Source organism: Solanum dulcamara, chromosome 4, assembly GCF_947179165.1.
Source record: "Solanum dulcamara chromosome 4, daSolDulc1.2, whole genome shotgun sequence".
In the NCBI taxonomy this organism is placed as follows: Eukaryota; Viridiplantae; Streptophyta; class Magnoliopsida; order Solanales; family Solanaceae; genus Solanum; species Solanum dulcamara.
In genome coordinates, this window is record NC_077240.1 from 30,865,348 (window position 1) to 30,937,436 (window position 72,089).

Here is a 72,089-nt window from a genome sequence, read left to right on the forward strand (position 1 = left end):
TTAACATTTCTTTATCAAAATCAACATAGTTAAGAAATTAACAATATATGATCGACCTCTCATCTCAAACAACTCATACCAATATGTAGCACATCACTTTCTTGACTCCACAATATCAACATAATAGAAATTAGGGTAATAGATGAAAAGGACCTATATGGACCTAACTCTATCAATAAACTTCATTCTTATGAACAATCGATCTCAAAAAAGATGTAAGGCACATGGGTGGACTCAACCCATGCTTTGAATAGCCTTACATACCTTAGTGAAGACTTTGAAGAAAACCTTGATGTTAGGTCTTCAATGGAAGGCTTGAATTCTTGAAGTTCTTGAAGCAATCCTTGTTGGTAATGAAAAAGAAGAAGAAGAGAGGGAAAATTTCTAGAGCTTTTAGAGAGAGAGAGGGACTGAAATAATGGTCCAAAACATTCAAGGCTGATGTATATATAATTTGGGAAAATATCCAAATTTCCCTTTCTCCAAAAATCTGGAAAACAGGCTAAAACGCTCTTGGCGCGATAGTGGCGCGTCGCTCCCTTACAGCGCCAAGCCTATATTTTCTGGGTTCTGAAAAATAGGCTTAAAAACCCTGCACATCTCCTAGTGGCGCGCCGCGCTAGGGACCAAACTACTGAGGCTTGTTCCTGGCGCGTGACGCCACTGCGGCGCCAAGCCCAGGTTTCCAGCAGTTGCCACCCAGGCCTGAAATTCCTGCAGTACCAGTCCGTCTTAGGATAGTTATAACTTTTGACTTCGAACTCCAAAAATTACAATCTTGACGGCGATGGAAAAAAGACTCGAAGACCTTTAATTTAATAGGTCATGGGTCACCCAGATCGTTCTATTTCAAAAGATATGGTTGTTAGAAGTCGACCCCTTATACGAACTCATTCTAAAACTTAGCCAAGACGAATTCTTTGGGCTTAGCTTGGTTCTAGGGATCCTTTATGACCCCACATCACCTCTACGCTCTTCAATTCCTTGGGAACTCATCCTACTCATGCATACACTTCACAATAGCTGGGTTCGATCCTACACGTATACGAAGAAGGGTTCGAATCCTAGAAAAGAATTTTGGGGGGTGTTACATTTCTTGTGGACGAAAAACTATCTCAAGAAAATATTAATTTTGATTTTCTATTTTTACCATTGTAAATAAATTGAAAAAGGTAATTTTTGTGATTTTACAAAGAACTAAGGAGGGTAAATAAATTTAAAAAAGTAACTTTTGTGATTTTACAAGGAACTAAGGAGATTAGGGTGTAAGTCAGGAAATGATCCACACATTAGGGATGCAAATTGCTAGTTACTTGTCATACTCGTAAAGTCACTATTCAACAAAAAAAAAAACAATTTTTTAAAAGCAAATCGAGATATTAGAAGTACCAACAGATTTATTTTAGTAAAGATAGTCTTTGACTTATCTATTTTAGGAAGAGTTATACAAGTTATCAATTTTTGGAAAAGTTATAAAAGTCATAATCAATTTTCTTATTTAGATAATTTGTGTGTAATTGCATTAACATTTCTTAAGTTATGCATATCTGTGGGTCCCCATTTGTTGCATTAACACTCATAATCTAAATTTTTTAATCTCACATCTCTTTGAAAATAAATATCTCAATTTCTTTTGAGACATAATTGCATATTAGTTGCAATAGTACTCAATTGGAACATTCTTTCTATTTAAATAGTGAATTAAAGAAGGTAACTTCACATTTTGGTGTATAGGATAAACAAAAGAAAAGTTTAATGTTTCAATCTTTACAGAGTAAATACAGAAGCATTCCTGCTGGATCAAGCTCCCAGAAACCTCGCAAGCTGCCACCTCTTTCTTCTGTCAAGCGAAAAGCAGGAATTCGATAAGAGAAACTGAGATGCTCGGATACATATATTTTCACTATTCCATCAGCCTCATCTTCTTGTTCCACTTGAGGCTTGTAGACAGACTTGAAGCCTTCTACCCATACTAACAACTTCACGTCTACATACTCATTGCAAACATCCACTATTTCAATAATCTCATATTCGAAATCTTCTAGTTTATTACCTTTCAGCTGAGCATTCCAGTTTTTTTATTTTGCCCAAACTTCACCTTTTACGGGAAAGATCTTGTATACACCCTTCTTCAAACGTTCCACTGCTACTACATGTGAAAACTTGTTGGTTACAGTATATTTGTTCAGCTTACTGTTTCGAAACTTAAACAGTCCACAACCAATTGGCATTGTTTTATCATGCCACTGTATTGTACTTTTAAGGAGTGGACAAGCATAAAATCATGCCACATGCAACACAAATTCAGGGAGAAGATCTATCTTCTTTATCTGTCCATAGTACCCGGGCAAGTCATCTTCATCGCTGTATATCGCCCAATATTGACCAATTTGAAACTTCTCTGGTGATCTCTCAGCAGCAAATCTATAGAATTCAAGTTCAGGAACCTAATTAGGTATTGATGCTGCCCAGTTTTTTATAGAATTTACAAAATCGATGAAATTAGCCGTCTCTCTTTTGTCTATGGATGAAGAAGAAATGTCTACTTGGTCGGTAGGTAAGAAAGCAGGGTCTAGTTCAAAGGATCCTTTGGGAACATCATGTCTCTCCATCCCTGTCATCTTAGAACAAGGAATTCAATGAGTGAATCTAAACATATCCTTTAAGAGAACTAGAAATGGGTCTCCTATTCGATCGAACAGACAAGTAAAGCCTTTTACTTTACCCAAGTATGCAACATGCACACCAATAGCATCATCATAATCTGACAACACCTCAACAAACTTGTAGTTGAACTTTTTATGGCTGTCAAGATGAGAACACTAGTTCATATCCCAATCTTTAAAGATGGCCCATGTTTCTCCTTTCAGTGGAAATATCATTATTGCATCATAGATGTTTTCATTTATGTCACATGCCAAATGTGAGAACATAGGATGGTCTTCAGTTTCTTCTGAGTTACCCAGTCTGAACCTACCACAAGAAGCTGAAAGGCCCTCAGATAGCCATTTGGCTTCATTTTCATTCAGCGGATCCAGCTCTAACCAGGTTATGCGCAACTTAAACGCAGGGAATAAAATCTTCCTGATGACTGCATAGAATCTAGGCATGACATCCAGTGTATCATAAACAGTCCATACTTGCCCAACCTTAAAGCAGGATTCGTCCTTGTCTTTGTCAAAATCACTAAAATCTGGATATGCAGATTCAATTGTTTCCTGCTCGGTCATAGTAGAAGGCCCTACATATGAAGGAAGATCAATAATTCCTTTTGCAGTCTTAGCTTCCTGCTCTGTGTTCTGCAAGCTCTCTTCAGAGGACAAACAGTCCTTTAATTTCCTTTCCTCCCCATTGAGAATTGATGCATGAGACAAATGCTGAACCTCTGACTCCTTAGTAGGAGAGGGATATCCAACCCCCTTAAATCATTTAGAAGCATCTTCTTCTTCATCTTCATCACTTAGATTATCGTAGTAAGTGACATGTTGTCTACGCCGCGTAGATCTTCGTTGGTTTTCCTTAATGAGATATTGAAAATTCTGCCCAGGCAGATGAGCACCCACTTCAAAATTTGTATCTTCTTTGGAGTCTATGCTTGTTGATTCTGTTGATATCTTCTTTCTATTTTCCCTCCTCTCTTCAGCAATCCCTCTATCCTTGATCGCCTCTACTTTGTTGCAGTCCCACTCCTATGTTTACCAGTAGAAAGCAAATATTTAAGAAACTGTAATATTCACCTCAGTTGTTAACTAAGAAAGAGAAAACTAAATTGATTACTTGTTGAGAAATGGTAGACATTTTCTTTTTAATAAAAAAAATTAATGAGAACGGGCAAGGGTATTAGCATTTGGCAGTGGAAAGGAAATATTGAAAAGGGTTGCCAAGAATGGGGTGAGTTTGATATCATAATCAATTATAGTATCATTTCATCTAATGAAAACACAATTCAACCCCAAAGTGATCAATAACCAGTGTGATTTTACAAGTGGATATGGAATGGCAGAATGTTAAAATATAACAACTTTCGCAGAAATTAATTAACAGGCAATGTACTTAGTCAAATTCAAGAAACAAAGAGGCAATAAAAAAAACTTTTCATCTAAAACATAGACTCGTTTAAACTTGCACAGAAATCTATATTCCCCAATTTTGGGGGCAAATTAGGTTAGGACATTTTCTCCAAATATGTCTATAGGGGAACAATTAATGTGTGATGTTTTTGCACAAGTAGATTGTCTTGATGAGTAGGAATCAAGAAGGTTAGTAGTTCTATTTTATTTTAGTTTAGTTTATGAGTAGGAGTCAAATGATAAATTTTATATTAATTTAATTTGATGAGTAGGAGCAGGAGGATAAATTTTGAATTTTAGTTCTTTGATATTTTCTTAAGCATTTAATTTGATGAGTAGGAGCTAGGAGAGTAAATTTGGAATTTTATTTAATTTAATATGATGAGTAGAAGTTAGGAGGGCAAATTTTAAATTTTAGTTCTTGTGATATTTTCTTAAGTATTTAATTTGATGCGTAGGAACCATGAGGGTACATTTCAAATTTTAATTTTATTACTTGTGATATTTTCTCAAGTATTTAATTTGTTGAGAAGGAGTTAGGAGAGTAAATTTGGAATTTTATTTAATTAATATGATGAGTAGGAGCTAGGAGGTCAAATTTCAAAATTTAGTTCTAGCAACATTTTCTTAAGTATTTAATTTGATGAGTAGGAGCTAGGAGAGTAAATTTAGAATTTTATCTAATTAATACGATGAGTAGGAGCTAGGAAGCAATTTTCAAATTTTAGTTCTTGTGACATTTTCTTAAGTATTTAATTTGATGAGTAGGAACCGAGGGGATAAATTTTGAATTTTAGTTCTTGTGATATTTTCTTAAGCATTTAATTTGATGAGTAGGAGTTAGGAAAGTAAATTTGAAATATTATTTAATTTAATATCATGAGTAGGAGATAGGAGGGAAAATTTCAAATTTTAGCTCTAGTGATATTTTTTTAAGTAGTTAATTTGATGAGTAGGAGCCAAGGGGATAAATTTTGAATTTTAGTTCTTGTGATATTTTCTTAAGCATTTAATTTGATGAGTAGGAGTTAGGAGAGTAAATTTGGAATATTATTTAATTTAATATCATGAGTAGGAGATAGGAGGGAAATTTTCAAATTTTAGCTCTAGTGATACTTTTTTAAGTATTTAATTTGATGAGTAGGAGCCAAGGGGATAAATTTTGAATTTTAGTTCTTGTGATATTTTCTTAAGCATTTAATTTGATGAGTAGGAGTTAGGAGAGTAAATTTTGGAATATTATTTAATTTAATATCATGAGTAGGAGATAGGAGGGCAAATTTCAAATTTTAGCTCTTGTGATATTTTTTTAAGTATTTAATTTAATAAGTACGAGTCATGAGGGTAAATTTCGAATTTAAATTTTATTTAATTTGATGAGTAGGAGCCAAGAGGTTAAATTTTGAATTTTTTAGTTCTTTTGATATTTTCTTAAACATTTAAATTGCAAAGTAGGAGCTAAGAAAGTAAATTTGAAATTTTATTTAATTAAATATGACGAGTAAGAGCTAAGAGAGCAAATTTCAAATTTGGGTTCTTGTGATATTTTCTTAAACATTTTATATAGAAAGAATGTTATATCTAGATTACTTTTAGAAATTACATTACTCTTAATAGTTGCAACTTTTAAAATTTGTGAAATTTTCACATGCAAAAGATCAAAATTGAGTATTTTTAATTAATTAAAAATTGAATGTTCTTAATAAAATATTGTAAGGATTAATATCACGGTTTATTGCTATTTCAGGAGCTAAAAAGAAATATATTACGTAAATTTCATGTAAACTTATTGAAAATATTTTAATTCCTTCTTGAAAGGTATTTTCTCTTTTATTTAAGTTAGAAATTTCATCCCCCCCCACCCCCTCAAATTTTCCTTTGGAGCTTTTGGAATGCAATTTTGAAACTTTATAATTTAATTTCTATTTGAAAATGTTTTAGGTTTATTGTATCTTATGTAGTGGATGAACTATCTTTACTTTTGTATAAAAAAATATTTGTGGTATATTTTTCCTTTAAAATTTCAAGATTAATTAATTTTCTTTTATGTGTTATCTTAAAGAAATACATCTTATTATTATTTTATATATCTTCTTTGATTTTTTATTAATTCACGTGAAATATATGTGCGCGCATTTTTTTTCTTTACGTATGTACGTTAACTCTTTATCCTTATTGAATTATTTTTTTATTCGATATCATGTAATTGTATTATACAATTATTTATTTTTTGTTAATCATGCTTCTACATATTTATGCATGCACTCTTGAAAATCTCTATGAACTAACACACAACAATAATTATTTTAATGAAATGTTTTCTTTTGTCCGGTAAACTTGACATTTCTTTGACTTATTGATATATCTAACAATTGGTTTACGGAAAATATTGCACTCCATTTTCTAAACTCTATTTTAAATAAAAGTTATCGAACAAATTTTCAAAGCAAATTGAGTTATTACAAGTACCAATAGATTTTTTTTGTTTAGTAAAGATAGTCCTAGACTTATCCATTTTTGGAAGAGTTATAATTTATAAAAGTTATACATTTTTAGAAGAGTTATAAAAGTCATATTCCATTTTCTTCTTTATTTAATTTGTGTGTAATTGTGTAATGACCTTGAAGGTCATTTTTAGAATTTTTTACAAAATGATCATTTTGCCCCTTCTTCTAGTTGTCCCAAGTCATTTCTGATTAGTATCAAGTGTTGGTTTTGAGAAAATTCTATGAAAAAACTGGGTGTTGAAAATTTTGAGTTTTCATAAGCTTTAAGTTTTCAAAAATGGTATTTGGGGTCAACTGGAGCTACGAGTCTCAAAACGGAATTCCATCAATTACAGCAGCTCCGTAATGGGGAAATTGTTCTATGAGATTTACGGAATCAGAATTGGAGTTGTAACGAAGATTTGAGGTCTTGAATTGGAAATTTGATGAATCTTTTGCCAATGTTTGACTTTGGTCAACTTTTGGAGTTCCAATGCTTGGAATAAAATTCTGACGACTTCATTGGCTTCGGGGAATGATTTTTGGTCTAGAAGAAGTGTTGGTTTAATTTTTAGAGGTCCCGAGCCCGTTTTGGTATTTTGGAGGCCTAAGTTAGTTTAGTTGCGACTTTTTGAGTTTTGAATCAAAGAGACCTCGAATTCGAATTTCGATGCTTCCATTGAGTCCTAAACGTCGAAATTAGTATGGTAGCATATAAAGTTTGTGTGCTCAGAATTCCGAACAAATCTTGCGAGTCGATTTCGAGATTTGAGACTTGGTGAAACTATTGTGTTATCTGCTATCTAGTGCAAGTGTTTTTGTTCTACGCTAGCGTAGGCCTAGTCGCGATCGTGAAGAGTTGTTTGGTTTGGTAACGCGATTGCGAGGCCTTTTCCGCGATCGCGATGATCACATCTAATGAGTTGACCAATTTCTCTTCGCGATCGCAAAGGGGGACACTGCGATAGCGATGATCAAGGTCTGGGCAGACTCAAAATTTCCAAAGTCCAGATTTTATTCCATTCCACCATTTTTGAACCCTAGAAGCTCGGTGGAGGTGATTCTTTGGGGGGGAGGTTTGAGGCAAATCGATTGGGTACGTAATTTCTATTCAATTTTGTTATTACCCATTAATTATATATTATTTTTAGCCTCTAAATCATGAATTTTTGAACTCAAATCTTGGGGGTTTTCAAGAAGACCAAAATTCTCAATGTTTTAATGATTATAAGTTGGCTTTAAGTCCAAATTCAATTCTGTTTTCACTACTAGGATCTAAATACTTCAAGGATCATTTTCATGTAAACATTTGAATTTCTGTTCGTTTTTCAAAATTGGGTATTTTGGGTTGTTTGGGTCAGATTTGGACTCGGTGTTCAAAATATCAAATTGAATATCGTTAGACTCGTATTCTTATTGGAATTATATTTTTGAATAGATTATCTTGATTCAGAACGTCGGCGTAAGGCTAAAGCTCAAATTTTGGTGTAGTCTAAGATTGAAATCGAGACAAGTGAATTTGTAAACCTATGTTTAAGCTTGTAGGATCATGTATTTGTGTTTTACGTGTTTGAAATTAATGGAAAGTGACTTTGGGGATTAGTTGAGATTATTTGATGTTCAAATGGACTTGATAATGAATAAGGGGGTAATAGATAGAAAATGAGATGATTTAGTATGTTGTGTTCGATATGAATTGATACTTGACTTATTATGAATACTTGAATATGCTGTTGTGATATGAGTTGTGACTTGTCAATATTATCATTCCATCATTGTATTTTTATATGGACATTGCTTATTTGCATTGGTTCTGATATTTTGAGATGGAATTTAATTCGAGGATTATGCTAAAGGAATGGTTCCAGCGAGGAATGATTTATGACGAAGGAAAATGGTTTCGACAATGCCAAAGGAAAATGGTTTCAACAAAAGATGATTTATGCCAAAGGGAAATTGTTCAGACGGATACATGGTCCATGTGTTTCCCCCATGGGTTTTGGTCTGATAGTCAGAGGATGTGTATCATTTATAATAGACATACATCACTATATGTGACATTGCATTGCATTTCATTGCATCATACTTCTTTTGCTATTTTTGACTATTTTACCGTTGATATCCCATTGTTATATATTTGACTAATAAGGTCCTATTTGCTACTTGAGTTGTACTATTTTGGATACTTATAGGTATACTTGTACTGTACTATTAGAACTGTTAGATTGGGATGATTTCTGTGCAGGTTGTAGTCTGGGTTGGATGGTATGACAGGAATACGTATGTCTTATTAGCTTAGCTTAGTCTTAGTCGTTCGTTTGCTGGGTACCATGTCGGTAGTACTCATCCTTTCTATCTACACTTGTGTATGTTCTGAGCTCAGACGGTGACCCAGTTCTCTTATTTTTCATCCGAGGCTTTCTAAGGTGATTCGAGAGGTAGCTGTTGATGTCGGCCATCTTTCCTATTCCTCATTATCTTTTACTTTGTTTTATTTAAGATACAAAGATTGAGACTTGTATTTTATTTCAGTATTTTGTATTAAAAGACTTGTACATGTGGCAATCAATCTGTGAGGGATATTGTAATGATTAGGATTTCCACTTTTAACATTTAAATTACTTATTGTTAACTATTTTCGCTTTTATTTTCACATTTAGTGGGTTAGGCTGACCTTTTCAGATGAAAAGGATAAGTGCCATCAAATTCAAATTTTGGATCGTAACAAATAGTAACAAAGACCCAAGTTCATAGATCTCATGTGTACAAGCCAAGTCTAAGTAGACTGTCGAGGATTGGTACAGAGACGTCTGTACTTATCTTCTAGAGGCTATGTAGACTGTTAGGAAACTTTTGTTATTCATTCTTCTTATCCTAGTAGCGAGTGTCGCTTATTGTTTTAGTAGATAACGAAGACTAGATCTACAGGTGTTGGTTGAGGGAAGGCAGTCCCCGAGGTTGACATTGGCACCCCAAATAGGGATAAAGGTAGAGGTTGATCTAGGGGCCGTGGGATTGGATAGGTCGCCGGTAGAGGCCGTGCTCGGGTAGCGGCACTAGCCCGAGCTCAAACTCGAGAGGCTTCTCCAGAGCCACATATTGAGATTTGTGGGGACCAGGTCCTTCTCGAGGTCACAACACCATTATTTCAGGATACTTTGTTGAGGATGCTGGGAGTATTAAAGGGCCTTACTCAGGGTGCTGTAGGTACGCCACAGGGTTTACATACCAAAGTTGGAGCATAGACTCTAGAGCATCATCAAGCTCCCGTGGTTCAGGGTCCGGTGGGTCAGCCACCCATGGATTCTATGGTTAATGAGGGTGGAGTGCAGCGAGAGAGAGCTCAGGATGCACCCACAATTACAATGATAGACGACGAGCAGCATCTATATGAGAGGTTTTGAAAGATGGACCCACCACAATTTCAAGGTGTAAAGACCGAGGATGCAAACAAGTTTCTGACTACGTGAAGGGAGTTATTAGAGATTATGGGGTTGGCTGGGACACATGGGGTTTACTATGCTACACTTCAGTTGTGTGGGATAGCTCGAGAGTGGTAGAGGGTGTATTTAAGTGTCATGCTAGTGGGGTCATAACAGGTTACTTGGGATGAGTTTGCTACTGCCTTCTATGACTGTTTTGTCCCTTGAAGTGTGAGGAAGGAGAGTTGGTTACAATTCGAGAATTTGAGGCAGGATAGCCTCATAGTTGCTGAGTATGAGACCCGTTTCTGCCAGTTGTCGAGACATGCTATGTCCATCCTTCCTAATGAGATAGAGCAAGTTTGCCGATTTGTGAAAAGACTGGCTTATTCTATCCGTACATCAGTGTTTTGAGCTACCCAAGAGTGGGCTTCTTTCTAGTCCATCATGGGTATCGCTAAAGAGGCATAGTTGATGGAGAGAGAAGTTTGGGGACCCAAGAGGGCCCGTGCTTCTGGTTAGTTTTCGGGTACCTCATTTGGAGGTACGGGTTCTTATAGAGGAGGTGGTTCATTTCAGCATAAAAGGCTAGTTCATGCTTCTATGCCAGCTTTTGAGGGTGGTCAGGCACCACCTAGGTCATATAGTATGGGCCAGGGTTATTAGGGATCACAACAGAGGCCTGTGGGTCGGGGTAGTAAGATGAGTTCATCTAGTTCAACACAGCAATATTCAGTACCGATATCTTGCTATGGTTGTGGGGATCCTAGCCATTTGATTCATTATTTCCCACTACAGGTTCACACCAATCCACAGCGCACTTATTCTACTCCAGTGAGAGCACCAACATCTTCGGCCTAGAGTTGAGGCATGGCTCATACAAATAGAAGTGGTCGCACTCTTGGTACGGGTGCTAGTGGGGCTATAGTACCACAAGGTAGAGGTAGAGGCACCGTACAGACTGGTGGAGGTTGGGGAGCTCACTACTATGCTTTTCCAGGAAAACCCAAGGTTGATGCTTTCGATGCAGTTATTACAAGTATCATCCCATTTTTTCATCAACCTATATCTGTGTTATTTATTCCTAGATCTACATTCTCCTATGTGTCTGCCTATTTTGCATCCTGTTTTGATTTGACTTGTGATTGCATGCCCTTGCTTGTTCATGTTTCTACACTCCTGGGTGAGCCCTTAGTGGTGGATCGAGTATGTCGATCCTGCCTTGTTTCTTTAGCTAGGTATGATACTTGGGTAGACATGATCATTTTGGAGATTGTAGACTTTGATGTGATATTACATATGGATTAGATTTTGCCTTATCATGCTATTCTGGATTGCTATGCTAAGACTGTGACCTTAGCGATATGTAGTGCCCCGAGAGTTGAGTGGAAAAGTACTAGTGGTTCATATTCTAGTAGGGTTATCTCTTATCTTCATGCATAAAGGTTGATTGATCGGAGATGTATGTCTTATTACCTTTCATTAGACATACTAGTATTGAGTCACCTCCCATGGAGTCCATTCCCGTAGTTAAGGAGTTTGTCGATGTTTTCCCGACTAATCTTACAAAAGTTCTTTCGGATAGGGATATTGATTTGACTTGGAGCTGGGCACTAAGCCCATTTCTATTTTTCCTTATCGTATGTGTCACGACCTAGCCCCGTAGGCCGTGACTAGTGTCCGAATTGGACACTCGTATACACACATATTATCTATTGTCAATCGATAATTAAACACGATATAGAATTTATATGGGTAGCACGTTGTCTCAAACGGTCACTTATATATATACCAAAATTAGCTATTTCTTGGGGAGTCTTAATTGTCAAAAATAAGATAACATAATACGTAAGCCGACAAGGCTTTCACTCCGAATGTAAATGTCCAAAAACATAAGCCATACTAGTACACCAGACAACATCTACATACAACCCACTCATGTGTCTACAGACCTCTAAGAGGATTAACAATAGCATATGACGGAACAGGGCCCCATCGTACCCCTAAATACACAAATATATACATTATAAGGATTAGTACCCAAAGTTTGGGCTCCGAGATAATGGAGCACTTCAAACTCATTGAGTAGAATCCTAAGCTGGCGGCTCTCCGAAATGAGTATCTGTACCTGCAGGCATGAAATATAGCCCCCCGAAGAAAGGGGGTCAGTACGAACTATGTACCGAGTATATAAAGCATAAAATACCGTAAAGGAGATCACATCTGCAATAAAGATTCAGGAGCTAATCACTGTACCTGTGTCTTATGAAATGAATACATGCATATCATCATCATATATCATACCCGGCCCGTTAAGGAACTCGGTGTCACAATTATATCAATATATCGTTATATGTATATATATACCATACCCGGCCCTTTAGCAAGGAACTCGGTGAATAGAGTAGTGTACACTGATACCGTACCTGGCCCATTATGGGACTCGGTGCCATAATCATATCGTCATATCATCATAATATCATATTATCATATCACATACCCGGCCCTCTAGTAAGGGACTCGGTGAATAATGTAGTGGAATCTATACATGATAACATACCCGGCCTATCGTAGGACTCGGTGAATAATACCATAACAATATGCACGAATAAGGTATCATTAGCAACCTTGTGAAATTTGATCATTATCGGAGACTTAATAGAATAAGCAAAATAGTCCATTATTTGAAAACCAAGACAATAGTCATTATGAATCACACCAATTATGGATTATACTAAAGTATGAATTATACCACAACATGAGTTATACCAACTAGGATGGCTGGAATCATACACATGAGTCAAGACATAACAATATAAATTTTGAAAATCAAGAACGGTAGCCATCCGAGTATATCTACGAATAAGAGTTTCTTTGGAATTTAAGCATACGTCATTCGTTCGTTTCATATGGATCATGCCAAAAGAAGAAAATGTTAACTTTACATACCTTTAGAGTTTATACATATATGTTGTCCAATATTTTCTCAACCTATATTAAAACGTTAAGCACTATAGTTAAGCTATGGACAAGAATAAAACGTAGTCTATCGTTAGTAGGTTATTTCTAAAAAAAATTGGACAGCACCTCCCCTATACCGCTCACTTTTCCCACTTTCAAACCAGCCATATAATCATCAATCAACATCAACAATCCAAAATATTGACACAAAATAAGATTTATTATTGACAATAAGCCTAGAATATTTCCACCCGACTCATGTTACCAAAGCAGTAAATTCGGAAAGTCAAGTACCTCACGTTATATCTAAATTTTGAAAATGAAAACGGTAAAACTGGACTTTATGACCTTCATGAAACATTTAGATCTCTGTCTTAAGTTTCCAATGCAAAAGAAATCAACTCAAAAATCATTTTCTACAAAGAGATATCATCAAAATACGAACAGCTATACATGAAGGATTTTTCAATCCAGAATCTGGACAGAATTTGTCTTATGATTCATGCTCAGTTTTCGACCTAATAACAGCAGATATAGACTAAGACATAAACATAAGAGTTGTAGGTACGTGTATTAGATTTCCAAAACATGTTTAATATCTAAAATCGAAGGTCTACACAATGAGATATTATAGAATTACTACCAGCTACTCAATTCCAAAAACGGGTTTGAACATTTACAATCTTCATACACCTTTTTCCTCCAAATTCAAGAACAACAACTCATCAACAACATCAAAACAATATCAACCATTATTATACATCATCACTAAGATAATTCCATCTATTTAATCTACCTAAAACAACCCTTTAACCCATAACTCTCAACAAATCACCAAACTAGTTTATAATACTATTTTCTCCGTTCTAATCCGTTAAAACTCTAACTAAACTTGTTAACAATGAAAAGGAGACTTTAATATTACCTTAAATTTGCAGCACCACATAAAATCTTCTCTTTATTGGCTGATTTCTAGCTCAAATTGAAGCCAACGCGATGTACAACAATTTTCTCTTCATGAGCTTCGGATTTTGGGACTTGAATTTTGGTCGGATTTGGTTTTTCTCTCAAGAACTTCCCTCTCTCTCTCTAGAAATTTTTCTGGATATCTTCTTAGTCTAAACTATGAAGGAAGACATAGAAATTGGATTAATTTCATGGGTATTGGGCCTGACCCGAATTAGAATTGGGTTGGGCCGAATTCACTATTTAGTTTGGCCTGTCAGACTTAAAACATATATATCTTATTACTCCGATATCACATTTCATCCCACGACCTATGGTTGGAAAGATATTTCAATTATCTACAACTTTCATGTTGGGAGTTTTCCCAAATTCTCAAATTATAAAGAGGTTATGGCCTCCCGAAGTCAGCTTACCCGAAACATAACTTTAAGAAAAACATATTTGATGGCTTCTATTTTGATTTGGCTTAAGGGTTCTTCTTGAGATGTATTTTACTACACATAAATTATTCATATAACTTGGTATCTACAACAAATCATGTCCTTTTAAAATTCAAAATTAAAAGTCCTCGAATTTATAATCGTTAGCTTACGAATAATCCAAAATGCAAAAATACGGAATGTAACAGTATGGCTCTGGCAGAGTTGAAGGACTAGTTGTAGGATTTATTGAGTAAGGGGTTTATTCGTTTTAGTGTGTCACCTTGGGCTGCACCAATTCTGTTCGTGAAGAAGAAGGATGGTTTTATGAGGATGTGAATCACTTATAGGCAATTAAACAAGGTGACTATCAAGAACAAGTATCCACTTCCTTGCATAGATGATTTATTTGGCCAACTTCAAGGATTCTCTAAGATTGACTTGAGATAGGGGTACCAACAATTGAGGATTAGGCTGTCGGATATTCCTAAGACAGCTTTCTGTACCCATTATGGCCATTATGAGTTTTTGGTTATTCTTTTAGGCTGACTAATGCCCTGATGGCGTTCATGGAGTTGATAAATAGGGTATTTCGTCTGTATCTAGACTCCTTTGTGATTGTGTTCATTAATGATATGTTGGTACATTCCAAGACAAGGGAGGATGATGCTTGTCATTTGAGATCAGTGCTTCAGAAGTAGAGAGAGCAGAAGTTATATGCAAAGTTCTCTAAATATGAGTTTTGGCTTGATTCTATGGCTTTTTTGGGGCATACAGTGTCCAAAGAGGGTATTAGGGTGCATCCAGCCAAGATTGAGGCAGTTAGAGGCTAGACTAGACCTACTTCTCTTACTTAGATCTGGAGTTTTGTGGGATTGGCTAGTTATTATCGGTGTTTTGAGCAGGGTTTCTCTACCATCGCATCTCCTTTAACTAGACTGACTCAGAAGATTGTGGATTTCTATTAGTTCGATAAGTGTGAGGCGATCTTTCAAAAGCCAAGACCTAGTTGACTTTAGCTCCTGTATTGACCCTACCCAAGGAGGGTATGGACTTCACGTTGTATTATGACGCTTCCATTATCGATTTAGGTGGGGTCCCAATGTAGAAGGGAAGATAGTTGCTTATACATCTAGACAGTTAAAGGCTCATGAGAAGAACTACCTTAAACACGACTTAGAGTTGGCGACAGTGGTGTTTGTGTTAAAGTTGTGGTGTCATTACCTATATGGGGTTCATTATCGGGTGTTCACTGATCACCCGATATTTTAATACATCTTTAGTTAGATGGATCTAAACTTGAGATAGCGCAGATGGCTTGAGCTGCTAAAGGACTATGACATGACTATCTTATACCATCCAGGGAAGGCCAATATGGAGGCTGATGCTTTGAGTAGGAAGGCTCCTAGTATGGGAAGTCTTGTAGCAATTAGTATTGACAAGAGACCCTTGACTACGGATGTGCAGAGGTTAGCCAATAGTTCTGTCCAATTACGGGTATCTGAGGAGAGTGGAGGCTTTATTGTTTTCATTGAGGCTTGATCTTCACTAGTTGAGGAGATTCGGGAGCTATAGTGGAATGATGAGAATTTCTGTCTTATTCGAGACAAGGTGATGAAGAGAGAGGCCAAGGAGGCCAAACTCGATTCAGATGGGGTTTTGAGGATTGAAAGTAGGATTTATGTGCCAAGGTAGGTGATTTGATTAGATTGATTCTAAAAGAGGCTCATTTCTCCAGATATTCTATTCACCCGGGTGCGGTGAAGATGTATCATTATCTTAGCCAACACTATTGATGGTGTGGGATAAAGAGGGACATTGCAGAGTTCCTGTCCAAGTGTTTGAATTGCCAGCAGGTAAAGTGTGAGCACTAGCGGCCTGGGGTGTGAGTCAAAGGATATCTATTCCCACTTGGAAGTGGGAAATAATCACCATGGACTCTATTGTGGGCTTACCTCCTATCGCGGGTGGTTATAATTTTATATGGGTGATTGTTGACAGACTGACCAAATCCACCTATTTCATTCTAGTTAAGGTGAGGTACACGGCAGATAAGCTAGCCCAGCTGTATATCAGTCAAATTGTTCGGCTTCATGGTATTCCAGTATCTAATGTTTCGGATCTGGGTTCAGTATTTTCTTCACATTTTTGGCAGGTATTACAACATGGGTTGGGTACTAGACTTGATATAAGTACAAGTTTTCACCCACATATTGATGGACAGTCCAAGCGGATGATTCAGGTATTGGAGGATATGTTTTAGGCCTGTGTTATTGATTTTGATGCTAGATGGGATCAGCATTTTTCCTTAGCAGAGTTTGCCTATAACAGAAGTTATCACTTCAGTATTTAGATGGCCCATTCAAGGCATTTTGTAGTATGCAGCGTCGATCTCCTATCGGGTAGTTATTCGGCTGAGATGGATTCTCTAGACACAGATTTGCTTAGAGATGCTATGGAGAAGGTTCGTATGATTCATGGTAACTCTTGACTTCCCAGAGTAGGCAAAAGAGCTATGCAGAAAAGAGAGTTCAACCTTTGGAGTTCATGGAGGGTGACCGTGTTTGGCTCCGAGTGTCACCCATGAAGGGTGTGATGCGGTTCGGGCAGAAGGGTAAGCTTAGCCCTCAATTCATTTGCCCATATGAGATTTTGGGGCGAGTATGAGAGCTGGATTATAGATTGGCCTTTTCACCTATCTTGTCAGCCGTGTATCCATTATTTAATGTTTCCATGTTCTAGAGGTATGTTTCGGACAAGTCTCATATGATATCTCTCAATTAGATGGAGTTAAGTCCAGAATTGGCATTTGCGGAGAAGTCCATAGTCATTCTTGACAGACAAGTCTGCAAACTTAGGAAGAAGGAGATAGCTTCAGTGAAGGTCCTATGGAAGCATCGTACAGTTGGAGAGGCTACTTGGAAGACGGAGTCCAATATGCGCTCCCGATATCCACAGTTTTTTGAGACTTTAGATACTTTCTTTACTTTATGTTCAAGGACGAACATTATTTTTAGTAGTGGATTAATGATTCTGAAGGTTATTTTTGGATTTTTTCACAAAATAACCATTTTTCCTCCCTCTAGTTGCTTTGAGTCATTGCTAATTAGTATCGAGTGTCGGTTTTAAGAAAATTCTATGAAAAAATTGGGTTTTAGAAATTTTGAGTTTTCATAAGCTTAAGTGTTCAAAAATGGTATTTAAGGTCAACCAGAGCTACGAGTATCGAAATAGAATTCCATCAATTAAAGCATCTCCGGAATAGGGAAATTGGTCTAAGAGGGTTTACAGAATCAGAATTGGAGTTGTAACGAACATTTGAGGTCTTAATTTGGAAATTTGATAAATTTTTTGCCAATGTTTGACTTTGGTAAACTTTTGGAGTTCCAATGCTCAGAATGGAATTCTGACAACTCCGTTGGATTCAGGCTATGGTTTTTGGTCTAGAAGAAGTATTGGTTGAAGTTTTAGAGGTCCCAATCCCTTTTTGGTATTTTGGAGGCCTAAGTTAGTTTAATTGCGACTTTTTAATTTTTGGGTCAATGAGACCTGAAATTTAAATTTTGATAACTCCATTGAGTCTGAAATGTTGAAATTAGTATGATAGCATATAAAGTTTGTATGCTCGGGATTCCGAATGAATCTTGAGGGTCGATTTCGAGATTTGAGACTTGGCAAAACTATTGTGTTATCTGCTATCTGGTGTAGGTATTTTTATCCTACGTGATCGTGTAGGCCTAGTTGCGATCACGAAGAGTTGTTTGGTTAGGTATCATGATTGTGAGGCCTTTTTCACGATCGTGATGGTCAGCTTTAATGAGTTGATGAGTTTTCTCTTCACGATCGCGAAGGGGGACGCCGTGATCGCGATGATCAAGGCTTGGGTAGACTCAGAATTCCCAAAGTTGAGATTTTATTCCATTCCATAATTTTTGAACCCTAGAAGCTCAGTGGAGATGATTTCTTGGGGGGTTTAAGGAAAATCGATTGGGTACGTAATTTCTATTCAATATCGTTATTACCCATCAATTTTATCTTGTTTTTAACCTCTAAATCATGAATTTTTGAATTCAAATCTTGGGGGTTTCAAGAAGACCAAATTTTTTAATGTTTTGATGATTCTAAGTTGGTTTTGAGTCCAAATTCAATTCCGTTTCACTACTAGAGTCAATATACTTCAAGGATCATTTTCATGTAAAATTTTCTGGATATCTGTTCATTTTTATAAATTGGGTTGTTCAAGTCAGATTTGGATCCGGTGTTAAAAATATCAAATCGGATATGGTTAGACTCATATTCTTATTGGTATTACTTATTTGAATAAATTATCTTGATTTAGAATATCGGCATAAGGGTAAAGCTTAGATTTCGGAGTAGTTCGAGATTAAAATTAAGGCAAGTGAATTTCTAAACCTATATTTAAGCTTATAGGATCATGTATTCATGTTTTACATGTTTTAAAGTAATGGAAAGTGATTTTGGGGGTTAGTTGAGTATTTGATGTTCAAACGAAGATTTTGGGGGTTAGTTGAGAGTATTTGATGTTCAAATGGACTTGATAATGAATAAGGGGTAATAGATGGCAAATGAGATGATTTAGTATGTTGTGTTCGATATGAATTGATACTTGACTTATTGTGAATACTTGAATATGTGAATACGTTGTTGTGACATGAGCTATGACTTGTCGATATTATCAATCCATCATTGTGTTTTACATGGACATTGTCTATTTGCATTGGTTTTGATACTTTGAGATGAAATTTGATTCAAGGATAATGCCGGAGGGAAATGATTCTGGCGAGGAATGATTTATGTCGAAGAGAAATGGTTCTGGCGGATACGTGATTCATGTGCGGCCCCCTGGATTTCGGTCTTCTAGTCAGAGGATGTGTATCATTTAGGACAGACATGTATCACTATATGTGACATTGCATCATACTTGTTTTGCCATTTTGGACTATTTTACCCCTGATATCTCCTTGATCTGTATTATTGAATGATGAGGTCCTATTTGATACTTGAGTTGTACTATTGTGGAGACTTATACATATACTTGTATTGTACTGTTAGAACTGTTAGACTGGCTGATTTTTGTGCAGGTTGTAGTTTGGGGGTTGGATGGTATGACTGGAGTACGTGTCTTATTAGCTAAGCTTAGTCGTAGTCGTTCGCTTACTGGGTACCATCTTGGTGGTACTCACCCTTGCTATCTACATTTGTGTTGGTTCTGAGCCCGGACAGTGACCCAATTTTCCCATCTTTCATCTGAGGCTTTCTAAGGTGATTCGAGCGGGATCTGTTAATGCCCGCCATCTTTCTTATTCCTCTTTATGTTTTACTTTATTCTTTTTGAGATACAACGGTTGAGACTTGTATTTTATTTCAGTATCTTTTATTAGATGGCTTGTACATGTAATAATCAGACCATGGGGAATTTTGTAATGATTAAGATTTCTGCTTTTGACATTTAAATTGCTTATTGTTAAACTATTTCCACTTTTATTTTTGTATTTAATGGGTTAGGCTGACTTGTCCGGTGGGAAATGATAAATGTCATCACACTCGAATTTCGCATCGTGACGAATTGCATTAACTTTTCTAAAGTTATGCATCATTTATGAGCTCGATCCCGTTAACTATTCGACAATCATTAATAGGAAAAGTATAAGCACATATGAACTATAATAACAAGCCAGAATTTATTAAACTCACATCTCTAAAAGAAATTATTTCAAATAATAGATCTGAAATCACAATTTCTTTTGAGATACTTGCTAATTTTCCAAATCGTTTATCAAAATTGTTATTGATTCTATTGGAGTTAAGGAAACTGAACATCATGCATGGGTTTTAGCATTTCAATTAGAGTTATGCATGGGTTTTAATATTTCAATTAGACTTATTTTTCATATTGAATTGTACTTGTGTCCTTTAAACATTATCTAGCTTTTTGTTACTATCAAAAATTGAGAATCATTGATTTTTCTATCTTCACACACCTAATTTGATATGAAAGTAATCGACATATCAAGGAATTTAAGTTGAGCATCTTCTTCTTAAAAGTAATTAGTTATAGGTAACAATTTCAAATTACTAATATCTTCTATAAATGACGTTTCAAAAAATTTAAGCCATGGTTTACTTGCCACAACTTGGACCATGAAAATTTTCTTCTCTAATAAATTAAGGGTTAGGGATGTCGACTCCGAAAGTCCTCCTCTTGAGTCAGTTTTCATAGTCAATGAGTTCCCCGATGTCTTTCCCGATGGCCTTCCCGATGTCCCTCCCAAAAGGAAAGTTGATTTTGGTATCGATCTCCTCTCCGATACCCAAGCTATCTATATTCCTACTTACCAGATGGCCCTGGAAGAATTGAAAGAGTTGAAGGAATAATTAAAGGACTTGTTAAAAAAGGGGTTCATAAGTATTTTGTCATGGGGTGCTCCCGTGTTATTTATGAAAAAGAAGGATGGGTCGCTTCGAATGTGCATAGATTATCGAGAATTAAATAAGATAACCATTAAGAACAAGTACCCAGTCCCTAGAATAGATGACTTGTTTGATCAATTGCAAGGGGCAAGTCACTTCTCCAAGATCGACCTTCGATCCGGCTATCACCAACTACGGGTGAGGGAATGTGACATTCCCAAAATGGCTTTTTGAACAAGGTATGGTCACTTTGAGTTTGTGGTGATGAGTTTTGGGTTGACGAATATGCCGGTGATGTTCATGGACTTGATGAATAGGGTGTTCAAACCTTACCTTGATACTTTTGTAGTGGTCTTCATTGATGATATTTTGATTTACTCTTCGGGTGAGGAAGAACAAAAAAATCACTTGAGAGTTGTGCTTCGAACGTTGAGGGATAGGCAATTATTTGCAAAATTTAGTAAGTGTGAATTTTGGTTGAAGGAGATAGCATTTCTTGGTCACGTAGTATCCGGTGATGGGATCAAGGTTGATCTTATGAAAATGGAGGCAGTCAAGAATTGGCCTAGACTGTTTTCTCCTTCAAACATTAGAAGATTCTTGGACCTAGCCGGGTACTATAGAAGGTTAATCGAAGGATTTTCTTCCAACTCATCTCCTATAACGAAATTGACCCAAAAGAAAGCCAAATTCATATGGATGGATGAGTGTGAGAAGAGTTTCCAGACCTTGAAAGATCAACTTACCTCTGCTCCTATTTTGACTCTACCAGAAGGATTAGAAGAGTTTGTAGTTTATTGTGATGCTTCAAAGATTGGTTTAGGTTGTTTCTTAATGCAAAACGGCAAGGTTATAGCCTATGCTTCTAGACAATTAAAGGTGCATGAACGTAACTACCCTACCCATGACCTTGAATTGGCGGTCGTTGTTTTTTCTCTGAAGATTTGGAGGCATTAGCTCTATGGGGTGCATGTGGAGGTGTATACCGATCATAAAAGTCTTTAATATGTGTTCATCCAAAAATACTTTAATCTAAGGCAAAGAAGGTGGCTATAACTCCTTAAGGACTATCACATGAGTGTGCACTATCATCTGGGTAAAGCCAATGTAGTTTCCAATGCACTTAGTAGAGTGTCTATGGAGAGTGTGGCCCATGTAGATGAAGAGAAGAGGGAGTTGGTCAAAGATGTTCACTTGTTGGCTAGATTAGAGGTGAAGTTGTGTGGTACTGATGTTAGTGGTATGGTTGTTCAAAATAGGTCTGAATCCTCTTTGGTGATGGATGTTAAATCAAAGCAAGATCTTGACCCGACATTTATCGATTTAAAGAAGTTAGTGAAGGAAAAGAAGATAGAGGTCTTTTCCTAAAGGGGAGATGGGGTGATATACTACCAAGGTCGGCTATGTGTTCTGGATGTTGATGACCTGAGGAGTTTGATCTTGATGGAGGCTCATAATTCTACATACTCCATTCATCCTGGTTCAACGAAAATGTACCAAGACTTAAAAGAGTTCTATTGGTAGGGTGGCATGAAGAAGTACATAGCAAGGTTCGTGTCCAAATTGCCAACAAGTGAAGGCTGAACATCAAAGGCCGGGTGGCCTAGCCCAAGACATTGAAATCCCTACTTAGAAGTGGGAAGATGTGAATATGGATTTTGTAGTGGGTTTGCCTCATATCCTGAAGCGTCATAATTTGATTTGGGTAATTGTTGATAGAATGACTAAGTCGGCTCACTTCCTACTGGTTAAGACTTTCTATAGTGACGAAGACTATTCCAAGTTGTATATTCAGGAGTTGGTGAGGTTGCATGGTGTGCCGTTATCTATTATTTTAGATCGTGGTACCTAATTCACTTCTCACTTCTGGAGATCGTTTTAAAAGGGCCTCGGTACTAAGGTAAAATTAAGCACCGTATTCCATCCTCAAATGGATGGGCAAGACGAAAGGACGATTCAAACACTAAAAGATATATTAAGGGCTTAAATGTTGGAGTTTATAAAAAATTGGGATGATCATCTACCACTCATCGAGTTTGCCTATGATGGCACCGTTTGAGACTTTGTATAGGAGATGAAGTAGATCCCCGGTTGGTTGATTCAAAGTAGGTGAGATGACCTTTTTAGGCCCCGATTTAGTACTTGATGCTTTAGAGAATGTGAACACCATTAGAGAAAGGTTGAAGACGGCTCAAAGTCGTCAAAAGTCCTATTTTGACACTAGAAGAAGGAATCTTGAGTTTAATGTGGACGATTGGGTGTATCTAAATGTTTCACCCATGAAGGGTGTGGTTCAGTTTGGTAAGAAAGGGAAATTGAGCCCTAGGTATATAGGGCCTTAGAGAATCGTGAGACGTGTTGGCAAGGTTGCATATGAGTTGGAGTTGCCATTGGAAATGACCATGGTTCATCCGGTGTTCTATGTGTCTCCATGAGAGTGAAAATCTTATGAAAAGAAGATATGCCATCATTAAATGAAATGATGGCTATTATACGGACAGAAGAAGGATGAAGGAGTGTTATGCTTGAAACTCAAATTAATGAAGGATCTGCTCTTGTAGCAAATTTGGAGTTTCACAATGGGAAAGCAGCATCAAGCCTGTGGGTTCATTCAAACCTCCATTCAATAGGGACAATTTTATTGCACCTATTGCAAAACATATTGGCCTGAGAGATATGCTGGAGACTCAATGGTAGACCTCCAAATAGAAATACTAGTGATGGAAAGTAGGCACATATAGCTAACATTCCTCAGATTGATGAAACAAATCCACATTCATCTTCAACAGGTTCACCAAGTAGTTGTTCAATGGCCTTCATAGGTATTTCCTGCTCTTTTGATGTTAATGTCTCAGACAAACTTTATCCAATATGGGTGGTTGATTTCGGGGCAACTGATCACATGACCAGTTCCTCCCATCTCTTCATATCATATTCCCCTTGTCCTAGCTATAAAAATATAATTATAGCCGATGGTTTGGTTATTACTGTAGCTGGACAAGAAGACATACCGCTGGGGAAATCCTTGATACTTAAAGATGTCCTTCATGTCCCAAAGTTATCTGCAAATCTCATTTCTATTCAGAAACTCACCAAAAATTCCAAATGCCAAGTAACTTTTTTCCCTTCATATTGCTTATTTCAGGAACAGAACACGAAGGAGAGGATTGGGCATGCTAGTGAGAAAGGTGGTCTTTATCATCTTGATGTCCACAATGGTGAAGATACAACTAAGAATTCCTTATCTAGTTCATTCTTGTCTGAATCTATTATGTCCAATAAAGAGAAAGTATGGCTTTATCATCGTCGGTTAGGTCATCCTTCCTTTTATGTAATCAAAATGATGTTTCCGTCTTTGTTCAAAGATTTGATTGTTGAGTCTTTTCATTGTGATAATTATGAAATTGCAAAACACAAATGTGTTCCCTTTTCAATTAGCCACAAAAGATGTCAAACTCTTTTTTCTCTTATTCATAGTGATATTTGGGGACCCTCTCCCATTCTTAATATTTCTGGTGCTAGATGGTTTGTGTCATTCATTGATGATTGTACAAGAGTAACGTGGATCTATTTTCTAAAGAAAAAATTAGATGTTAGTCAAATTCTTCCTACCTTTTTTAATCTGATCAAAACCCAATATGATGTGCCAATTAAAAGATTTTGATCTGATAATCTCAAGGACTACTTATATCAAATCCTCTCTATTTTCTTTCAAAATAAGGGAATTATTCATGAATTGTCATGTGTCAATACTCCTCAAAAAAATGGGATAGCAGAGAGAAAAAACAGTTTGTTATTTGACATTACTAGATCACTATTGTTTCACAAAAGGGTGCCAAAATAGTATTGGGGGAAAGTTGTCCTAATTGTTGTACATCTTAGTAACAGAACGCCATCAAGAATTCTGAACTTTAAAAGTTCGCTTGATAGTCTTAGGAATTTCTTTTCGAATTTTAAAATTTCTAATAAATTGGTTCTTAGAATCTTCGGGTGTGTTGCCTATGTTCATATTCATTCTCAAAATAGAGGCAAATTAGACCCACGTGCTCTTAAGTGTGTTTTTATAAGATATTCTCCTACTCAAAAAGGCTACAAGTGTTATCAACCATCATCAAAGAAATTGTTTGTTTTAGCTGATGTCATATTTGATAAGAGTGCATCCTTTTAATCATTCTTACAATCAAAGGGAGTCATTGAAGGGAGAGGGACCTCTAGACTTGTCACTATTTGATTTGTCTATTTCTAGTCGTTCCAAATCTTTACTTGAGTCACCATTTCTTCAGTCACCCTAGTATCTAAATCCAAATGAACCCACTGAGTCTCCTAATCAAAATATAGATAACTGTGGAAACTCTTTTTGAGAAAGAAAATGTGACACTTTTTTATATCCTTGATCATGAGATATGTGGCAAGCGGATGAGATATTAGTATCATGAGTCTTTGTCCACAAGTTGGGTGGTGAGGTAGTTGATACATTGAGATTGTGACGAGGTATATGGTCTGCGAGACCCCCATGGGTCCTTCTTAGTAGCACAGCTCGGCAGGTGTGTATGATAGGTTGTACGACAACCTTAATTCCACCGTACTATCATATCATTGCATTGCCATGTTGCATTGCATTGATATCTGTGATACTTGACCTATTTGATTGATTTTGATATTGAACTGTATTTATGTATTTACTTTAATCACGTCGTTCTATAAAAATTGGCGGCAGCGTAGCTAGAGTGAGACTTTTCTGCATGCAGGTGGAAGCATTCCTTAGTTTATTTCATAGGTTTGATTAATTCCTTATACTTAGTCGGTTAAACCTACTGAGTATATCTGGATTGTACTCACCCCTACTTCTATGTCCCTTTTGATGCAGATACTAGCCAGGGTATCCAGTGCAGAGGTTGATTTCTAGCGGAGATACTATCATCGGATTAGTGGTGAGATCTTGGAATTCGGATCGCCGCTAGTCCATATTTCATTTTCAGTCTTTACTATATTCGGAGACTTGTATTGTATATTCAGACTCAAATTTGTATTAGATGTTCTTAAAATTATGACACCCGATTTTGGGATATTTTCGTTGTTGTCCTTTTTATTGTGTTTATTTGTGGACTGACTTCCCTTTGGGAGTCTCGTATGATTTTTCCTTTTTTTGGCTTACACATCGGGATGGGGTTTAGGATGGGTGTCATCATGACCTCGGTTTTTGGGTCATAACAATGGTTAGCCTTACATACCTAGAATGAAGAATATCTAAGCAAAAATCAAATACTTGGCTTGAAACTCTTGAACCCCTTTTCTCCACTTCTCTCCAATGCTTGCTCCCAAAAGTTTTGAGTGTTTAATGAGAGAAAAATCCCCTTTAGAAACTGATACGGAACGGATTTTGGTCCCAAACATCATGAGTTAGGTATAGGAGGAGTGGAAAAAAGACCAGAACACCCCTCATTAAAATTAGAAACGGACCAGAAAATACATCTAAATCGCATTCAAGGAATCATATTCTTGGCATGCGATTTATAGCCAATTCTGAGTTTTGGCTAGATTTTGGGAAAAATTGCCCTGTGGGGAAGCAGGTCCGCGATGCGGACTGGTCACTTACCTTTCTGGAAATGCAATTTTACCTCAAAAAATTATCTTTTGATCCAGTTGGCCTAAAATTCAATCAAGACCACTTTCCACATGATTTTTCCCCATGATCGACATTCCAGCCTTGGATTGGCCAACAAAGTTAGGGATAGTACGTTATGCGAGCGCACTATCCTCTAGGGATATTTTGGTAATTTCTAGGGTATAACAGTTTATTCAAATATTACATAGTCTCGTGTATGATAAAAACAAATTTTACACATCGTTAAATCAATAGAGTTTTACGTATATAATCTATAATCAAGAAACTATTAAATAGTTTTATTTTATAGAGTATTATTTAAGATATATGCGCGAACTATAAATATCACTTATTTTAAAACGGGGTGACTGATATCTAATTATTATTAAATGTTTTAATTATTGAAATAATTAATAATGAATTTTGTTATGATTTGTAAAAATAATTATCTCAAAATACCTATCGATTTTGAAGTTCAACACTTCTCAAAATTTATGTCTTAAATACTACAATTTTTTATCGTCAACTAAGTTTTAAAATTAAATTATTTTTTATTGTTAATTTTATGAATTCTCATAATTAAATTCAAGACTTCTCAAAATTATACTATAAAGATATGAATATTAATTCAAAACCCTTGTGATATTTGTCTTTTTCTCTTTTACTGTTCAATTTTTTATTTTTTTTCTTTTGGTCAAAAATTTCAATTTCTTATTAAAGACACTTTAACACACACACACACACACACATTAATAAACAAAAGATATAGGGATACCCAATTTTTTTTTATAGATCATGATTTATTTTTTATGACGTCATACTAATTTTTAAAAAGGGGAATTTAATTTCCTCACATTAATAAACTACACAGAAAAGTTGTGATCATCCAAAACACTAAATTCACCCAATAAAAAACCATAATTATCCACAATCGGAACCCCCAATTTGTGTGAAAATTTCACTTCTTTATCCTCTGAAATTTTCACCCACGTCCCCTTAAACAATTCTTCATCACTTTCATTCCCAAAAAGTTTGCTTTTTTTCTTCAATCCCATTTGATGAATTTCTATTCTCAGCAACACCCATTAATGATTTTTGTTTAGATTGATCACTTGAAGAAGATTCTTGATTAGATTTTTCAGAAATTTTTGCATTTTTGGCCGTTAATAGTTCTTCAAATTCAAGCTTCTTAGACTTGTAACTTTCAGAAGCTTCATCAGCAGTAAAGAAAGTACCCAATCAAATCATTGTCTTAGTAAAAGGGTGTCTGATTTGAGCACAAAATTTTCCATTTTTTCTCTTTCGAACTCTAACAGGGTATAATCTGACTGAAGAATTCTTTGATGTTCTTGTATGGGATTCCATGATCAAAATTAGAAAAAAAGAAATTATTTCAGTAAGTAAGAACATAGTATAAATGAAAATAGAGATGTGAAGAAATGGAGGCTGAACATTGAATATATATAGGCATTTTTCCTATTCATATTAAATTGAGAAATTGCAGCGTTTGACCTCTATTTTGTTGTCTACATATGCAATTTATTAACGTCTTAATTTGACAATGAATGCTAAATTATCCTAAATTGATAGAATTATTAAATTTTATCTAAATAACAAATGAGATTCATTAATTATATAGTGTCTATCTTTTATCTCATGAGTGTTTATTCATTTATTGTGTAAATAATATTTTATACCATCAGATTATGTATAATTCCCTTTGAAAATGGAGAACTATTTCTAATACAACAAACAAGTAAAAATTAATTTGATATTTTGTTAGTATTGTATCAAACCGCATTAATTTGTACTTTGTTGAGTTATATCAAATCATCTTAAATTTTATTGCACTAGGCGTGGAGACTCCTTTCCTCTAAAATAATGTTTTGCCTCTACCAACATCCCCCCTTCACAATATGTTTTCTAAGGTATTTATATGACTTAGAATGTGTAGGGGAACCAAAAAAGCTAACTGAAACTTGCTGGAAATTTTCTGCTTGGCTTGTCTAAACTTTCTCTTATTTCTTGTCTCACTTCACGAGGACCTTAGACTTTAGCTTGCCCTTAAGCAAGTTCAAAATTAACATCATGGCTAAAAACAACTTTCAAACATGCTCATGCATCGTAACACAGGACAATGGATTATATTGACGTTTAGAACCTAACATATGCATATATAGACACCTTTCTTAACCCTTTCATGCCAAGACTATTTAAAATTTTCAAATGATCTCTCGCAACATTTTAGCCTCAAAAGTTGACTTTCCTCCTATCTAATTCTTAACTTGATTTCCTACACCGATATAAGAACTAAGTACCTCACTAATCGAACCAGAAGAGAATTCAATCCACGCACTCAAATAAAATTCAAATGTATTTTAAGGACTCGCGTATACAAAGAATTTGCTCGCTCTCTCTCATACACACACAAAGAAAAAGAATGTGCCTCCCAAGTTCGCGGCATAGGCGGCTATCTGTAGTGTAAGACTCGACTAATCTAAGCATATCAAATCTAGGACTTTTATAGGTTGTAATGTAGGCTAAAGGACAAATAAGATATATCTAGAAAAATAATGACTTAGCCCTTCTAAGCACTTTAATACACTATACTTTTTACTTTCATGCTCACATTTCTCATAACCCCTATTAAATTACTCATTATACAAATTTCTAGAAGACTCCCTTTTATTTTAAACCCCACTCATATAAACAATTTCAATAGCTAAGAACAAAGTAGTATTCTTTTTCTCTTTTTTTCATTCAGCTGATGATAAGTTTTTTCTTTCTTTAGTTCCACTCAAAAGTTACCTAGGTTCCCTGCATATATACTATTTTCTAATGCTTATTCTTGCAAATTAAGTGCTTCCAGAGGCAAAGATTCAAAAAGAATCAATTAAGAACAAAAGATATAAGCTTGTAATGTGGATAATAAACAAAAGGCTTATAAGCTCAACAAGGTTGACTTGGGATATTGGTGCTAATGATAGGCAAGAAAGGCTAAAATGGATTAACAAAAAAATCTATATATATGTCCTCTTCTAAATTTAAGACAACTTAATTATTTTGTTGTGATCACACATAAGGTAAGTTGTAGACAAAAAAAGGGATAACACAGATTATCATCTAAACCTCACTACACACAATGTTCATGCTCCATTTCACACAGTTCAATCATGACACTCAAATTAAAGCAATAAGACACAATTCATAATATAACTAAAGCACAGGAGGTGATAATAAAAGTCAAAATTCTAGTCTTAAGCGTCAAGAGAATATCACAAAAAAATTCAAGGCATCTGAAGAAGGTATACACTAAACATGCTTGTCCCTAAGTTCACAATACTAGAGTTATTCCGTTTGTTTACTTACTCGTTCATCCTAAAGACTGCCTCAAAACCGTCTTCATACTATTATTTGAAAAAATTCATATTAATGCAAAAATATCTGCCTAATAAAAAATTACTTCCCGATTTAAGAATTCATCTCTTGAAACAGAAACGAGGTCATATGAAAAATCAAAAGGGATTATCTCCTCACCTCACAGTTAAAACTATACGTTAGTCTTAGTGCACGCTATACATAACAAGAGAGATGAAAGAAACTTCCTGGTAGGCTAAATGTCAAAGAAATAGCAATTTATTAAGTACTCAAACTTCCCTCCCCAGACCCCACGTTGTGGGATTTCACTGGGTTGTTGTTGTAAGTACTCAAACTTCTCATAGACATGATCCTTTATGCAGGAACCCCACGCGTAGTACTGACCGTCTCTCTCACTTTTGCTTCCTATACTCCTACAAAACACAAACAATACTACAAAAAAATGAAAAGAAAAAAAAAAAACTAAACGAAAACAGTAAAGACAGTAAAGTTGGGTTTCCCCCAACAAGTGCCTAATTTGACGTTGTGGAATGACATGAATCACCATTTGTCTCTACCTTGAACTTATGAATTACACTCACAATTTTACTTCAAGTTTTCAGCTATACTCTAGCAGTGGGGTACAAACTCGTTCAAGTCGAGAAATAAATATTTCATTTTATTCTTTTTAAATTTCAAGTGAAGAGTGTCATTTTTCCTAACATGCATGTCCTAGAAATTAAAATTTCATAATATAAGGCACATTTATCTCTTCTCTTGACTCTTTTTATGTTCATAAAAGGATCCATTCTCATTTCACCGTTCTATCGTAATGTGGAGAGGTGTTTGAAATGAAGTCTGATATGCTCACATGCAAAAAGTTCAGGCTTATCAACTTCCTCTTCATAACACAAATTAGAGTCAATTAAAATTCCATCATCAATAAATTTCTTGGTTAACTCTAGTACACTTCAACAACAATAACATCATCGAATACCTTCCGGCTAGTTGATTGGCATTCAATTTGTCAGCTCCTCCATTGGAATTTCAATCCTTAACTTCTCATGTAGAATATTAATTTCCTCTTCTAATTCATTATTAATTTATTCATCGCTATTATTCACAATGTTAGCTTGTTGAACATTCAAAGCTTCAACCAATTGACTCACTTGACCTTTCAAATTCTAACTAGTTTCATTGTGTCCTTTGTAAATAATTGTACCTCGTCAACTTTCTCCACAATGCATTTCAACATAGCCTTAATCTCTTTTAGGCTGCTTCCAATCACCACCTTCACTTCATAGCTGTTAAATACGCAAACGAAAGTTGACTCAGACAAATAAGCACAACCATAAAAGTGGTCATCATGATCGCCACATATCACACACATTCCAACATAAGATTAAGGTGGACCATCATAGAAATAACCATCATCTATCCAACCACAACTCTCAGATGCCATTCTTCTTCTTCTTTTTTTACTCACTTGACCTTTCAAATTCTAACTAGTTTCATTGTGTCCTTTGTAAATAATTGTACCTCGTCAACTTTCTCCACAATGCATTTCAACATAGCCTTAATCTCTTTTAGGCTGTTTCCAATCACCACCTTCACTTCATAGCTGTTAAATACGCAAACGAAAGTTGACTCAGACAAATAAGCACAACCATAAAAGTGGTCATCATGATCGCCACATATCACACACATTCCAACATAAGATTAAGGTGGACCATCATAGAAATAACCATCATCTATCCAACCACAACTCTCAGATGCCATTCTTCTTCTTCTTTTTTTACAAAAGAAATATCTACAAACCCTAAAAATTGTTCAAATTAATTAACCTAGCAATATTTACAAGCTAAAACTAAATTGTTAGTTTTCGGCAATGGCATCAAAATTTGATTACGCACAACACTCTTCCTAAAAAAGTAAGCAGACACTGCAAATATAATTCAATTTTTAAGTTTGGAGTCGAATCAACATCAGCTATAACTATTCAATATCACTAAGAAAATATACATTTTTTGAATTATACAGTTTATGATTTTTGTTTTAAACAACTAAACCATAAAATACTAAAGCAATAAAATTATCAACAAATTAAAGAGGATGAAGTTGGAAAGAAGAATAAGGAGGACTAAAGTTATGATTTTTTTCACTTTTCGAATTATTTCTCATTACGTTAGTTATAATTTGGCCGAACTAATCTCAATCGATTATGAATTTATTTATTTTTACCACAAATATTTTTCGACTAAGCAATTTTCTAGCATTTTTTTCTCGAATGAACCATAGCTAACCAATTAGCCTATTCACTTAGATCGCTTCAAAGCTTTGTTATCTCTAACCTCCACTTTTAAATTTTAGTCAGTAATCTCTTAATACTTGGAAGTGACATTGCTCAACTATAACCTAATCTCATAGTTTCTCTAGGGAACAATAAGATATAACGACGGTATCCCTTCAATCAACTACAATCAAAGCATAGTTGAACACATAAAGATAGTAAAAATGACTCAATTATAGAAAAATATAACAAGAATTCATCCTACAAAATGTTCTATCAAAACCTTAGATAAGAAATCTACCTACTCATAATATGTTTAAGAACATAGCATAGAATTCCACAGTGAACAAGTAAAAGAAGGAAAGAAAATGAAATTCAAAGTCGAATTTTCTTGGCTTCCTCTCCTGGCGTGTTCTTCCTCCGAAATAATGTGTAGCATGTTTTGTCTCTGCCAACATCCCCCTTCATAGTATGTTTTCTAGGGTATTTCTATAACCTGGGATGTGTAGGAAATCAAAAAAGCTAATCAGATATTATATTTTGAAAAATAAGATATTTTCGAGCGAGTCTTTCAAACTAATTTAAGGTATTTGTTTTGTGCAAAGACTTAGAAATTGAAATGAGTTAGATATTCATGGATATATTAATATTACCTACATCTAGTCAAAATCACTGATTAATATACGTAACAATCAGTTTTGTTCTTTTGTAAGCTGTGAATTAGTAATTAATACTAGTACACACATGCAGGAAATACTACCCTCCAATTATTCTACTAACTCTACTTGTAATATTCTAAGTTCTAACTCTTCATTCTTGAATCTTGGTTGTGGAGACATGTTCTTTCAATTTCTTTAATAACAATTTTAATCAACTAACTTCCATATATTCAAAATATATATATATATATATATACATACATACTAGTAGTTAATAGGTTGAGCCTTAAAATTTAATTTGGAATAATTAATTCGATTATCATTGTGTATGTCCTTTAGGATGCAAATGCTGCTACTTTTATCTAATTTCATTTTTTTTAATGGGTAAATTAGACAAATATCCATTGAATAAAATTTTTTATCCAAAATAACTCAATTATCACTTATTACTTAAAATGGAAATTCGGCCAATGTTATTGCACGTGAAGTCATGCATTTTGATGCCTTCGTTTCTTCTTCCTTCTTTGGTCTTCTTCCGTGCATTAATAATTGTTTTCCTTCTTTTTCTCTTCCTCCTCCTTCTTCTTCCTTTTTCTCTTCCTTCTTCTTTCATATTCAAAGCTTATTCAAAAAATTGACATTAAAAATCGACATCCCGTAAATGTAAATCTTTTTGAGTGAATAATATTTCAAAAGACTCAAAACACTAAGAAGGGCTCATGTCTAAATTTTGAGACTGTATAGAGGAGATTTGAGTTGGTTGGAACTGGAAAAAAAACAGTGTGCAATTTTCAAATATTGTATAACAATGTATATAGATGTATATATATTTCTGATACATAATTATACATTATCTATACACGATTATATGTTATTTATACAATATCGATACTTTGTTGAAAAGAATTTTTGTTGCATGCATGGCTGTACATATTAGTAAGTAACCCATTTTTAAAAACCCCATCAAAAACATGACAAATGGGTTGGGTCAGGCTGAAATTGGCTTAGTAAAGTAGGACCTAAATTGATTAAAAGTCAAACTGGCAGTACATCATGCTTGCAACTCAAAGTCATTGAACTCGATTCAAAATTGTCTTAGTATGATACAGTAATGTGACAACATTTAATAATAATGATGATAATTTCCAAGTATGGTATTACAGTGATGAAGCACTGTATACATCTCTTTTTGATGAATTTCCTCCCAAAAAAAAAATACTTGTCAAAGAATCAAGAGTCCTAACATAGCCAGAAAGATGGTGGATTTTCCTGCCATGGATTAACTGGTATGTTTGAACATCCTCTGTTTCGGCAAAAAGTATGATTTACTTCCTCCCAAGCACAAACATTGGGGAGAGCAAACTCTTAACACGATCATGTAGGATTTAGGAGGAATAGTAATTAGCAGCCCAGGTTGAAAAGCAAAAGGGACCCTCTCAGTATGTAGCCATTATATTCTTGAAAAGTTCCTTAGGAGCTGGATTTTCAAGACAAGAAAAAGATCATCAGTGCCAGTTATGCCATGACCACACAATCGAGGAACAAACTTATCTTAAACTTACCTGGCAATCCTGTAAATCTTTCATATTGCTCATATGCCTGCCCGATAAACATTTCAACTCCTGTCACAATTTTTGCTCCACTCTCTTGAGCTTCTCGCAGGAGTCTAGTAATTTTAGGCGTATAAACAGCATCGAAAACAAGTGAGTAGTACTTCAAAGCTTCCTGTAATTAAGAAGTGGTCAGAGAAGTTCAATATAGTGAGACAAATTTAAAACAAATGTTTTTCAAGTACAAATAGCATCAAGGGAAATGAGCAAAACATAGATATCAATTTGAATAACTGGTTTTAGGAAATTGTAATGTAAATGGACATTAGACCTATCAGGTAATAGAGACAAAACAGCCCCCAGATATAGAACAACTAGCTCAAAATTTTCATTTACACTGAGAAGGAAAATTTTGAAGTTCATTGCTGAAAGCAATTAAGTAAACAGCACAACACGGAAGAAAAAAACTCATGGGAAGCTGATTGGTATTGGAACATTCAATAGTGTACAGAGAATATGGTACATGTTTGTATAACATTCATCCTCCTCATAGCTGTTAATAATAAGTTCAAATTACTAGAAATATATCTTGCCCAAGTTTAAATATATATTACCAGCAATAGTTTCTCATTGGATCTGCTTCACTTTCCAAAATCATAAAATTGGGGTTATATCCAAAACCTGAGTGGCTGGTAGGTAGGTAGGTAGTTCATTCCCAGAGTTAAGTGCTATCCACAAGTAGAAGAAGTAAGGAGCTTTGCGTATAAAGATTGGTTAACAGGGTGTGTTTGCGTGTGTGTATTGGTGAAGTTGGATAACAGTATATTAGTTTTATGTTATTGGCCGCAACTCCCTAGCATAACGTATAGATTTATGTTTTTAGCCACAGATTCTCTTCTCTATATGTGTTCTATCCATTTTATGGCTATTTTGCTGAAAATTGCATCCAGCTTCCGTGGGACTAAAGTTAGTTCTTTCTGACTTACAGAAATGTCAAAACGCTGAAAATAGTGCATTTTGTCTTTGCCTTGTAGCAAATAAATACATGAAACTATTTCCTGTGGCAGCTGCTCTTGAAATGCCAAATATCAACCCAACCCTTCAACCACATCCTATTTTAACAGTGTCAGCAGCAGTATTATATGCACTTTTCATTGGACATAGTGCTAAAACTCCATTAATGGAGGTTCTCAGAGCTCCATTAATGGAGAAAGAAGAGACGAACCAGAGGTGAAGGAGATGAAGAGAGTTCAGAGTTTAGAGAGAAGTAGAAAGAGAAAGAAATATCTATAGTGTATTGTGTATATTTGTACACATACACATTCTAACAGTATTTGTAACTAATTCTGTTAACTAGTTAGTTAACTTCTAACAACAAACTAACTAATCTTGTTAGCTTAACTACCATTAGCTTGACTAACCATACCTTCTAGTCAACACTTCCCCTCAAGCTCATGGCTTAAACAAGTCCAGTACTCCTAGACCATTCAGCAGTAGTTGATGTTGGGCTTTGCCGAGACTCTTTGTGAATAGATCAGCTAGTTGATTTCCAGTGGGTGTGAATTCAGTCTTCAAGACTTCTTGACATATTTTTTCCCTTACAAAGTGACAATCTATGTCTATGTGTTTGGTTCTTTCATGGAATATTGGATTTGCAGCAATTTGTATGGCTGATTTGCTGTCACAAATCATTCTGACTGGAAGTTCAATTTGAATGCCAAGTTCTTTGAATAGACCAATTAACCAAGTTGCCTCAGCTGCACAATTTGCCATACTTCTGAATTCTGCTTCTGCTGAACTTCTGGATACTGTTTCTTGTTTCTTAGACTTCCAGGATATGAGACTTTCACCATATTTGATTACATATCCAGTAACTGATCTCCTGGTCTCTAAGCATGCACCCCAGTCTGAGTCACAATAGGCAAGGAGTTGTTCTGATGCTTCTGATGGCATGAATAGCCCAAGCCCTGGAGCTTCTTTGATGTATCTGACTATTCTGAGTGCTGCATCCATATGTGATTCCTTGGGGCAATGCATATATTGACTCAGCTTCTGGACTGAAAATGCAAGATCAGGTCTGGTCATAGTAAGATATAGGAGTCTTCCTACTAGCCTTTGGTACCTGTCAGGATCCTTCAGAGCAGGGTCTTCATGTTCTCCTTTTGGAGCAACAGCTTCATCATATTTGACTGAGGTCAGTTTTAAATTTTGTTCAAGTGGTGTAGCTGCAGGCTTGGCTCCCCCTAGACCAGTCTCAGCTATCAGTTCCATTGCATATTTCCTTTGAGATAGATGTATGCCTTTGCTGGATCTGCCAACTTCAATCCTAAGGAAAAATTTAAGTTCTCCAAGGTCCTTCATCTTGAACTTCTTCTGCAGATCACTCCTTGTGCAGTCTATCAGATGTTGTTCACTGCCAGTGATCAAGAGATCATCTACATACACTAGGACAATCACAATACCATCTTCAGTTTTTCTAGTAAACAGTGAGTAATCATAATGGCTCTGGATGAAGCCCAATTGTACCAAGGCTTCTGTCAATTTTAGGTTCCACTGTCTGGGAGCCTGCTTGAGGCCATAGAGTGACTTGTGGAGTTTGCAGACCTTGCCTTGCTCCCCCTGTCTAGCAAAACCAGCAGGAACAGTCATATAGACATCCTCCAAGAGATCACCATTGAGAAAAGCATTGTGAACATCCATTTGATGAAGACACCAGCCTTTGGAAGCAGCCAAAGCAATGACAGACCTGACTGTAACCATTTTTGCAACAGGACTGAAGGTTTCACCATAGTCAAGCCCCTCTTGCTGGCTATACCCTTTGGCCACCAGCCTAGCCTTATATCTCTCAACTTCACCTGATGCCTGATATTTGACTTTGTAGACCCACTTGCAGCCAATGGGTTTCTTACCATGGGGCAGATCAACCACACTCCAAGTGTGATTATCTTGCAGGGCAGCAATCTCCAGTTCTATAGCCTGGATCCATTTAGGATCAAGTGAGGCTTCAGAGTAGGAGGTAGGTTCTCTTGTAGCTGAGTAGGCAGCCAGAGCATGAGCATAGTGGGGAGACAGATGGGTATAAGACACATGGTCAGATATTGGGTAAGAGGAGGAAGAGACACCATGATTGGCAGTGACAAAGTCTTGAAGCCATAACGGAGGATGGGTTTGTCTAGATGACCTCCTAGGAGGTGGAGGTGAGGAAGGAGGAGCAGGAACAGGGCATGAGGAAGAAGGTGGCAAGGAGGGTAGTGGCATAGGTGGAGAGGCAATATGGGGAGAAGGGATAGTGACAACTGGAAACAAGGGATTAGAGGACACTTGTAAGTCTTTGAAGGGAAAGATATCCTCCTTGAACACTACATTTCTATTAACAAACATAGATTTGGAGTGCAGATCATAGAGGAGATAGCCCTTTTGGGATAGGGAGTAGCCCATCATGACTGCAGGAATAGCCCTGGGGGAAAATTTGTCTGAAATCTTGGGACAGGCTGCATAGCACAGGCACCCAAATGTTCTGATATGGGAGAGAGGAGGAGGTGAAGAGTGAAGCATTTCAAAAGGAGACTTATAGTGAAGGAGTTTAGAGGGAAGTCTGTTCAGAAGATACACAGCAGTAGTGACACACTCACCCCAAAACTTCAGAGGCACACTAGCTTGAAACCTGATTGCTCTAGCCATGTCTAGAATTGTTCTATGCTTCCTTTCAGCAACCCCATTTTGTTGAGGGGTGTAGACACATGAACTTTGATGAAGGACACCAAGAGTGGATAGTAGAGATTGAAAGTCATGGCTAAGGAACTCACTTCCATTGTCAGTTTTGAAGGTTTTAATAGTAGTAGAGAAAAAATTATGAACTTGTGCAAAGAACTTCCTCAGCACCACTATAGTATCAGCTTTGGAGGAAATAAGAAACAGCCAAGTAAATCTGGAAAAATCATCCACTAATGTCACAAAGTATTTCATACCAGAATGAGTGGGAACTCTGTAAGGGCCCCAAATATCACAATGAACTAACTCAAATATAGATGTAGAGACAGAGGAGCTAGTTGGGAAAGGCAGTTTGGTTTGTTTAGCTAAGGGGCACACTGTGCAAGGTAAATTTACAGTAGTAAGAACTATATCGAGGCTAGATGACTTCTTTATTAAGTCTATAGGGGCATGGCCTAATCTTCTATGCCACAAAGATTCAAATTCAGCTTGACTTGTTGAAGTGGAGGCAGTATGTGTTGAGTGTGCAGAGGAGAGAAAGGCTGAGCTGATGAGATTTTCTTTGAGGATGTAGAGACCTTGATCTTCTCTACCAATCCCCTTGACCAGTCCACTTGAGAGGTCCTGAAAAATACAAAAGTCAGGAAAGAAGGCTGCCATACATTGAAGTTCCTTGGTTAGTTTTGACACAGACAACAAGTTACACTTGAAGTCTGGAACAAACAACACATTACTAATACTTTGGCTACCAAGTACTTTTGTGCTCCCAGTGTGTTAGACTGATACTACATTACCAGTAGGGAGGTGAACTTCTTTTCTCTCAGGGTTAGGCACAAGTTGAACTGCATCAAGCACATCAAGACTAGCTGTCATATGATCTGTAGCTCCAGTATCTATTATCCAGTCCAAAGGCACATATTTGGATACTAAGGCAGATAAGGTACTACCTGCTGAGGCTGCTTTAGATACATGTTCCCCTGCATTCTCACTTCCTTTAGCTAGCATCTGAATGATTTGTTGATATTGATCTTGTGTGAAAAAAGTGGCAGTTGATGAAGTTGAAGGACTCAGAGAGAGCAGGCCATTGTTAGTCGATTGAGATACTTCAACTTGATTAGCATAAGAGCTCTGGCCTCCACCTTTCTTCTTTGATCTCCACCCCACAGGATAGCCTTTAACCTTGAAGCACTGCTCTTTAGTGTGTCCCCTGTATCCACACACTTCACATACAACTTTCTGAGTTCTCTGAACCTGTGGCTTGTATTGAGAGTCATAGTGACCTCTGTTTGGATTACCATCACCACTTCCAAAGTTTCCATTCCCATGAGTATGTGCTTTCTGGCTGAACAGGGCTGCACTTTCAATACTCCTGTGAAGAGTAGCCTCTGAATTGGTTAGGCTTCTCTGGCTCTCATGATCTAGAATGAGTGAGAAAGCTTTGTTTAGATTTGGGATAGGAGTTTGAAGTAGAATATGACCTCGAGCAGCTGAGTATGATTCATTCAACCCCATTAAGAACTGGAGTAACCTTTGATACTCACAGTGCTCCTTAAACTTTCTGGACTCATCACATGAACATCCTGGACAAGGCATGATGGAATCAAACTCGTTCCACAGACTTTTAAGTGTGGTGTAGTAATCTGTCACTGACATTGTTCCTTGATTTAGGCTGTGAATCTCTTTGTGAAGATGAAATACGTGTACTCCATTGATTTTATCAAATCTCTCTTTTAACTCACACCATACTTTGTGAGCATCTTCACTGTATACTACACTACTAAGTAGGTCTGACCTTACAGAGTTCATAATCCAGGACAACACTACTGCGTTGCATTTTTCCCAAATATCAAAGTATTCAGATGGAAATTTCGACTTAGGATATCTACCATCCACAAACCCTAACTTACTCTTACCTAGCAGTCCAATACGCATGGACCTACTCCATATTGCGTAGTTTTCTGAACCGGTGAGCTGCACGGAGATCAGTGAGCTACCTGGAGTATCACTAGGTTGAAGATAGAGCGGATGGTTATGATCTATCACTGGAATGTTGAATCGAGTTGCCTCGTTTGCATTTTGGTTGCTGGTTTCTGTAGATCCAGCTTCAAATCCGGTTGTAATCCCCATTTCCTTTGTTTGTTTCGCCGCTGACTTGCGATTCTAGTGCTCCTCGGCTTTGAATCTCAGCGGGAGTTTGTCGCACTTCGTAGATCGTCGTGCAAGCTCTGATACCATGCTAAAACTCCATTAATGGAGGTTCTCAGAGCTCCATTAATGGAGAAAGAAGAGACGAACCAGAGGTGAAGGAGATGAAGAGAGTTCAGAGTTTAGAGAGAAGTAGAAAGAGAAAGAAATATCTTCTTCTGTTATTATCTCATTCCAACTACATGTATATATGCATATATAGTGTATTGTGTATATTTGTACACATACACATTCTAACAGTATTTGTAACTAATTCTGTTAACTAGTTAGTTAACTTCTAACAACAAACTAACTAATCTTGTTAGCTTAACTACCATTAGCTTGACTAACCATACCTTCTAGTCAACACATAGCTCAGATTGAAAGAAGCAGACGATGATCTTATACTGGTTTCTAAGAAGCAGTTCCATTTCTGACAGAACTGGTCTCACTCATCGTATCTGTTTTATTTTGTTATTCTTGCAAGGGAACAAATCACCAAAGTTCTTTTCATTCAGAACTTCATTTAAACTTTTTAAACCACTCACAGAATTACAAGGATCTGATCTGGAAGAAATCTTGAAAATGAATGAAATGCCATTCCTAGGAGGCACAACAATGAAGGAGGAAGTTTGAGATTGTGGGACATGGCAACAAAGGTATATATAATTAGAGACTTCATTTGTTGACTAGGCTGGTTTGTAAGGTTATGAAAGGCTAAAATCTGGTTCTTTAACATAAAAACGATTGATTTTGTTATCTATAATCTATCTATAAGTATTACACACACATTCTCAGTATGAAGCTAATTGAGGGAAAATGGTTTTCCAAGAAAAAGAAAAAGAAACAATAAGAAAATAAGACTCCCCTATAAAATGAAATTTAGAAACTCCGCCCTGTTCAAATTAATAGAACTCTTCTGTTCATTATTGGACCCTCTTAAGAACAGTGAAACTTAGAGAAGTGATTGCTGAATGGTGAGTATGAGCTAGTTGAGGGAAAAAAGTTTTCCCAAGCAAAAGAAAAAGAAGAGAAAAGATAATAAAAAGATTCCCCAATTAAATGACAAAAAAACAAAACTTCATTCCATTCTAATTTATACAGCCCCACCTCCCGTTTGACCATGAAAATTGTGAAATTTGAAAAAATAGTTTTTGTTTTCAAAGTAAAAAATTGTATTTGAAAATTGGAGTTGTGTTTGGCCATGAATACAAATAGGACTTGTTTTTAAATGTTTGTGAGTGATTTGGAGAGAGAAAAAAAAGGAAAAAGAACTTTTGGGTGTTTTTCAAATTACGGAAAATTCCAGATTTCAACTTTAAGTTGAATTTCAGAATTTTCTGAAATTTTTTGGCCAAACATGATATCCGGAAATAAACATCAGAAAAAAGTAAAAAAATATTCATCACCCTCAATCACTCAAATTCTTTCTCGAGGACAAGTGGAGAAAATGATTCTTTACTTCACTCTACTTGCTTTCTCAATCAATGACTCTCTTTGAAGACAAGTTGTCTTCTACTAACTTGACTTACATTTTGCCTTATCGAAAAATGACTATTATATCTAGATATTCATGGGACTATCCTAGCATGTACCCTATTTAGTGCATATATCATCACCTAATTATATTTTTTCCTCTTTTTCTCATACATGTATTAAACCATACATGTATCCTTGCATTAAATTCATAAATATGTGAACTAACTAAATTCATGTATCACACAAATGAAAAACTTTTTTCTTCTTCCAAGACAAGGCTCACATTTCAACACTCCCCCTTGATCCTTGTTGGAAATCACAAAGTATTCTTCAATTTCTCAAATCTTTCTTCCTCAACTCTTCCAAGATTGCATATCAGCATTCTTCTTGAGAGTTCAGATGATTTTCATCCATTTTCTTCAGAAGATCCTCACATTTTTCATCTTCTCAAATCCTCAATTTCTCAGAAGATATTTCCTTCTTAAGATTGAGGTTGCCATTTTTACTGATTGTGCTTTACAAGGCACGTCATCAGTTTCATCAGAATATCCCTCTTCACCGGTGCTCTCCTCTTTTGGAGATTTCTCAGTAGCATGTGGAGTTCTTCTTCATCATTTTTCAATTATCATTTACTGTAAAAACCTTTTTAGGTTCTACAACAATAGATAGTATTTTAGAAGCGTCCACTTCTTCAGGAATAGCTTCTTTAAACTTTCATCAAAGCTAGTGTGGTCAGATTCAACAACATACTTTCTTGTTTGCAATTATAATCATCTTCATCTTCATATTAGTCACTTTCTTCAGAATTGCCACTCATCTTCCATTTTTCTCAGGTTTCACAAAAAAAACCTTCTCGACATCTCTTCATCAATTCCTTGACAGATGAGAGTGTGGATTTTCTCATTCATTTTTCTCATGACGGCAATATCATCAGCTACCTCTCTATTCAAGATTCATTGTCGTGAAACAAATCCAAGACCAACTGCTTCGTTAGGGTTGACATCCTTGTTGGGCTCCTTCCCTAATAAAAATTCTTTCAAAAGCTTTTAACTATTGAAATTTTGATAGTTCCACCTACCAAATTAAAATCATCAATATTCTAGTGTTTCTCTTGCCCAGCATTCTCATAGTTATAATAACTAATCTTGCTCATATCCATTTTGTTCTAACTCATTATTTTGAGAAAATTTTTGATTCTCCACAGGTTCCACAGGACAAGTGGCTCTGATACAAAATGTTAGAAATTCAGGCGGAGCAGCACTCTCAATACTATTCTTTCTTGAAAACAAATGAAGGAATGATTGTTCTTTACTTCACTCTACTTGCTTTCTAAACCAATGATTCTCTTTGGACAATTGGACTTCTACCAACTTGACTTACATTTTGCCTTATCGAAAATGACCATATATTTAGGTATTTTATAGGACTATCCTAGCATGTAACCTAGTTTAGTACATGTATCATCATTTAGTTCTATTCATTCCTCTTATTCTCAAATACATGTAGCCATACATGTATCCTCACATTAATATCCTAAACACATGAACTCTTATTCTCAAATACATGTAGCCATACATGTATCCTTACATTAATATCCTAAACACATGAACTAACCAAATTCATTTTTCACACAATCAAAAACTCTTCTCTTCTAAGACAAAGTTCACATTTCAACACAACATTTAACCCACTTTGTTTACCCATTTCACATGCCTCATATTGACCTTGCATCTGTTCAACTAATAAGATATGGATTCAATAACGAGTTCTTTTTATCTAAGATGAGTGCAAAGAGGCAAACCTTAGAGATTGGTGTATCATCAACCTTTGGTTGCATGCCTATAGAGGTGGTATTTGCAAGAATCATATCATTTTCCGGATGGAAATTGCTAAGCTCGTCAAGAGATAAAGCCTTTGCTCCAACTACATCAGCAAGTTCTCTCGCTCGTTCTTCAAGAAATCAGACAGAACATCAGTATGAAGTAACATAGTTGACATTCAATACTAGAATAGAAGTACTAGGCATGGTGTGAAGAACTTCATGGTCATGAGCTAGACAGAATTTCAAAAAATAAAGTGTCGAACTACCATAGGTACGATTAGCAATCACCACCCTAGCCCCCTTTTCCTTTGCGCCATAAGCAAGCGCCTTTCCAGCGCCACCAGCACCAATGATCACAAACAATTTACCAGCCAAGGGTGACCCAGAAATACTAGTCTGTGAACCTGTAAAAGGAAATAATGAAGCTCAAACGTTAAGCTCTAAATCAGAAAACGATGTTTGCAACTGGGAAATGATTCTTTGACCTTGCAACGCTTCTTCAATGGCAGAGATTGCACCCACATAGTCTGTATTGCAACCAAATAACTTCCCATCAGGTCGCCTTACAATGCAATTGACAGCCCCTATTGCCTGCAGGATAATCAAGAAACCAAGAAATTGCATGTGATATGATAAATCATCCGGACAATTTGTAATACTGATCCCTGTAACACAAAGCAAACTGAAACAAATGAAAGTATTATAAGATCATGATATAGCTAATACCTTAGCAGTAGGATCAACTTCATCACAGCAGTCGAGAACGGCTTCTTTGTGAGGAATTGTACAGCTGCACAACATAGAGTTGCATAATTAATTCTAAACATGAATATGATTAAACTTATAAAAAATAACACGCATATGAATTATATTTACTTGGCATGGTTGACACATAAAAATTAGGAAAAACACGACAGGGATGATCTCAATCAAGAAAAAGAAAATCAGAAAGCAAAACATAAAAGAAAAACCCAGTAAATTCAACCCTGTGAGCATGCAGTATGTACATGTATAAGAAGATGATACTTTCAAGCTAAGAGAGAGAGGATGAAGGAGAATGGTGGGCCAGTGAAATTTGGCATGACTACCCTGATGAAGCTAAAATACATCTGATAAAATACCAGTTTCTGTTTTGAGAGCAAACCTGAAGCCAGCAAAATCTAAAGATGCATAAGTCCGGAAAAAATTTGCAACATCATCTACCAGCAAATGCATATAAACACCATTAAACCCAGCTGATCTGAAAGATTCATTATATAATAAAGGTGATTTGCTATGGCTAACAGGCTTCCCAATAATGCCAAATATTCTGGTATCTGGTCCCAACTGTCTGAAATTGTATAAATTCAAAAGATTTTCGATTGTTGGTTGTCCAGGAGCCGAAACTTTTCCCACTTCAAGAGTACCAAACGTGAGGTATCCACCAAATTTTGGACAAAGTATTCGAGACATCAAACCCTTCTCTCCCATGACCATGGCTATTATTGGTACCTATTTAACAAAGTGCAGGAAATGAATTAATGTTTGTCACGAGAAGCATCTCAGAATGCAAGCGAACTCATATTCACACAGGTAAATCAAAAGAAAGAAAAAAAAGCCAGAGACTCAAGGGAGATGGAGGACAACTATAAGCATACAATATGCATAACAAAATCCTAATAACAAATAACCATGTATGCACATGAATAATATTATAGTGGCAGCAGAAAGAGAGAACAAATTTCAACCATAAAGACAACCAGCTAATGATTGGAGAAACTAATGCACGCCGATTTCATTCTTTAATTTCAAAATATGACAATGGAGGACCACCTTGTAGTTTTAGTGGTTGCATTCTATCAACAATTCGGTTTCAGAGTCTTAAATTTATGATTTCTCCAGGAATTCAAGAAATAGATTAGATCAAAATGCAATCAAGTATCTCAAATCTAAGATTTTCACTCTTATTTAGTTCTGAACTAGATCCCACTTTAACTTTTGGGGGTTAAAAGAAGACTTGATTGCGCCACAATACTTTTGAAGTGGAAAACATTGCAAAATATGATACAGCAGGGTGGGATGACTGTATATTTGGTCATGCAATACAACTTACCGAAATAATTGCTTACATCAAAATAAATCATACACTATAAATTGCAAAACCAAGACTTGAAGCTGGAGGACTGTAATTGCACCCACTAAAATATTAACTGAAAATTTCACAATGAGTTACATGTGTGATACTAATAATCATCTTTAACATAATCCAACATTTAAAAAAAAACTAATCTTCATGTGTATATCTTTCTAGATCCAGGCTCAGTACCTGGAGTGTACATAGGAATAGGATTCGGGTAATTTTTTGTGCTCACATTGGAGGGGGTTCTAATGGTTCCAGCTCGGTGCAAGTTTGTCCCTCGTGGCTTATCTAGAGGATTACTTTTTGTCCTATACAACCTCTTGAATATAGCCTCTTGATAAGGTATAAATCCTTCACCTTTTTGCTCTATCACTGTTCCAACTGCTCCCCAAGGAGTGGTGGGACTCCATTAACCCTTTACTGCCCACCATGCAACCACCTACCCTCAACTGCCACAGCTAGTGACCCTTTCCTCCATTCTCTTATTCCCTTATGCCTAGTTTAATTTGCAATATGGACCATCCACCCACAATCGATGACCATCGACAGTCTTATACATCACTTTCAACTTCCATGGTCAAAAAGTATATCAATGGAATATTATTAAAATCAAATATTATTTGCTGGAATTCTTTTTAACTGAAGGGATTACTTTTGTATTTAAGAGAACATATAATTTTTTTAGCCAATCATCACCTTATCACTACTTGCTAAATCATTTCAGTGAAAATTACTTTTGAATTAAAACATAATTGTTAACACACGTAAGGTTAGGGGTGTTAATCTCACAAAATTAAGTCCCTACAGCGGTCCATCCTACTGGGTCTCACCAAATAAGAATCCACCAGCCTTCACTAGAATCCAACCCAACAGCATATAACACGACCTAATCACTTGATGTACTAAAAGACCCCTTAATTGACTAGTGATATCAAGATGTCATTCACTTGATAAAAACCAAAGCATCAATCAACTATCTACGTTTAACTTTTTCTTGCAATGGAAAAAATCATCAGATAAATTAAGACAATTTTACAAACCCCCACCATTTTCACCGGGAGAAAGGGAGAGAGTTAATTTGGAAGTTATTCTCAATTTCCTTTTTTTTAATAAGAAGTTATTCTCAATGTCTTTGTTCCTCTCATTGCTCTTATTGAATATCTAGGTTATTAATGTATACCCAGCCACAAGTTTATGCTTCTATACCTAACTTATTGCCATGTATGGCTAAATACAAGAAGCAAGAGCAGCCAGCTTCTAGATTCCAGCTAAGCAGCTACTATTATCATGCACCAAATCCATCTGAGGAAAAACCATGATGTATCACCATGCATATTTGAATGCAAGGTATGCTTACACAACTTGGCTATATTACTTACGCTGCTTACTTGAGAATGTACAGTAATTTGGAAAACACGTGCAACATCAGTGATATCCTGTGCAGTTGTAGCAAATTTCACAATGTCAGCTCCAGATGCCTGTATTCTTGCTACTAGATTGCCAAGATCCTCAGCTGATGGTGTGCTATCATAGTTGTGAGAAGAAACAATAAGTTTGCATTTTGCAGATTTATTTCCACGCAGAGCATTGTTGAACTCGTCAATAGCCTAAAGGAGGAGGAGAAAAAAGAAACAAACAGCATAAGAAAAGCAATGATAATTGTTTATTGATGAAGCATCCGTCAAAGCAAAAAGGAAGAACTAATGAAGACTCAAAGCATGAGAAACGTTGATGTTAAAGTTAGCAAAGCTTTATAAATAATATATTCCAACAGGAAGGGATTCTTAGTTGGCAAAATCAGTCTGTGACAGAATATTCTTTCATGCAAGAAGCATCTCATGCAAGAAGCATCTCAGGCTATACATCTCAAAAGTCATGCTCCAAGTCACAATACAAAACTGGCAAGTTAATACATCTATTAAGATGCTTTGGAATTTCTACTACTTAAGTTTTTGGAGATCTGAACGTCAGGCAACAAGATTGATTGGCCTTGTATTCTCCTTCTTATGCATTTACCTGATCAATTCCACTGAGGACACTTAGCAGCAGTCACTCAGGGGAGCTCATCATTCTTGTCTTTGCTTTTTTTACGGATAAGGTGGGAAGGGCCATTTTAGTGTGAAATTTACCTTTAGCTCAACATCAATGTAATCAGCTCCCAACTCCATTGCTAATCGAAGTGCATCCAATCGGCTCATTTCATCACCAGCATACTGACCACCTTCCCAAGTGGGCCTAGCAAAGTAGGTAAAATGCGGAAATTTTATATTGCACTTTTCAATGTCGAGAAGTAAGAGAGGAACTACAGAATCAGAAAGTAGAACTATATTTACATGTATATTGTAAAAGAACTAATATTTGTCATCACAAATTAACAGAAACTGCAATAAATTCTATCGTAAGGTTGAACTCAGATGTCTTGCATGAAGAAAAATAGAAGTGTCCTTGTCTTATAATGTCAAAAATGTATAATAGACATAACACCAAAATTCAGCAGCATACTTATCCTGCTTGTATTGCTGAAGTGTGGTTCACAAAATTCCCATGTGAAAACATGCATCACAAAAATGAAGCACAGGTTCTTGACAAACAAAAATATTAATATAAATAAAGAAGATGGCTTGTTAAGGTTATAATAAGCCAGATGGAAATATCAATATCTTTTCAAGTTCATGTAATTGCTGTCCTGAAAAAGCCAGTGATGAGAAAGTTAACCGGTCAAAATTTATATACAAAACGATCAAAAAAATTATATACAAAAGAACCTAGTGCCATTGAAAAACGCAATGTCTTCCTGAGTTCCGGGACAAATTAGATGAAGTAGCAAGCAACCATAGCCTATGCTTTATCCAAGCTATGTTGTAGAGCTCCTTATATGTGTATCTACAGGATATGACAGATAGTAGCATATTAATAATATTCCCTCCCCCTGCCCCACGCCCAAAATATAGCTGGAGGTTGAAGAACATGCATTGTATCAGTAGAAAGTGAAAAGGGACCAACCAGGGAAAAAATAATTGCCCTTAGGAATGTCTAAGTTACGTCGCAGCGCTCCTTATATTTGTATCTACATGATATGTCAGATATTACCTTCTTAATATTACACACCCCCACACCACACCCCAAAGAAATAGCTGCAAATTGAAGAGCATATAGTGTACTAAATAGGAAGTGTGATAAGTCCCATATTGATTGATAGGTTATGATCTTCTTATATGGTCTTGACATTTCTCCCCTCCTGAACTAGCTTTTGAGTTCGATTTAGACCCAAGATCTATTTCTTATCATGGTGTATCAGAGTCAGACCCACTGATCCTTGTTTTTGTGTTTCTCAATGTTGGGTCCCCGTGTTATATTATATCATCCATTCTCTAGTTGTCCAGTCGTGGGCGTGGGTGGGAATGTTATGAGTTATGGTCTCCTTATATGGTTGGAGCAATCCTCCGCTAGTGAGCTATGTTTTGGGTTTGACCTAGGCTCAAAACCTATTTCTTATCAAAGTAAAAAGGGACCAATCAGGGGAACGTAATTTCATTCCTTTTCATACTATTTTCTTTTAAGTGGAAGCTGGTTCCGTGCTCTAACTGTTTCAAGTCAAGTTGGTGACAAGTTTTTTACGGAAGGATAAAGGAGTGCATATTAACAAACAGGGATATTCTGGGCAACAGATACAGAATAAGAATTTTCAGTATGAATTTTGAACCCAAAATGATTTCATAGCGAACTGAATGATGGAATATAGAAACTGGGAATTGAAAATGGCAACAGATACAGCGGAGATTCAATAATACAGTAACACCCCTCCTAAAGCTGTTGATGCAGTGGGACAACAATCGCTTTTCCGGCTTGTGTCCATGGTGACTCAAAACTCTCAACCTCATGGTTAGAGGTGGTGGCCCTTTTCAACTAGGCTATCCCTCCCTAGTTAAATCAAGAATTTGTTATCGTATGCTACATATCTCTCTCCCACACACACTTGCAATTTTTCTGTTTCAGCAAGCAGTAGGAAGTCCTGAATCCTTTACAATTAATACAGCTACCAACTAAGGCTTATTCCTTTGCTTCAGTTATCATATTACTTTTCTTTTTTGGGTTTCCCACCGCCGTGTCCGGAGCCCGCATTGGAGCCCCGACTAAATCCGGATCAAGCAATGCAAGGCCCATTCGGGGGTGGCACTCTCCATACCCAAGGCTCGAACCCGAGACCTTTGGTTAAGTGTGAAGCAGTTCCACCACTGCACCACAACTCATGTTGATAGTTATCATATTACTTGTTGCTACTTGTTCTCTTCTTAGTTTGTTTTCAGCATGTTTTCTTTGCTATTGTATTTGTTTTACATACTTGATTTTTAATATGCTAACTAAAGTCGGGGGTCTATCAGAAAAGCTTCCCTACCTTCACAAGGTAAAGGTAAGGATGCTACACAACACCCTCCCCAGACCCCCTGATCCTACTTGTGGGGGATCACACTAGGTATATTGTTGTTGTACTACCAACTAAGGCTTATTCTCCTATTTTTAGGATTTCCAAGCAAAACAAGGAAAAAGGATAAATCTTAATCATCATTCTTAATCTACCAGCAATCACAAAAAACACAAAAAAGGGACAAACTTGGCAGCAGAAATTAGGAATTGAAACCTGTAAGTGAAGAGAGTAGGCAAAGGGCACTGTCTGATTAGAGTATCAATATCTTGGCGAGGATTAAAGCTTTTCAGGCTATCTAATCGAATCTCCACAAGATCAGCCCCACTTGTTTTAGCCTTTTGCATAAGAATCAACATTTGATCCACTGAATCAGCCATAATTGGTGCGCAAATTAGAGTTTGGTTCTTCCTCATTGCCTCACCCTCCATCTTCTTCACTCCAGAATCCACAACCTGACCACCCCCACAAAAAAAAAAAAATCTCAAACCCCACAATTCAAGAAAAAAGAAAGAATTTAAAACATAAAAAAGTGTTCTTTTTTGTTTTCCAATAGAAAAAGCCAATGTGGGTTGGTAGAAGTCTTAACAAAAGTTTGGTGAGTGGAGAAAGGCAACTCAATTCCAAATTCTTTATCATTTTCTTTTTCCATTTATTTTTTTTTGAAAATAGGACAGATAGTAGTTAAATGACTCACCAACTCCATTGGCAACCAACTCTAGAGCAGTCAGCACACAAATGGGTAAGGACCAGAAATGTAGGCTCAGCAGCCAGCTTGAAGTCCAAGTGAGAGAGAGATAGATATATACAAGTATTTATGTTATTACTTATTTATTAGGAAAAAGAAAAATGAAGTAGATGTGATGTGTGGTTTTTATTTATCTTTATATGATGATAGAATTCACAAGTAGGATTGGATAATTGTGGGGTTGGTGAGGGATGAATTTTATTTTATTTTTATTCTTTGTTCAATTTGTTTTATATACAATTAACCATAAATATTCTCCTTAAAATACTTTTATCTGGAAAAAAAAAGTAGAAATTTGATTTATAATTAGTATTATCTAAATCTTCTTAATAATTATAAATTCATGTGACCACTTGACTATGGTTCGAATTTCATGGAATATCCTTCTTATTTTTTGTATTTTATTGTATACGCTATTTAAACAAATCATCTATGCTTTAAAAGAAAATTCAAAATTCTTGTAAATTTAATTGTAGAAAAGCATATTTGATGAACAATCTTATTTTCAGTTTGAGAGATGCAATATCACATTAAATTTTAATAATAAATAATTTAGACTAATAGCATGTCATACTTCATTATATTCATTTTCGAATTAGCTCTGCAATGCGCGATCTAAATTTAATTGGGGCTTTGCAGAATTCAAACACCTTGTAAAAAATTGGAAAAAAAAATCATATCTAAACTTAGAGCCTCTTTGCATTTTTGTTGGGAGGCCAAAAGCATTTACTTTGAAAAGAAAACAGTTTTTAAAAAAAATCAAAATGTTTGGCCAATCATTAAAGTATATAGAATTTCATGGTGGTTTTTTTTATAATTATCGCGGCGGAGTAAAATATTTCTCCAAATTGTTCCCAATTATAAAATTCGTCTCTTTAGAAATTAAATTACAAATTTTAGTATGTTCCCATTTATAAAATTTTTGTCTCTTTAGAAATTAAATTACAAATTTTATGTTTGTATAAGAATAATTGAATCAACGGAAAAGGGTAAAACAAAATATCCTTAAACTATGTAAAATAAATAAAAATGTCCTTTGTTTATAGTTTGGTTTAAAAATATCTTTGCCGACAATAGTTTGACTCAAAAATGTTCTTATTATTACTTATTGGCTCAAAAATGACCTTTTTCAAATTAATATATTACTTATTTTCTTTTTGAACACATTATTTTCCTAATAATATTTTTCTATTAGCAAATATTTATCCTACTTCAATTCAAAAAAAATTATAATGTAAAAATATTTCGTAGTTTGTTAAAGTTATGTTTAATTGTTATCTAAATAAAAATTAATGCTTTATGATCTTATATATGATATAAATTATCCATTAAAAGGATACATAAAATTATTCTATTTTAATTGAAGAAAAAAAATTATTTCCTACATTTTTATCAATTAAAGTGGTTTTAAAAGAAAAAAAACAAGAATAAAGTTCTTTAAAAATATTTTTTTATTCAGAACAAGATGTGTTTAAAATGAAAAAAAATAATATATCTATTCAAAAATGTGAAAACACAATATAAATTTTTAAATTGAAGATTTAGAATTTCATCTTCCAAACCCTATTTTTAGTGTGACAATTTACTAGATTGAGAATGGGCCCGATAGAGGTGGACAATTTACTAGATCGAGAATGGGCCCGATTTAGGACCAACAAAATGAAACTACCTTTGCTTGGACTATTGCAAGAATCGACCCAAGTAGGCAATAGCTGTAATTGATTGAGAATGGGCCCAATTTAGGACCAACAAAATGACTATTCCCAAGGGAGCTGTCAATTGATCTAATAAGGCAACACCATTCTATGCTTATTTATAGGTCAACTTCATACCCTCAAATTTAGGCTAGAAAAAACCAAGACGTTTATGAATGCATGGAAATTGGAATAGGTTAATTTTACAGCAGGTGGTAAGCATACGATCAAAGCAATTATATTCATCTCGCGCAATTCAAGGAAATTCTAGCAAGTAATGACGACTGCAGGCTGTGTAGTCTAGTACAAATGGTCTAGTTTTGAAACCATCCACTAAAATTTAAGATACCAGCAAAGCCAAGGGATTACGTTTATTATGGTTAATGACTGTCGGCAAAAACTTATACAACATACACTGGCTGTTCTCATGTATGATTGGTTCAACCCCAAAACAAAAGGCATCACATGATAAATACTACATAGAAAACAAAGCTCAGCCGCTCCAATAAAACTTTATTCTAACACACCCTCCGCCGCTAGTTGCTGAATCTCCACAGCACAGGAGTAATTAACCCTGAAGGCCAATAATACCTGACAAGAGTAACAATACCACATGTTACTACAAACATATTTAAGGACAAAATCAGGCTTGCCTGTATGATTCTCAAAAAGCAGATGATTCAAAGTTGTCATTTGAAACCAATTGGTGAATGGCAAGCAAACTTAGATTTTACTTGAAACAAATAGCCTAGAAGAATCATTTGAAAGAGAAACAACAGAGATTGAACTAATGACTATAGCTAACCCATCAGCAGTTGATCAATGTAACTACGACGCATAGTGAAAATGACTAAATGAGCCACATAAACAACGAATCTAGACCCAGACGCAAGACAAATAGTACTTACCACAAGCAATCCTTCCACCAGCATTTCCAGTGCTTTTACTGAGCTCATGTCCTCCTAAAACAGCAGGAAAACAAATTTTGTGTCAGATTAAGTGAAAGTGGGTTACAAATATGGTTAAAAAAAGGTAGTTATATTTCAAATCTGTCCTCTTTTTATTCCATGAAAGGATTTTCAATGCTCCTACACCAGACAACAAGTTTCGTTACATGCAAATACTAAACCTCGTAGCTAAATATAGCACAACTCTTTGCTCCATAAGCCTAATCTCATAATATCATTGTACACCCACTATATTTACTTGCAACTATAGTCCACTTCCCTACTTCCAAATTTTCTGAAACAAGTTGGTACTTGGTCATCCTCTTTGAATATTTCCATTTGAGGCCTCACAATTTGCAAAATAAGGAACATACTTCTTGCAGTTCAACCATTCCGAGCACATACATTAAAAGGATAACCTATGGGTCTTAATCCAGCCTCAATCCCAAAGGATTTAATAGTAATTTTAGAAGGATAAAGCAAAGGCCCACAATGACTTAACTGTAAGCAAAAAAGAAAACTCAATAGCTTATCGTTGTAATACATTTTTCTTATTAGTTCTTGTTCCACCATTCTTCCAAACAATCAATCACAAGTACCAGCTTCAGGCTAAAATCAATTTACATCCAACATCAGCAATGTTAATCCATCTCTCTCTCTCCCCCTCAAACACACGTTAAAAAGAGAATGTTTCCTGTTGACTGCATTTAAATGACTAGGCTTTGACAAATACAGACAAGGGAAGAGAGAGAGAAGCACAGTTAAATGGTAACCCAAGCAAGCATCATGGAATGAAAGAATTTCTAGAACAATTTGTCCAAAAAGAAACTTAAGAGCTGTGTTTGCCAGCTAGTATTTTCCAAACTGACCCACGTTAGCTCCAACACCCACATCTCACAGTCAGTCCATACACTGTCCTATTTCCAGATTTGAATACAAAATTGGAACCTGTATAACAAGAATCCGTTCCTGCCCCCAGAGCTTTGTTTAGTGGAAAGAACGCAACACGTGATGTGTAGGTTAGCTGCACGTCATGATTCGAACTATACAAGACAAAATCCTATTATATAAGTGGAGAATGGTAGAGGGGTGGGCCATTATCCACCAATTGCACCACTGGCCCGCAGGAATTACATGACCATAAAAAAAACAAGATAACACCTATTCATTCTCTAGGAATGAATATGAAGATCACATCCTAATTCTTCAAGGAGATTTAACATCACTCAGGAATGCACACACCCCTTCCCAGTTTATTTTTGAGTCAGCAATTACCTGGCGTTATTTTTCTGCTCAATATACAGAGAATGGCAAACCCTTTGAAGGAAGAAAATGAGATCGTATGGATGCTGGAGAGATGTGAAAAAGATATAAGTGGATCCTTGCTAGTGTGGTCATGGTTAGATTAGAGCCCCTTTCTCTTTCACTTTGCCTAGTCGTATTTAAATGAACCTTCCTCATTTTCTTCAAAATTAACCTAGAACACATGACAGGAACAATCACATCTGGACTTCTTCCTTCTCAGATCCATAATATTTTCAATTACTATACACCAAATCTTCCAAATACACTCCTTAAAGAAAACACATGAAATGGAAATAGGGTTTATATATGTCAAGCAAACAAGCCCTATGGACAAAATGGAGTGTTGATGGCCACAAACTAAAATAATAAAGCTGAATGTCAAGAGGTTATATATATTTTTTTCGTACTTTCTTATCCTCTTTCCTTTTTCACATTCTGTTGTATTAAATAAAAGCATGCGGTGCTCAGCTCATTAAAGTTTAGTCACTGAAGTAGGGGAACTAACCCTTTCCAAGATCATCAGGATCAGCATGAACAACAACAGCTCTTCCAATGATGGATTGTGCACCAGTGAGAGGAATCTGCAAAAATTCAGGTTGCAAATTAGTTCAGGAACAAATATAGAACAAGACTAAAGCTTAGAGTTCAACAAAGAATTTACCTGCTTGTCGGTAATAGTAAAAGATGCAGTACCTGAAATATTTTGCAATGATTACATCATTAGTGATGCTAACTAATTTGGAATTACACGAGGATAGAGAGCGAGAGAGTGGGCAATGATCTCTTTGAAATAAATTTTGGCTTCACTAGGCAAAATAATCGTTGTTTTTAAGACAATACAATTATGGGTAAACCTTTACTGCAACAGAATGAATTTTTCCAAAGGCAGTGGGTTACCACTATACATCATGTCAAACCAAATTATACTAGGCATAGAAGATGATAAAAATCTTCAGATTGCAGTCATTTGATTTGAAAATAAATAAGGCTAACTACAACCAGATTAAGTTAAATTATTCAAAACAAGGAACGCTTACCATCTTCTCCAGCTGTAATGTTACCAAGATCACCAGCATGGCGCACCTCATCTTCAGGAGCACCATGCTCCTTACCAGAAGGATTGTAATGTGGTCCTGCAAGTTAACAAAGAAAAATTCAAAATCTTAAACATCTAAAAATCATTTCTATGTCGCCGTCTCGAGTAGATAAAATTACCTGTTGACATGCAGCCATTTGTGGTATCACCAAGGGCATGGACATGGAAGCCGTGAAGTCCAGGTTTTAGGCCAGAAATATTTCCATTAACTGTGGTTGGAGCTGTATGCATTACATCGGTTAGAGGTCACACATGATAGATGTATGAATAAACCCTTTTACTTATTAAAATAAATTACCATCTCCATCTTGAGTGAAGAGGATGGTGCCACTAACACCTTCACTGCTGTTAAGGACGGCGACAGCCTTCACCATTTTTGTATGTGATCTAGAAAATTATGATACAAGAGTCTGTTATCAAGACAACAAATATAAGAGCAAATACGAATCACATCAATAATTTAATATGCAGCTCACCTCATAAGATGATATACAACATTTCCTTATACAAGTTTAAATTTATAAATAGAAAATCGCATTTCGCCAACCAGTTAGAAACATAAAGCAAGACTTCCAGTCACAAGCCAGGCAATATATAGTTAATCTCGAAAACAATTTGATCACATAAATTGACATCCAAAATGTCATGCATTCCATTTCTTCATCTCAACCATAAAAGCTTGGATATTTAAAAAAAAAACAATTCTTTAGTTTTCCAACAAGAGTTGTTTATTGGAATTAAAACAAAATAAAGAAAACATACATTTTGTTTTAAAACGTTAGACACTGTATCCTTTACCCGAACATTCACAAAATCCTCATGTTACCACCCCAAAACATCCACACAAACAAAATTATCCCAAAATCAAATCCAATACTCACAAAATAGCAGAAAGCAAACTGTTTTCTAATCCAAGCACCATCTAAGACAGTAAAGGTCTACTTGCAGCAGGATTTTCTCACACACACAACTTGCAGGTGATGCGTTTAAGTGTTTTACAATCTTTATAATTAGAAATGCCTATGAATCAGTCCTAATCGAAAAAGGCAAATACTCCTAAACTTCGACCAAGCAAACTGTAATTAGATCGAACCACACTTCCAGAAACCAGATGCGGATGCAACGTATCGGCGTGCAAAGCATAAATTTATGAGTAAAAACCCCATAAAAATTGCAACAGATAATAGATATGAACCCATAACTTTAAAAAAAAAATCTGCTAAGAATCTTAAAGATTGAAGCCATAAAAATTCAATCTTGGATCCACCTCTGTCACAGCCACAGAGGAATCGATGATATCCTAAGCCTCTCTTTCTTTATCTTCCTAATAAACTTAAATGTTTAGTCAAAAATCATTAAAAATAAGCTGAAAAGGCAGAGAGTAAAAAGAGAAAAGTGGTAGAGAACTCTAGATCTGCAAAATCAGAAGTTGAATCCAACACGAACACAAGAGTATCAAAACCAAATCCAGACGAACGGCGTGAGAATCAAGGAGAAAAAGAATCAAATGATAGAACATCGAATACTCGCGAAGACTGATGCAGATATTTTTAAGAATTACCTCAGGGCACCCCTTGAATGGCTAGAGAGAAAAAAGAGCAGTCGAATATGATAATGTGAGAAGTTGGATTATGGTAAGAGTGAAATCAGTGTTTTTATTGGAGAAATGGACTGACCACTAACCTGTTTGAGGGGTTGGTAGGTGGCCGGCTAGTTGGCTAGTTAGTGTGTGATAAGCGTCCTATTTCTTTTGCCAACAACCTCTTTGCTCAGCCTTCATACCACGTGTTAGGAATTATCTAGAAATGTAAGTACAAAATTAATTTAAAAAATCGGAAATAATGTGTTTTTAAAAATTTTTAAAAATAAGATATTTTTGACCGATTAAGTAAAATTTTTAAATCAAATTATTCGATGCAAGAACATTTTTGGATCAAACTATCAACTGAGAACATTTTTGTTCATTTCACATAATTTAAAACTATTTTTGATCCTTTTCAGTTTTTATTAATATTAATGCAATCAAATTTGGTGAATATTTTTTTTTTTTAGCAAGCTTCAAGTTTCAATACTTATCAATAATCATCTACTTTTACGCAAATATTTTGTATATTGGCTCATCACTCAATTTAATGAATTATTGTATTCAATTTTCATCTTTTATTTGTTTTAATTACTTTTAATATTTTATATAGTTTTAATATGGATTCTTCTAAAAAGGGTTCTGGTGAACAAAAAAATTTAGATTTTTGATGTATATTGTAACATCTCATGCTTTTAAACTATGGTGTTAGATGTGAAGAAAGATCATGAGGAATCTCTCGTACAAAGTTGAGTTGAAGTCTTCTTTGTCAATTAAGTTTTTATATAAATTTAGATTAGGATCAACTTCAAACAAACATATATTATAGAGTATGACGAGTTACGTGGATCATAAGTCCATAACATAGCAAATTAAAGGTATTTGAATTTAATGTTCAAAGCAATAAATTATTTGTCAATCTGATGTTTTGGATGTGTTTTGTTGCAGAAAGGAAAGGTCATTGCTTATACTTTGAGGCAGTTAAAGGTCCACGAAAAGAACTACCCTAGTAGTGACTTAGAGTTGACAGCGACGATATTTGCTTTGAAGATTTGGAGGCACTAATTGTATGAAGATCATTATGAGAATTTCATCGATCATCACAATCTACAATATACATTCAATTAGAAGGATCTGAATTTAAGATAGTGAAGGTGGTTGGAGTTGTTAAGGATTATGACATAACTATTCTTTATCACTCGGACAAGATTAATGCGGTGACGTATTCCCTTAGTAGAAAGGTGGTGATCATAGCTAGTCTTGCCTTGTTACTAATGGAGGAGCGAGCTTTTGACTACGGATGTTCAGATTTTGGCAAGCAACTGCGTGAGACTTAACATTTCTAAGTCTAGTAAAGTTCTTGCATGTGTTGAGGTATGTTCACTTTTGATGAAATAGATTAATGATAAGGAATTTGAAGATGAAAAGTTGTGTTCGATTCAGACCAAGGTGAAAGGTGAAGATAAGGAAATAATTCTAGACCAGAAAGGGCTTTTGAGGATCAAGGATTCAATATGTTTTCCTAGAATTAATGATTTGACTAAATTAATCATGGAGGAAGCTCACAGTTCAAGTTATTGCATTCATTCTAGGAGGTAAAGATGTATAATTACTTCAAACAATATTATTTGTGGTGTAGGATGAAGAGAGACATCAAAAAATTCATGTCTAAGTGTTTAAAATATAGTAGGTGAAGTATGAACATTTGAGATCAGGTGGTATGACTATAAGAATGTTGATATCTGAGTGAAAGTGGAAGTGTATCGACATGTATTTTGTAGTTGGATTGACTCTGACTTTGAAGAAGTCTAATGTTATATGGATCATTGTGGACAAATTGAATAAATCAGTACACTTCGTGCCAGTCTGGACTACTTACAATTTAGAGAGATTGGCTAAGATTTATATACAATAAATTATTTGTTTGCATGGTTTGCCAATTTTCTTCATTCCATGTTGAGGTACTCAATTTACATTGTCTTTTTAAAGGTTTACCGTTATATCCCGTACTTTTGTACATTGGAACGTTTTTTAAGCTCCTCTAAAGTTGCCATGTGATCCATGTTATCCATGACATTATCAAAATGATCCTAAGGAGGGGAGGATTTAATGCCTCATATTTTGCATAGACTAGTTCTATGTGGGTAGTGATGATTTGAAATAGGTTTGGAAGGATTTGAAAAGGGTTCGAGGCCAAATAATTTGTCATAGTAATCGACCTACTTGCTTAAGCTAGTGGTTCAGATGTCTTACATAAGTAAGCTACTTGATTACACGTCTAGCTTAAGTAACATGGATCACACAGGTTCTTAAGGTAAGACTAATTGCGAACCTCCTAAAAAGAACAAGTAGGTGATGCACCTACTTAGAATATGTGGACTGCATTTTAAATGAAAAGGGCAAGGAGGTGATGCAACTACTTACAAACTTGTGGCAGGAATTAAGTGGGGATTAGTGATTAATTATGATTAATTAACTTAATTAGACCACTAAGTGGGCCCCACCAAGACATGTGGCAGAAACTGATTGGTGTGTGGATGATAGTGGAATACATGTCATAAGGGTGGACATGTGTCCAACCCCTAAGGCAGCATATATAAGCCTAGTAATGACTAATTAGCTAGTCATTTATCTCATTCTTCTTCAACCTAACCTAGAGAGAAAGAAAAAGAGTCCAAGCCATGGCAACTCACGGCCATGGCTGGAGCAAATCAGTGTCCCAAATTTTGATCCATAAATTAATTTTCTAAGGTATTTTCAATCAATCGGAGGTGATTAACAACGTGAATTAATTATTGGAGCAGCAAGAAGGCCTAACATGTAATCCATGAGTTTCAGCCAACTTAAGGAGCCAATTTGTTAAGGTAAGAGTTAATCATTTTCTATATGTTTTCGGATGAATTTGGACGTGTGGTGAATGTGTAAATGTGAATTGGATGTATGAAATTATGTATGTTGGTGTTAGAGTGTTATTGAAGCCGTAGGAGTTGTTTTAATTGAAGTTGGCGAGCTGATTGTATTTAGTATTTTAGTTGTTGTTGTCATGGATTATGTGATAAGGATAAAGGAATTAAATGGCTAAAGTTGAAGTTGTAATAGTTTATGGGTTGATGTAGAACTTGGTGTAATGTTGACAAAGTTTTCTTATATTTGAATGGGTGTTGTTGCTGTCGTGTGGTTGTTGTTATATGCCATCAAATTAGATGAAAAGATTGTATAAAATACGTGTAAGAATCGAAGGTGGATTGCTTGGCGTGTTCGTAGGAGTTCATGAGAGTATCGGACATCTCCTTACGTCACTAGTTGAAGGCTGTTTTGATATGTTGTTGTTCTTGCTAAGTTTGGAAGATAATGATAGTTAAAGTTATGTGTTATGTTGTATGTTGGTTAGGCTGTTGTAGGGTTGTCTCGATGAAATGTTAAGACTATAGATCATTAAAGATAACTTGAATATGTGGTAGTCATATGTGGATTGTTATCGAATGTTGTGAATGTGGGCTGTTTAGAATGTTGTGCGGGCTGTTCGGAACATTCTCAAGTCTTGTCTTGAATAGCCTCGCTATAGTACTTGAACGTGCGGTTATTGATGTTGGCTTAGTTATTATATAGTTGGTTGAATATAAGGAAAATGTCATCTAATTATCTAGAAAGGAATTACTAACGTTGGGACACATTTGAATCTCTCTGTAGCTTAACAATAGTTCTTGACATTTTAATATAAGTTAGGATACATTCGGGAAGCGTATACGTGTTGTTTTGCAAATAAATGCTAAAGGTATGTAAAGCTATCCCTTCTTTCTTTTGGCATGTCTTAGATATAAGTGATATATGATATGAGCTTTGAGGTAATTCCATTCATTGGTCCCGAGTATGATTCATGAATTTTATTACGTTAAAACTCTTAAAGTAGTTGAGCTACTGCCCTTGAGTCTTCTATACGTTGGACAGTAGTTGGTATATGAAAGTCCCTATCCTTAAAGGCTCTATAATGATTAATCTCCTTAACTTTCATAAGCTATTTCTCATTATCTTAATACGTGTCTATGATTCCCTAAGGTTTTATTTGATATAGTTCATACTGACATTCAAAGAGTATGGAACATGATTATCGCCCTGACACTCAAGTATTGATTAGTCTACTTATCTATGGAGTCTCAAATGATGATCTAAATGCATATGGTTACTTACTACTCTGCTTGTGCATACTGTTATTACATCTTTCACCGAGTCCCAGGACGGGTATGTTATCACACACATCTTACTACATTATCCACCAAGTACCTCACTAGGGCGTCGGGTACACTATATGATGATATAATAATGCAATAATATGGTTATGACTCCGAGTCCCACGATGGCCAGGTATGGTATATGTGCATACGACTTTATTCACCGAGTTCCTTACTAGAGGGTCGGGTATGTTATATGTATATGATGATACGATAATATGATGATACGATTATGGCACCGAGTCTCATAATGGGCTAGGTACGATATATGGCAATGATATGCATGGTTTATTCTGTAAGACACAGGTACAATGAGTTCTTTATTATCATACTTGTCTCCTGGACTCTCTACCTCAGTTATGATCTTTCTTACTGTATTTCATGTTTTATATACTTAGTACATTTCTTGTGTTGACCCCCTTCCTTCGAGGGGGGCTGCATTTCATGCCCGTAGGTACAGATACTTGTTTTGGGGATCCGCCAGCTTAGAATTTCTATTCAGCTGTTTTAGAGTGCTCCATTGTCTCGGAGCCTAGATTGTTGATACAGATCCTTTTGATGTATATATTTGGTTATCTAGGGGTACGGAGGGGCCTTGTCCCGTCATTTTCTATTGTTAATACTCTTAGAGGTCTGTAGACATATGTGTGGGTTGTGTGTATATGTGTTCGGTTATGCCTATATAACTTGTATTTTGGGACGTTCTCATTCGTAGAGGCAGCCTTATCGCTTACGTATGTACATATTTTGGGATGTTGTATGTAGTGATAGCCTTGTCGGCTTGTGTATTATGATGTTTTAATTGATTGTGAATTCTCAGGAGACATGTTACCCTGATACATGTATGTAACGCTTGAGATGACGTCCTGTTTTCACAAAGTCTCCATATTGTGTTTGGTTTTATTTTGATGATGTCTAACAGATATGCATACGAGTGCCCAGCTCGGGCACCAGTCACAACCCATGGGGTTGGGTCATGACATTTACGCAAGAGTTGTTGGGGTGGATCTTAGTATATTTTTCACCCTCATACATATTGTCAGTGTGAGCGGACTATTCAAGTATTAAAGGACATATTTTGAGGATGTGCTATTGATTTTGGAGGTCATTAGGACCAATTCTTACTTTTGATATAGTTATCTTACAACAATAATTATCATCCAATATTCTTATAGTTCTGTTCGAAGCTTTGTATGGTAGAAAGTAAAAATCTCCTATTGAATATTTGATACTTTTTAGGTTAGATAGTAGTGTATGAACTTATTGAGATATTTCATGGATAAGGTAAAAGTGAGCCAGGATAATCTTTTTATAGTTCAGAGTAGGTAAAAGAGTTATGCAGATCAAAAAATTTATAATTTCAAATTTATGATGGGAAAGAAAGTATGTTGAAGGTATCTCGTATGAAGAGTGTCATGAGATTTGGAAAGAGGGACAATCTTAGCTTGAGATTTTTTTAAATATGTTTGAGATTTTTCAGCGTATTAAGGGGGTGGCCTATGAATTGGTTTTACCTCCTGATCTTTTAACTATGCATTTCGTATTTCATATGTCTATGTTGAAAATGTGTCATGATAAAGATTCTCATGTGATTCAATGAGATTCGATATAGTTGGATCAACATCTATTTTGAGGAAGAGTACGTGACCATTTAGGATAGGTAGATTCAGAAGTTGAGTCCAAGGAAATAACTTCAGTGAAAGTTTAGTGGAGACATCTTCTAATAAATGAGGCTACTTGACAGACTGAAATGGACATGCATAATAAATATCTCCAACTTTTCAATAGTCTAAAGAGACAATGTGTTTTGAAGAGCATATGATATAACACTTCATAAAATTTCATGAGATATTCAGGTACCTGAAAATAATGAAATGATGAGATTTCACTAAGTTATTGTCACTATCTGGGCTACACCTAGACATGACATGGCGAGCAGGATCCCACGATATCCCAAAAAAGTCACTTGACATAAGCATGATTCTAAAGTAAATATCATAAAGAGAATCTAAATATAATAATTAATAATGCGAAAATCATACTAAGTCTGACAACAAGCCTCTACTATCATAGGTGTGGTATAGGACAAGCCTTAGCTCATGAAATAATTTGAAAACTGGAAAAAGTTTGAAAAAGACATACAAGAATTCATAATATGGTCATGCCCTTGAACCATGGGGACTCACCAAAGCAGTGCAACGCTGATAAAATCCAATACTAATCGCAGGCGTGAGACGGAGCGTCCTAGCCTATATTATAAGACAATATAGGCACAAAAAATATGAGATCAGTACTATAGAATGTACTGAGTATGGAGAATGTACAATGCATGACATAAAATATGATAATGCACTGACCAAGCTAAAACATGACATACTCATTTAAAACATCATTAGAAACATGAAACATGGTCAATGCAAAACTCAGAAGAAAATCATAAGCTTGACATAACGTAATAGAGGATCATAAGTCTTTGTGAGAGATGCCGTTAATCGGCATAAATCATGAAGCTATAACATGGAATTTAGTGTCTTTCCCACACCGAAAAGAGATTGTCCTACTTGTCAGGTAAGGACTGTGACTTCATCTATATGTGGATCCACTAGCTTAAGTAGATTTGTCCAGTGGGACATACTACGAGGGAACATAGTTATGGAACTTGGGGATTGCTACTAAAGAACTCTGCCTCTACTAACGGGTGAGCCTTCATCCCAAATTCCTTTCAGTGCTAAGTAAACTCTTAAAGGAATATCATACATAACATATCATAAGCTTTGAAAATGAATAAAACTATAGTTAATTGAATCCAATGCATAATCATGAAAACCTTGGGTTTTTGGAAGAAATCATAAAGTGAAATTGAAGATTCTTTGGGACTCCATGGATGGAAAGAGATCCATGAATGAAATTTCCACATACCTCAATGAATTATAGCCTTAGACTTTGAAGAGGAGACTTGAATTCTTGAAACACTAGCTTACTTGAAGAAGAAGACTTTGAGAGGGAATTTCCTGTGAGTTTTAGGGGTTTTGACTGAATGAGAGGGAATGGGGGAATTTTGAAAGGTAAGGATATTTATAGGACCTAGTAATAGGCTTAAAATGATATAGTTTAGGCATTAAAAGAGTAGGAAATAACTTAAATAACCCTGAGAAATAACTGGCGGAGGTGACCTACGAATCGTCGGTACTCCTACAGATCGTTTAAAGGCTTTGTGGAAATCAAGGCTAAAAATCAAAGTCTCTGAAGTTTGGTCCACGGTCAGCCCTCTACGGGCCGTAGACTATCCTACAGATCGTAGGTACCTTCGTCTTGTTGAACCTTCAAAACAAACTCCTTGAATCTCAAAGTACAGGATAACCTATGGCCAGTAACTCCTCCTATGAATTGTAGGACCATTTGTAGAACCTTGCTTCTTAAACATGCCAAGTCTGAAGGAATCTACAACCACATCTATGGGCCGTTGATACTTCCTACGGACCGTCTTTTCCCAACCTTCAGTACCCTTCCTACAATGGCCTTTTACTGACCGTAAAACCTTGTACGATCCATAGGTCGGCTTGTAGACCCTTTTCTAAAATTTAATATTTTTTCTCAAGTGTCAAGGCTCACCTACACCTCTTCCTACAGGCCATAGGACCTTGTACGGTCCGTAGGTAGCTTCGTAGGAGCCTGTACCATTTTTTTAAAAAAAACTTTTCTCCTCAATCATACTTCCCAACATCTGAGGTGTTAGAGATATGTCATATTGAGAATCGATACGAAGAAATATCTCGTCAACGATATCTTTCATACAATATAGAAAAAAATATATGAGGATTTGAATTCTATGTCTATTAAAATGTATTGAAATAGAAATAATTACCAAGTGAAATAATACACCTTTATAAGCGTAAAACTTATTGAACCAACAGTCTAGACATCAAAAGATGCCACACATTTAATATTGAATGTTATTACTTGACAACATTTATACAATTTTTTTTGAAGAATTTAAAATGTGTGAAGCAAATATAAGTTCTAGAAAAAATTATCTATAATCCTCAATTGGATTAAATCAATCAAAGTTGATATACTTGAATTGCCTTAATGAAAATTTATATACGTGGAATATAAAAATGGCTTTGTTTACCCTTCAAACCCTATGAAAATTAGAATCTTTCATATTGTTATGCAAGTTAATGACATGAATGTTATTGAAACTCTTGATGAGTTTTCAAAACTAGTAGATTATCTGCTTAAAGAAATTGAAATTTAAAACTTGCAGAATTTTTTGATCGTGAAGTACCATATCTTTATTCAATTGATACATATGGAGATATAGTTTCACTCCTATATGAAGATATTAAAAGAAGATCAATTGCAAGTCAAAATATAAACATGTTTATCCTACAAACATTATCAAGTTTTTGAATATACAAACCATTCATCCGATCAAAAAAGATATTTGATCCAAACATATTATTTATTTTTGAGAGAATTAAGGTTATATGATGTTATTGCAGATGACAATCAAATTACGCAATATAAAGAAAGTCAGAAATGTACTTAGTTGATTTCAATAATATTATATGTTGATGATGTTATGTTATCAAAAAAAAAAGACATGCAACATGCAATAGCCCATAGATGTTATGTTATCAAAAGAAAGGAGATGCAACATGCAATAGCCCAATTAAAGGGAGGATTCATAAAAGAAGATAGAACGAAACATGTTTCACCAAAACTTTTTTCACACATGATTTTCAAAAGAATGGTGATATCAACATGCAATAAATTCATTTGAGTGATAATATGATTGATTTATTCATCAAATCTCTACCAGTTGCAACTTTTGAGAAGATGATGTACAAGATTAGAATGTGAAGATTCAAGTTTTTGACTTGATATTTTCATCAAGGGAAGTTAATACTCATTGTACTTTTTCACCTTGCAAGATTTTGCCCCAACAAATTTTTTTTATAAAATTTTTAATGAGACAGCCAAATTGCATATTATTAGATATATGTACTCTTTTTTCACTAAATTTAACAAGACATTATCTATCAAATACATTCAAAGAGGAGCGTTATAAATGTGTGTGTATATATATACATATATATATTGTTTCTTTGAAAATAATTACTGTCAGTAACTGTTTTAATATTAATAAAATATGCATCATATTCATTGCCACAATGTGCAACAATTTGTGTTCGTTGGAGGGCATTGTATGCCTACTTTACTCTCATTTAGAGAGCCTCACTATGTAGGAATAAATTGTCTCATTATGCTGCACTTTTACTTTTTACGGTGCGAAGAACAGAAGGTTACATTGTTTGTCAAAATGCTATATTTAGCAGCCAAAGAAAGTGGCAAGGAGTTGGCCTTAATTTCTCTTAAAACCTTGTAACCTCTAATACATTATTTCATTCATTATTCTATCTCATTATACCTTGTAACTCATGTAATATTGAGAAAGAAATAACTTGAAGCTGTTAGTTAGTTACACAACTGGCAAGTTGTCAGTAATTACTTATACCCTGCCGAGTAGTTAGTTAGCTAAAGTTGATAGTTAGTTACAGATGAGGAAGGCAGTAGTTAGTTAGCTAAAAGGATTAATTGTTGTATAGAGTCGCCACCTAATTTATTAAGGAAAATAAGGAAACCTATTTGATGCATGACATGTATGACTCACTTTTCAATCTGCGAAAAACTAATTTAGATTTTAGATAAGGGTTTACATTATTTCGAAGGAAAGGTGTTAGTCATCCTTCAGAATCCACAAATTGTGGTACCGGCTAGACTTAATTTATCAAAAAGAGAGGGGATAAAATTATTATTTGCAAGTGTAACACACACATATATAAAGAAATATGTTCTAAAATTGTATAAAAATATATGTATAAAATAGTATGTATCAAGTAAGTAATGCATATTATCGTCAATTATGTGTAAGAAAATATGAGAAAGACGATATAAATGTATATAAAAAGTAGTTTTTTTATGCAATATTAAAAGATTTGCTCTTTAAAAAAAGAACTATTTTTCCATATGAAAAAAAGAAAAACACTTTTGAATATCATTTTCGAAAGATATCTCCAAATATCTGTACAAACGTTTGGTAAAATATTAGTAAAAAATAAATAATTATCAAAATAATTTAAAAATATATGTGTCTGTATATATACTATAAAAAATAAAATTTTATTATATAGTGGGCTCAGATGTGTAACTGTAATAAGTGTTACATCCCTATTTTATTTTATTTTTTCAAATAAGGAGCAACGTAGTGGTGACTCAATTCAATTGTTTAAAAAATATTTTAAAAGAAAATAGTTTAATTTAAGGAGTCACCATAATTTTAGGATAATTAAAAACCAATTAATTATTTAAAAAATATATATGAAACCAATAGATTCTAAGTAAGGGATCAAGTGATTCCGAAGGGAAGGTATTAGCCCCTTCGAAATCCATAACTGTGGATCCCTGATGAACTCATTTTTTAAATTGAGGAGATAAAAATATTACACAAATATATAATGAAATATACACAAATAGTAAACTAAATCAATAATATAAGGAACGGCCTAATGTTTGTCTAACATCAATAATATACACAACAATAAATTAAAATTATTATTCGAGCTTAATTAAATTCGAATAGCTTCCTCGGGAAGCATTTCTGTGTTGGGTACCTGTAAAGACACTTAGTAGAAGTATTAGTAAGGTATAAATAATAATAATAATAAAAAAATCAATTTTATAAACATGGGAGCCTTGAGAATCGATGGTCATTTTTTCATCGGACACTTTTAAACTACATATAAAAAAATTACAGTAAATGAAAATACATCTCTGTAATACATAAATAAATAAAAAATGGCCAAACAACGATGGGTGAGCTTAGTTGGGTTGAAAAATAGGTAAAAAAGGGGTGTCTTTTTCTTGAGGAGGAATAAGAGAGGAGAGAGAGAATTTGAAAAATGGAGAATTGTGTGAAAAGTTTTGTGTGATTAGTGGGTAGATAAAATTGTGGGAAAAAATTAATATTTATCTATATTTTAATGTATTTCTAGACTGTGCTACAATACTAAAATGAATATGAACAAATATAACAAATGACATATAAAAATGCAAATTAACGAGCTGTGATAAAAAATAGCTATAATTGAAATTAAAAAAAATAAACTGATTAAATCCTCATCTAAGGATAATTATCGATAAAATTGATTTAAAATTGTATAAACGCATTTTTGAACTATTTAACAAATAAAATACTTAAAAGTATGAACTTTGAAAATATCAGGTCAAAATTTGGTGTCAACTGTTCCGACTCTCTATATCTGCGAACTGTGCTAAAAGTATAGTTAATGTAAAAAATAATACATGTATTGATATGTAACACAAAAGAATAAAAATAAAAAATAAAAAATGTAATCGATATTTTGGAAGATATGTAAAGTATAAATTACAGTGCTATATTGTGTACGTTTGTTGATGACTGTAAAAATAGTGTGACTATTAAACTTTACAATGACAATAAATGGATAAGATTCCTATTATTTACGAAATTAAGAATGGTTATCCATAAATTATTAAAAGGAAAAAGATGAGAATAAATTTATGAAAATTCTAAAATAAGAATAATTATTAATAATAAAAAAGATTTAAAAAATACGTAAAAATAATAATTTGTATTCTTTATCGATCAAGAGGTCTGAAGACATTAATTTTGAGCACGGAGAGCCAAAATTGGGTTCCTCCTTCAAGTTTTTTGAAAATCAATACAATCTCTTCTTTATCTGAATTCTCTTTTCTTCTTCTGATGAGTTGCTGAGAGCAGCATTGTTTAGCATAGATTTTATCATGGTATTAGAGCATCAACCACAATTGTGAGTTCATCTATCCTATTTTTGAAGATCAATAATGGCAGCAACCAAGTTTGATCATAGTCATGCATTGTTTCTATATCCTTCTGATACTACTGGAGCCGCGATCATACCAATGTAGTTGACAGGATTTGAAAATTATTCTGTTTGGAGCAGGGCTATGAGAATCCAATTGCTTGGAAAGAACAAGCTAGGGATTGTGGATGGAATCTAGAAAAAGGAGGATTTCGTAGCTCAGTTAGGGCATCAATGGGATTGATGCAATGCAATGGTTCAAGGATGGATTATGAGTTCAGTGACATCAGAATTGCACACAGAAATTGTGTATGCAACAAGTGCAAAAGAAGTGTGGGATAACTTGCGTGAACATTTTGACAAGGTAAAAGCTTCACAGATCTATCAATTACATAAAGATATAGCTAGTTTAGCACAAAAAAGTGATAGTATACCTGTGTATTTCTCAAAAATACGAAACTTATGGGATGAATATGCTAGCATAGTACCTCCACCTTGTGATTGTCCTAGATCTAAGGATTTCTGTGATCATATGCATAGGCAAAAGCTAATGCAGTTTTTAATGGGGTTAAATGAAATGTATGATCAATCGAGGAGTCAAATTTTGATGACTGATCCAACTCCTCGTCTTAATAAAGCATATACTATGCTTGTTGAGAAGAAGAGTCAAAGAAACATAACCAGTTTATCTATGAATGATGAAGGAACATATCGGGCAATACTTATGGCTAAGAGGAATGAGAATTATCAACTCCAATAAAGGAACAAGTCATCAGTATCAGAAAAGCAAGAAGAATTGGGATCAACGGTGTGAGTTTTGCAAGCTAAAGGGGCATATAAAGAAAGATTGTTATAGGTTGAATGGATATCCAGCTGACTGGAAATTCAAGAAAAAGGATAACATAAATACTGCTTATAATGTACACACTGAGAATTCACATTCAAACATGTCATATGGAGTTAGAGATAAGGGAGAAATGATAGATAGAATGTTAGCAGGAGATCTTTCAAGGGCACCTCACATGACAGATGCTCATATGACAATATTTTGGAGATGCTCAATAAGGAATCTTCACAGCATGCAATGATGGCTAACATGGAAGGTATAGTTCATACTCCTATAAATCAAATAAAGGATTCAAAGTGGATAGTGGACAGTGGAGCTACTAATCATATGGCCTCTAGATTATCCATATTAATTGATGTGTAATTAGTTAAATCAGATCATAATAGAAAAGTGCATCTAGCAAATAGAGGAGTTACCTTAGTAACACATACCGGAAGCTATAAGATAACTAATACAGGAGAATTACACAATGTCCTGTTTATGCCTGATTTTTAGTATAATCTTTTGTTAATATCTAAATGAACTAAGGAGTTTTATTGTTTTGTATCATTCTATCCTGGATTCTTCTTGATCCAGGACCTTTCAACTGGGAAGTTGAAGGGTATTGGTAGGGAACATGATGGTCTCTACTTGCTAGTTTCACCAGATTCATAAAAGGTTGGGAGTGCACAGTGTGTAGATACATAAGGCTTCACAGCTCATGATGATAAAATGGATATCTGTTGTGGCATAGAAGACTGGCTCATGCTTCAACAAAATCAATAAAAGATGTCTTTGGTTATGCATTAGATGATTGAAAATCAGTTTTGGACACATGTGAAATATGTCACTAACTAGACATACTAGACTTCCATTTTCAAGTAATGATACCAGAACAACTAGAACTTTTGCTTTATTGCATTTGGATGTATGGGGTCCATATAATACCCAAACACTTGATGGAAACAAGTTCTTTTTGACAATTGTTGATGATTTTTCAAGAATTACTTGGATTTATCTGTTAAAATTCAAGTGTGATATGTTGGTGATTCTTAAGCAGTTTTTTAGAATGGACCTTAGACTATTTCAAACTTCAATTCAAGGTATTAAAATAGACAATGGTGGGGAATTTGTAAGGAAACAAATGGAGGATCTTCTTAAAGATTTAGACATTATGCATTACAAATTCTGTGCCTACACTCCTCAGCAGAATGGTATTATGGTATTGCTGAGAGAAAACACCAGCACTGCAAATGGTATTGCTGAGAGAAAACACAGGCACTTGTTAGAGGTGGCAAGAGCACTCAGATTTCAAGGAGGGATCCCAATCAGGTTCTGGGGTCACTGTATTCTTGCTGTTGTATATATCTTCAACAGACTACCATCTCAAGTGCTGGGAGGTAAGTTTCCTTATGAGGTTTTCTTTCACAAAAAAACCTTGTCTAAAGCATTTGAGAACTTAAGTTGTTTGTGTTTTGCTAGAGTTGGTAAATTTGCACTCAGAACAGTGCAAACAGTATTCACGGCGCATTCTAGTGTCACTAAAGGCTATATTTTATTTGATCTACACAAACAAAGGTTTTTTATTAACAGAGATTTCATTTTTCATGAACATAAATTTCCTTTCAAAGTCTCCCTTCCACCTGATAACGTCACTTCTCCTTCTAATGTTTTTGATGTGCTTGATTATCCTGATGAGACTATTGATTCCATCCCTTCTACTCCTATTTCCACTGACCATATAGAGGTGTATCCCATTATCACACCTATTCCTCCTGACCCCTCACCTATAGTTCCTTTTTCTACACAACCTATCATTCC

The 72,089-nt window shown here is 35.3% G+C and overlaps 2 protein-coding genes and 2 pseudogenes across 5 annotated transcripts; all 4 read right to left on the minus strand.

Moving 5' to 3' along the window:
* Window positions 1-1,760: 1,760 nt before the first annotated feature.
* Window positions 1,761-3,798, minus strand: LOC129884167 (uncharacterized; annotated as a pseudogene).
* Window positions 3,799-27,213: 23,415 nt separating this feature from the next.
* Window positions 27,214-27,760, minus strand: LOC129884945 (ethylene-responsive transcription factor ERF118-like; annotated as a pseudogene).
* A 5,963-nt stretch (window positions 27,761-33,723) lies between these two features.
* LOC129887241 (bifunctional 3-dehydroquinate dehydratase/shikimate dehydrogenase, chloroplastic) lies at window positions 33,724-50,765 on the minus strand. 2 transcript variants are annotated; one of them, XM_055962259.1, is made up of 11 exons: window positions 50,653-50,765; window positions 50,172-50,410; window positions 47,662-47,767; window positions 46,921-47,139; window positions 44,558-44,904; window positions 44,140-44,203; window positions 43,899-44,004; window positions 43,680-43,817; window positions 43,393-43,541; window positions 34,230-34,392; window positions 33,724-34,144 (listed from the first exon to the last, which is right to left on the minus strand). In XM_055962259.1, the coding sequence occupies exons 1-11, from the start codon at window positions 50,659-50,661 to the stop codon at window positions 34,104-34,106; spliced, it is 1,581 nt and encodes a 526-aa protein (XP_055818234.1). In that variant the 5' UTR covers window positions 50,662-50,765; the 3' UTR covers window positions 33,724-34,103. The 2 variants fall into 2 exon arrangements, with proteins under 2 accessions (XP_055818234.1, XP_055818233.1); XM_055962258.1 differs by having other exon boundaries at window positions 46,912-47,139.
* Window positions 50,766-52,743: 1,978 nt separating this feature from the next.
* Window positions 52,744-57,464, minus strand: LOC129887243 (superoxide dismutase [Cu-Zn] 2). 3 transcript variants are annotated; one of them, XM_055962260.1, is made up of 8 exons: window positions 57,307-57,464; window positions 56,044-56,132; window positions 55,865-55,966; window positions 55,687-55,782; window positions 55,311-55,342; window positions 55,155-55,230; window positions 53,306-53,359; window positions 52,744-52,988 (listed from the first exon to the last, which is right to left on the minus strand). In XM_055962260.1, exons 2-8 carry the CDS (start codon window positions 56,117-56,119, stop codon window positions 52,966-52,968), a joined length of 459 nt encoding a protein of 152 aa, XP_055818235.1. In that variant the 5' UTR covers window positions 56,120-56,132; window positions 57,307-57,464; the 3' UTR covers window positions 52,744-52,965. The 3 variants fall into 3 exon arrangements, with proteins under 3 accessions (XP_055818235.1, XP_055818237.1, XP_055818236.1); XM_055962262.1 differs by having other exon boundaries at window positions 57,429-57,452; XM_055962261.1 differs by having other exon boundaries at window positions 56,044-56,155; window positions 57,307-57,401.
* Between the last annotated feature and the right edge of the window lie 14,625 nt (window positions 57,465-72,089).

Bases quoted from the DNA above. Each gene is read 5' to 3' on its own strand.
- LOC129887241 (XM_055962258.1), bottom strand. The intron at 34,393-43,392 runs GTTTGCCTCTTT...TCTTAATTACAG, and splicing joins ATGATACACCAATCTCTAAG to GAAGCTTTGAAGTACTACTC. The intron at 34,145-34,229 runs GTAAGTTTAAGA...TTGAAAATCCAG, and splicing joins AAGATTTACAGGATTGCCAG to CTCCTAAGGAACTTTTCAAG.
- LOC129887243 (XM_055962260.1), bottom strand. From the start codon at position 56,119: ATGGTGAAGGCTGTCGCCGTCCTTAACAGCAGTGAAGGTGTTAGTGGC. The intron at 55,783-55,864 runs GTAATTTTATCT...GTTAACTTGCAG, and splicing joins AAATGGCTGCATGTCAACAG to GACCACATTACAATCCTTCT. The intron at 52,989-53,305 runs GTAAGTACTATT...TACTCTTGTCAG, and splicing joins TGGTGGAAGGATTGCTTGTG to GTATTATTGGCCTTCAGGGT.